Consider the following 72,089-nt stretch of genomic DNA (forward strand, 5'->3'; position numbering starts at 1 on the left):
TAATTTTTTGAGCATTAAATATTTTATCCCCGATACCTCCTTTGTATTGTGGTGGTGGCGGCAGATATCTCAGCGGTAAAACCTCAGCGGATAAAGATGCGCCATCTCTTTATCTATTCTCTACTCTACCCCCTCAGCCTTACAGTGGATCACAGAGGGGCCACTATGTGCCTTTAACACTGTGTGCGATGTACTTGTGAGTGTAAAATATCTTGTGATGAACGGTTAAGACTTTGTAGCAAGAAGCTTGGTTATTCTTCCATCTTTTTCTTTTTTTCTTGATTCACTTTGCCCAGTATAAACGCTGAAAAATTGTGACTGTGAATTCCAGCGAGATCATTATACTAAGATCAAATATACCACTTTCTAATAAGGCATACATTACAAATAGTTTCTTTTAGGAAATAGCCTTAAACATGCTTAATACGTTGTTAATGCTTTATAGATCAGTAATAACACATTTATGACAAATTTTGGGTTGCCAGGTTGAAGCAGCCATTGTCCAAGTGTTTGATAAGAAAATATAAAAGTTGTTCCTATAAATGGTTCATTACTGATTTATAAAAGTAATTATCAAGCCATTATTTACGACTTATAAACCAGTATAAAGAATGCCCTATTAGAAAGTCGTAGTAATGTATTAACATTTCATATAACCCCAAACCATTATTCATGCAGTCTATTTTTTTTTTTTTTATTGGGATTTCCGTTTATCTCAGAGTTATCTTGGGCGGCACCAGAAAACCACGTCAACCTCTAGAGCTGAGAAATTTGCAAGTTTTTTAGAGCCCACGGAGCGCCAAGTGCTCTGAGCTAAAAATATTTAATCTGCACGTCAAAAGAGCTCATAGCAACATCAGGGCCCGCAATCGGCATCGTGTCCCACCTTAACCAGTTCAGCTGAACTTCACTCGATATCTGTGTTTGTGCAAAACAAACAGTTTCCCCAATTGTAGCTTAAACACTTTCACAGCTGAATAGTCCAGTGCAGGAAGCCTTGACCCGCAAAATGGCTTAAGTAGGTTTGATTTAATCAATTTAAGTCTGATTTAAAGTCTCTTATGTTTAATCTCAGACCTTGCTTTAGTGAAATGCCGAATCAAAATACATTTTGAAAAAAGGCCCTGTTTGAAGAAAATCAAAATCAGTTGAATTAATTAGAGAGCACCCACATTTAGGTACAGTATATTAGGGCTGAACGATTGGGGGGGGGGGGGGGGGGGGGGGGGGGGGGGGAATCTGCTAGATATTGCAATTAAGACTCCATCTGTGATTTTTTTTTTATTGAAGTTTTGCTGAAGCTCAATATTCACTGCTAGTCTATTTTTGACGGAAGCCACGTCAAGCAGCACTGAGCAGATGAACCAGGCAGGAAGTCAGACACAGAACGGCATAGAGAATCCGGTCAATTTTCAAAATAAAACACCCTTTGCAGACTCCCAATCGTACATCAACAATAAACCGTTAAAACAGTAAAAAAAAAAAAAAAAAAATTTAACTAGGTAGACTTAACCACAGTACAAGCACAAAAAAAATCAAGGACAACGCCGAATAAATCCACGTCACAGCCGCTGCCTGTGACGCTGGCGCCACTTTCCCACGTTTTCCTCTAGATTAGTTTGTTGTTGTAAGACGTACAGGCCCTGTGCCTGCTCTGATTGGTGAGTAGGACCGTAACAGGAGGGGCATGACGCAGATCTGTCACACAAGGATGACAATGGAATGAATTTGTAACTGCGTGACTGTTTAAAACGGGTCAGATGCACGCCATTGTTAACCTACATTTTAATCCCCGTCTTCACGATTAACTAATCGTGTTCTTTCAAATCACAATGTTGATTTGAAAACGATTAACCATTCAGCCCTACAGTATATAATTCTTTATATACTGTACCAAACACCGTTTTAACTTCCTTTCTTATGTTGTGTCACTGGTGTGTCATGCCAACTCAGAGTGCCCTGAAGTGTACTGACTTAACTTTTCATGTTTGTTTATTTTAGAGCTAAACCCACACAGAGCTCCATAATCTCAATTCCGACTCTTATAATACTAACCAAGTAAAACATGTCAACAAAAAAAACAGTTCCAGAAAAAGACAAGGAAATTACAATCATTCTGTACATGATGAGGCTGCTATACAAAAGAGCTCACCCTGTGTGTGTGTACTGTACACTCCATTGCTTTAACGATACAGTAAACAGAAATACTGCTTGCCTCAACATATAAAAGTGAAGAGAGAGAAACATCCATCTCTGCAGATGCGAGAGATATTCAAAAGCAGATAAATCGATACAGTCGTCATTAACTGGACCCCTGCAGTGCCCTGACACATTACTCACACACACAAACACATACCATCAAACTGTTGAGCCCATAACCACCAGTTTTCTAAATTAAGGAAAGTATTAAGATGAAGGGAGTCGATAGTTTGTGGGCTGCCGGTGAGGGCCTGGTCAAAGCTGAAGAGTCTGTCTTTAGAGGACGATGGTGGTCTGCAGGTCAGGGTGAAAAGTAGTTGGACAGTTAAGTAATCGATGAAAGCATCCGTGGGAAAACATAAAAAATGGATGCACTGCAAAAGAGAAAAAAAAAAAAAAAAAAAGAGAAAAACTGGGAACAAGAATGTTGCCCTGAATGTCCAATTCCATTCTTTTCTATTTAAAAACATAGTTTGACATTATGCGTATTGGCTTTCTTGCCAGGAGATTGATACCAGTCTCTAGAGCTAGAGCTAGCAGGTAATTAGCTTAGATTTAAGCATAAAGATGGGAAACAGCTAGCGTCTTCAGAGTTAAAAATATGTCCACCAACAACTTGTTCATAAAAGCCTTAATCCATTTTTTACAGTTCTCATTTTTTTGAGAAATGTTGTTTTTTTGTTTAATCCATACAAAAATGTTTAAATGTAAAGTTGTGGGTTTTGGTGTGCTGTTAGCATGTTGCGCCTAGCACAACATTGCAGTTCTGTTTGTGTGCAGGTTAAACAAGATGTTAAGTGGGCTTTCGAGACGGTGATAAAGTGTCCATTTTTTAACATGAAAGAACCGTTTCCCCCTGCTTCTAGTTTATGCTAAGCTAGGCTAATCGTCTCCTGGCTCTAGAGCCGTATGTAACGCACAGACAGTGGTATCGATCTAACTCTTGGACAGAATGCAAATAAGAGTATTTCCCAAAATGTCAAACTAATCCTGTTGAACTTTTATTCTGTCATCAGTTCTAAACACAGTATTTTGAGCAACTTCTTTGTTTACCAGATAGCCTGTACATTTTTGGCAGCTAGAATCCTACTAGAAGGTAGCACAAAGTTTCCCACCAAAATCTAAATAGGACAGCAACTAGTGATAATTTTCACTATTTTGGATAAATAGAGAGACTCATTGTTTAGAAACAAAAGTTGTGAAAATCCCAGTGATGTCTTCACATGAGTTGTGTTGTTCAACCAACAGTCCAAACCCCAATGATACTGAATTTACAAAGACAGAGGAAGAGGGAAAAAAAAAAATAAAAATCACATTTGACAGGCTGAAAACATCCAGTGTTTGTCATTTTCCGATCAATCTCTGACTGTCATTTCAGCAGTAATTCAGACATTTAAGCCTTAATAAAGCAACTTGCTACCTGCATTTTTTAATTTAGGCCTGTAATATGCTGGCATGAATGAACAATCCCATTTCTAACCACATGGAGCCATCACAGCAACAGTTTGTTCTGAACAGGAACAGGTTGTGTGAAAGAAAAAAGAAAAGAAAATGAAAGCTGTGTTGATTTTGAGTTTCCCAGATGATTCAAACGGGGCCGGACGTGGATCCTGCACAGTTAATTCCTGCAGCATCAGAGAACGGAGAGCAGCCAAGTCCGAACTCATCTTCTGCAGCACCAGCTGGAGACAACGCACTTGGAACCAACACTCACCTAAACAACACTATGATAACTGATGTACTTCTACAAACCACAGACTAAACAGGCAATCCAACGGCTGAGAGTGTGAGTGTCATATCGGCCCCCAGCCAAAAACAAATCAGCTGGCCAAAAACATTTCTGGAGCAATTCCAAAAATGTTCTTTCAGAGAAAATGGAAAGACAGGAAAAGGGCGACGGGGTTCAGGGCTGACAGAGTGCTGTTGACAAGAGGAAAAGTGAAGTTGTCTATATTTCCATTTTAATTTCAGTATCCCAAAAAATAATTGGCAGGCTGCTTGTCTGCCCTCTTCTTCTGCATCATCGGTTTCTCTCTATGTTGCTCTGTAGCTTCCTTGGATGCCCATGATGTGAGTTTAGTCCCCTCTCCTCAGCAGTCGCGTCCTGAGGAGAGGCAGGGCTAGTGGGGGAATCTAGGGGGGGGGCCGCGGCAGTCCGAGCAGCCTCCCTCCACCCTCAGCCGCAGGAGATGACAGTGAAGCGCTTGGAGATGCAGGACATGTTGTGCAGCACGATGCCCAGGAGGAAGAGCAGCACACACGCCACCAGGATCACCGTGCACACGCCTGACCACGTGGAGCCCTTCCCTCCTCCTACCACCGGGCCAGTAACTCTCCTCTCGCCCTCGCCTCCTTCCAGCCCCATCCCCACACCCTCCAGCCCCATACCCAGGCCCAGAGGCTGCTGCTCGGGCACGGTCACCACGGTCACCCCCTTCTGCTGGCTGCCAGGCAGGAAGCGACATCCCAGCTCCCCTGGCAGGCCAAGTGCCCTCTCCTTGGCGATGGGCAGTGGCAGCATGTAGCAGCCGTTGCTCGGCAGGCGGATGAAGACGGGCGTGTGCTCAGACGCGTGAGGGATGGCGATGACAGTGATGATGTCCGGGTCATCTGGGAGCTGGGAGACTGACAGGCCCGGAGGGAGTTTAGTGACGCCACGGCACCAGGGACAACGAATCTCCTTCTGGCTGCTGCGCATCTGGGTCAAACACACCGAGCAGCACGTGTGTCTGCAATCCAGGAGTTTGGGCCGCCGGCGAGGGCTATAGTAGTTAAAGCAGATCTGACACTCCAGAATTGAATCTTGAGAAAGAGTCTCCATTTTTTTTAAAGATAGGTAGGCGGGGTCCCTTTTTATATTCAGTGGCAGGCAGCCAGTAGAGAAGGTAAGTTACACAGGTCTAGTAGAAAGTTTGCACAACTTCACTTGAAGCTAAGAAAGCACAACTGGCTCAGATGCTGGATGTTCCACTACCGTCCACGACTTCACAGTGATTAGCTCTTTAGTGGCAACATGGTCATTCATCTGCAACAGAAGAGAAAACATAGTTGAGACAATGAGGGCAGCAACAGTAAAAACTGTGGAGAGCTGTAATTACCTTGGTACTGACAAGATACTGAGATTTGATGCAAACACTGAGTTAATATACAAAAAAGTCTGTGGAAATTCATATTTTTTACTTTGACAGGAGGTTGATTGTGTTTTATTTTACAGATCCATACATTCAGCAAAACACATATCAATGGGCAACAGCCCTCTTGGTCAGACTTTATTTCGCCAGCAAATAACACAGAAAGCTAAATCCATCTCAGCAAATCTGCACCATTGCATCCAGAATGAAGGCCACATCTGCCCCTGGTAGGGAATAAAGGTTTTTGAAAATTAGGTGCAACAGGTAAAATTTTGTTTGTTTTTTTATGTGCAAGAAAGACTCCTTACTCTAATACACTCTGAACATGGCTTTCTACACCGTTGAGCACTTTCCCTCATCCCTGTTGTTATTGTTGTAGCGTTTATTTTTTAATCATCACATTTATGTTGTTGTATTTTGTATTGTGCCAGCACTATAATAAAAAAGTTCTGAACTGAACATTTATGTGGACAGTCTAACCAAGGCAGGCAGATTCAGGGCTGGTCGATGTGCTCCTCTCATACAAGCGCTTATCATGTCATATGCACCTCTCGTTGTCATATGCTCATTAATTTGTCTTGTGATATACATGTTATGCATGTTTGTTTTTTTAGACAAACGTTTTCATGTTCACTGCAACTGAATTCTGGCCCCAAATATAGGTGAATATCGGTTTCCATTTAAAAACATCACCAAAACTAACATATGTATATGTTATATTATATCTCTCTAACCATGCAATCATCACCCCAGCTACTACTGTACAAATACTTTAACCTGTAGCCCAAAGCTTTACTTCCTATCTTTTATCTAATATTCATAGTTTTCCTAGAAATCAACCCACTAAAAACTGTGTAAAAGTCAAACTCACAAGGACAGCCAAAACACAAACACAACGCAAAGTCTCTACACGAAAATACATGTCCAAACTATATCTGAAAGGACTGCATGTATCAGTGGTTAACATGAGATGCCTTCTACAGTGTTTTATTAATGCATGTTCAAAACACTGTTGCACACTTTGCAGTCCCCTCTGCATTTGAAAATATACAGCAAACATGATTTTTGTTCAAAGAGCTAAAACTTGCATGTTGGTATGGTCCTTTAACACTTGCAAACATCCCAAATATTCAATGAGAGGAACGAATGGCCACGACTGATCTCATAGCAGGGAGCAAAGACACAAGGAGAGGGAGATGCAGCAGTGGTCAAAAAATGCATCATGTTATTATTATGAACGGCATACTTCGTACATTTCAGCTACCAGCTGCCTGCAGTAGGGGCGAGTTCATGAGACCCTCCGTCTCACGATCTGTGTAAAGTATGGCTAATTCTTTTAACTGTCTCCTTCAGGCCACAGACTCCATCAACAATTTCTTCCTCCTCCTACTCCTCTTGCATAATCACGTCTACCGTGTTAATCCATGCGGAAGCTGTGATATTTTACTTTTACAGATGATTAAACCCTGTCAAAATAGCACCAAGGAAACAATGAATACCAAACAGGGCCCTGCCGAGTTTTTATTTTATTTTTCACCCAAATTGTCAAGTGTGAAAAGTGCTGAGGACTAGATTCTTCTCTCTCTTCCTCTCCGCTCTCTCAGAGCCGGTGTCCCTCCAGGCTGTGGGTACACAGCAGTGAAGAGTGAGACAGATGGAGAGGGAAGGGGTGATAGAAATAAAAAAGGTGACCACCAATTGCCCTGCAACGCTGTACATCTCAGTCCTTTATCAAAAACAAGATCTCAGGCAATTAAACTGCTCATAGCGCCCTGTGGGGACACCGACGTGGCAATGACAGATAAGAGTGTGTTCACACCAGGCATGCTTGGAGCAGTTTATTCAGTCTGGAGTCCTTTAGTTTGGTTCATTTGGAGGAAAGAGGATGATCACATTCGACCTTGGGCAGTGGTAAATAACTGCAAGACAAGACAAGGTTTAGGATTTGATAGCATTTTATCGAATTAGACTCCGCTTATCAAACTTGAATCCTGCTGAACACATTTCATCGATCGATGCATCAATATCTTGCAGGAGACTAAACAAAGTAGCCAAGATGTCCTTGTCCATTGCCCCATCCCCCAGATGTTCCAGGTGGATCCTACGGCATTCCCAGATCACGGATTTCATAGCAATGGGAGTTCATATCGGGAGGAAATTCATAATGAGTGGTGGTCAAAGAACAACCTACTGATCAACGTCAGCACAACTAAGGAGCTGATCGTTGATTTTAGGAAGGAGGAGATAAAGACACGCACTCCTGTCTACATCAGTGCTGTTGAGGTGGAGCAGGTGAACAGTTTCAGGTTCCTGGGAATCAGCATCACAGAGAACCTGACACGGTCATCTCACATCTCCACGCTGATGAAGAAAGCTCAGAAACATCTGTATGTCTTTCCCACGCCAAGTTTTTGTCAGCTTTCACAGAGGAGCAATAGGAAACATCCTGACTGGAAAAATCATAAACTGGCATGGGATGTGCATGGCCCAGGATCAGAGGGCGGGTAACTCTGCTTGGTAACTGCTTGGTACCCATCTCCCGAGCATCAGTACGGTGAGGTGAGGTGAGGTGCCTGCACAGAGCCCAAAGGATACTAAAGGACAGTACCCACCCAGCCACAGCCTGTTCACCCTGCTGCCTTCTGGGAAGAGATATAGAAGTTTCTGCTGCCACACCAAACTGCAGAGCAGCTTTTTCACCCAAGCTATCAGACTCTTAGACTCTAATTCATCCTCAGCACTGCTCCACTGATGATAATTTATTTCTGTTTACCATTTTTTATAAGTGATTCTGTATCAATGTATATTGTCTGCTATGTAGCAGAAGGGAGTTACAAAAGACAATTTCACTCTATAATTTGTTATATTGTGACAATAAACCTATTCCTACTTAATCCCTCCAGTGCGTTCTGGCTCTGCCATGGGGTCAGGTTGCCCTGACCAGAATACCTCCTTGGGAGGCGTCCAGGAAGAATCCTGACCAGATGACCGAGCCATATCAACTGATTTCTTTTAGAGTAAAAAAGCAGCACTTCTACTCAACTCTTTCCAAATGGCTAAGATTATCAACCTACCATCCAAAACCATTACTGATTCTATTAAGGTGTGATTTTCAGGTGTGCAACGATCTGATCCGCTGGATGCTGACCTCATTAAGTGCTTCCAGTTACGGCCAGACATGACTAATTCACATTAAATACAGTTTTGCAATCAAAATTCTGTGGTTCTTCTATCAGTTAACAGATTACAGTGCTTTACATTTAAATGATCCCAGTGAGTTCCACACAGTGTGGTGTACAGATCTGGCCCTAACAGCACTGGCCCTAATTTTTCTGTTGAGATTTGGATCTAATGTTACAAACATGTACTGTATAATACTTGTTTATATTAATGTAATGTTCACTAGTATAGCAGTCCATGAAAGCATAGCAGTGGGTGGCAAAACCTTAAAGAACTAAAATATAAAGACTTGAAATTTTTAAAGATTTGCCAGGAAGATTATGTGATGGATGTTTTGTGCATAGCTTAATGAATACATATCTTTCAGTTTATCCAGTTTCAATTTGGGGGAATTGGAACTGGATAAACTGAAAGACGAAATGTAACCCAATCTTATTGTAAAACTAAGCAAGATGCCTTATAAAAAGGTGAAATGCTGTGTGTCTAGTTGGCATTTGGACTACAGGATGCGACCTAAGAAGTGTTATGGGACAGATGGTCCAACGTGTTGGAACCACATTCCACTTTTCCTCAGACAGTAAAGAAGATCAGGTGTTTCAGCACATGAAGAAGCTGAATCCTCGTTAGTCTATTAAAGTCTACAGTCAAATCAACTTATCTGTGGTCATCAAACTCATGTACGTCTTCTTCCAGCACCAGGCCCCGCCACCTCGGGCAAAACACTTTTTCCCCAGCCAGATCTAGAGGCCAGACCCTCCACTCCGCCTGCCTCCTCACTCTGCACTCTCTAGGTGACCTAGTTTCTTCACACCGTTACAGAGCAGAAGTCGAGGAAAAGTACAGAAAAATCCTGGCAGTTTCATGGAGAAGCGAGGAGTAAGGGATACGAGCACAGGAAGCAGAGAAAGAAACCTGCCCTTGAGGGGGCGAGACAGCCCAGGGTATTACTAAATCCTTTTCCCGAAGATAAGGATTAGCTTTGATCTGACATAAATGCTTTGTGGCTCAATATTCCCATACACTCAGTCGCTCTCTCTCTTGCCTTCCTTCTCCCTTCTTCCCTTCTGACTGAAAAGCTTGGTTAAGTAGGAGAGGTCTATCAATTCTTCATACTTTCCATCAGGTAAATTCTCCCCAATCTTTTCCTTTCCACAACTTCTTTTTCACAAATGTTCTACATGTCGAGGACCTACAATACAGCTGCACAATAAATATAAAAGATATGGAAAAAGCAATATTAGCCCTAGCAATTAGAAAATCACAAGAGGCATCATATCATTTTAGAGAGAAAACAATTTCAGACACCTTTCACAAAATCCAAAAGGAAATGGAAGTATGGTGAACAAATTATTGATTTTACTCAAAATGAGCAACTTTCACACGTTTTAAAGATTTAAATTGATACAAATGATAATATTTTGCAAACAATATGGTGCTGAGGTATGTTAGAGTTTATATAAATAAGCGATGTTCAGCTGCAGCTTGGCTATTTTCATTACCCATAAGTTTGTTGATTGTTTGGTCCAAAAAATATGTCCATTACAGTTTCGTGTTTAAATTGCTTGTTTTTTTTAGTTTAATATCATAGAAGACTAAGAAAACTAGCAAATGTACACTTTTGAAAGGAACCAGTACATTACATTTTTGTAATTTTTTCTTTAAAAAACATTTTTATGAAAATAGTTGCTGATAAATTTTCTGCCAATTGACGGAATCAATTTACGGACTTGTTGCAGATCTATTCAGCAGGATATAATATCACAAACGTTGTCAATATCATTAAGCATGTCATATCCAAGCCCATCTGCAGGAGATAATGTAAGGTAACAACGAAAACAAGGACATCCAGTGTAATCTTTCTTTGAATCTGAAGAAAACAACGGAAGAACTCAGAGGTCATGAAATAACAGCGAGGAGCTCGAGGAGAAACCGCGGCTGCAACTTAACAATATGATTTATTGGTTCAACTGAGCTGTAACCAGGACAACCTGGCTTTCCGGATAAAAGCTCAGTTTGTGACCCACTTTCTATTAAACCTACATAGAAACACAACAAAATGCCCCTCTAAAAAGGCCCAAGAGCAGCTTTAAACAACAGTGTACTAAACAAGTCAGTTTGACCTGAGATTCAAAACTTGAAAAACAAATCTGGTTACAAATCTGGAGAATCATTTGAAGGAAAGTTTGGTATTTAATTTAGCCTCTATCTGCTGGAATTACTAAGAGTCACGCTTTTACAAAAATAGAGCAGGTCTTTGTGGAGTCATCAGGGAAGCATGGAAGGACGAATGATTAAGTAATGACGTAGAGTGACCGGGTGACGGCCTCCACCACCCTGACATGCCTGTAGTCCACTGGGAGCAACCAAAAGAAAACACACACACACACACACACACACACAAAAGGACTGAACCAAAACACACACACACACACACACACTCCCTCAGGGCCTCCACACACACAATCAACCGAGGAGAAAGTGCACTCGTCCTAGCAGACAGAAGTTAAAAATAACCGGCCCAGCCAGAAGTACACACATGCACAAACACACATGTATACACAATATTCTCACACACACACACACACACACACACACACACACACCTCCATCCAGCTCGAAATAATAACTACCAGGAAGCAGCAGAGGAAGAAGAACTTGTTAATTTACAAACCCCAAGGTGGTTTGAACCAATGAAATGTCAGCGAGATGATGGTGTACAGTGTGATGTCACTGTTCATATAATGCTTGCTGGTTCCTAATAGGACATGTGCTGAGCAGGTGCAACGCATTTACCTGAAATGTACAGGGTTTTTCAGCCAATATCAGCCACAGCTACTCAATTAGAGTCCAAATGATACTGGTTTTCTGAGGCCAACATAATACTAAAAACATACTATACTGTCTATATACACAATATATTGGCCACAGAAAACATTAGTTTTGGGAAAGTGTTGTGATAAATATAGATATTTCCCAGTTGAACAGGACATTTTAAATTTCAGCAAAAAAGTTTATACTCGACCTTGCAATCAGTAGTTTGACCCCAAAAAAAAAGCATAAGTCAAGTTCCACTTACTAGCGTTTTGTCAAGCAATATCAACCACATTAATGTTAATTTTTCAGGATGTGTTTGAAGAATGAAAAAGGCTAGCAACTGGACCTTTAGTTAAGTTTCGTCAAATAATCTACTGTAATATAATCAAAAATCACATTTACAGTAAACTTCATTGGAAATTATTTTTAAATAATAACTGCAAACAGTTTAAACTATACACAATTGAATAAAGTGATGGTCAATTCTACGTAAAATATTTAATGCTGCAATTTTCTTTACTGTGTTTCTCTTTGCATTCAAGTCACTGAACAAAGAATATTATCATAGAAATGTATGTGAAAGACATAATTTTTTTATCTCTATATATCTGTTTGTGGATACTGTACATGTAGCAACAATGTAAACACTAAAAAAGGGTGCCTTGACATCCCTGGAGTTGAAATATGCATTATTTTGAGGCTTGATGTTGAAAAAAATCTGAGATGGATTCCAGGATTCCAGGTCTCAGCACCATGGTAATGACTAAGGCTTTAATCCCTCTTCATTGCACATTTTATCCCCCTGCAGCCCAGTGCCCTTGCAGACTTGACGGGCCTAGGTCATAAGTACAGAGGCTGGACACTTGGATGCACCTCCTATCTGGTGATAATAATAAAAAAAATTGTTGGAGTGACACCAATTGGTCCTTGGCCCACAGCTGAACATTCAACTCACTTTCTTGAAATCTGTTGGCAAGCTTTTTAGATATCCTAACCACCCACCAAACAGACTATGACAATGCCAGTATTTCTTCATAAGGTTTTAACAGATATGAGTCCATCTAAATTTTAGTTTTTTTCAGTATACCATCCTTTATTATGTTAAACACCAGAGAAACCGACAGGAGCAAACACATTTCCTATCACTTTCAAATATGGCAGAGAAAAAGACACTGAACAGCTCCATTTGGAGTCTGTCCATGCGATTTGTGGCACTCTGGCATCATATTACGAATTCCATTATGCTCCCATGGACATTCGCTCATTTCAAATGACAGATAAATGCACTGCGCTGTGATGCAGGTGTTGCATGTGTTGATTTTACACTAATTGCATGTCATTTATGCACGCTAAAGTATGAAATTAATCTTAGTATTCTCACGTGTGATGAAAACATTTCATCAGCGAATAGAAGCTAAGATGGTTGATTAATTGTGTTTTTAAATTAGTTGATATCTTTCAGCCATGGCATCTTTGCAGCAACATAAACATTACAGCACTTAAACAAACATGCCAAATGAAATGTGTTCTCCAAGTCTTGACTGTGAGCAGCTGTTGAGCCAGCATTTGCATTTAGTTGGTTTGCTGATTTCCTCTCCCACACATCAAAATATCCAGAGTACATTTAGCAGCTAAAGTAGCCAGGAGCTGCTGAAGGTAAAGGGCAACAGCAGTTCCTTCACTGAGTGTGTGTGTGCGTTAATCCAGAACATATCAATTAATTTTAACTGCAGCCCATTTTTCATATACGTTTAATGTTAACTGCACAGGCGAGAAGGACAGAGAACAGTCTGTCCTTGATTAAGGTTACAGAGTACAGTATGGATAAGTTTATGCTGATAATCACTTCTTAAAAGGGTTGTTTGAGGATTAAGTCTTGCTTTTAAGGTTATGTTTAGAGTTAAGTCCACTGTGCTGCATACATCTAACCTCCTATGTCGGCGTACTGTCTGCGTATGTGACAGTGTGAAATTATTGTCCAGTTACTGAAAGTTAGCACGCTAGCATGACCAGCACTAACATGTGGCTATGTGTTAGCTGTTAGCTCAACTACAGTAGTTCCCACCGAGTAGTCATTATAGAGCCACATATTTTGACACATGTAAGATACATGGATAAATTTCACAGTGCCACTTTTGGTGTTCTAAAAAGTTTTAAGTTGTTACCATAGAAAGCTTGTTAGCAATATTGCTAGCTTACTACCTTCTTCTACTACTTTACTAATCATGAAATTTAGCTCTTTGAAGGAACAAAGAGCTGGATAGTCCAGAATGGAGGAGTGTGTTGCACCAAAGAGTTTTATTTAACCTCCTTAGTATTTGCTAAACAAATGAGTCAGGGTTTGCAAACAAACTTCTTTTGGATAAATTGTGTGAATTTATTGTTTAGTAAGTGACCAAGCTTACTAGCTGGCTAATTGATAGTTAGCTCATCAGTTACAGTACTTTACCAATTAGCCCTGCAAATGGTCACAACATCACCAAGCTTCTACAACCATATTTTGACACACGGTTGAGTTTTGCTGCGCCACTTTCTTGTGTGACTGTGCCTTAATTGTATGTTCATAAATGTACTTTGTTTAAGTTGTGGCGAGCATGATAAGGTTGCTATCTTGCTTGTAGCTTCTGCTATTAGCAAGAAATTGGGCTCCACCACTTTCTGACTACGAGTTCATGTCTGTGTTTTGCAAAAGGTGGCGGTCACTGTTATCCATATACTTTCGTGTACTTTTCATCTGAGGATGTTTTCATGGTTTGGGCTAGGCTTCTTAGTTACAGTTAAATGAAATCCTAATGTTACAGTAAAATTAGATTTTAAACAATGGTGTGCTTTCACCTTTGTGACAGTTTGTCAGTCCTAGCTTTCCTGTTTCAACATGACAATGGCTTCATGTACAAACCCAGGTCCATAAACAAATGATTTTTCCAAAATAAGTTGTGAAAGAACTTGACTGGCCCATGTAACACCTTGGGGATGAAGTGGAACTGTGAGGCAGACCTTATCTCCCATCATTAGTGTTGGACCTTACTAATGCTCTTGTGGCCGAACAGGAGTGCTTATATTTATATTTCTGAGAGTGTAATTGTCTGCACCACCACCCAGTATGATGTGGGATGCATTGTGTTTGTGTGTGTGCTAAGCACAGATGGAGCCACTGATAGAGGCCTGTGCAGCCGACCACTGCAGGACATATTATGGCAATTTCCAGCTTGAGGAGCCAGCAAGCATCAGAGCTGGCAGGGCTGCTGGATGAGCACGGCCCCACAGATCTGCCCGAGCGTGACACCAACTCCTGCACCGCTGGGACGCCGCCCAACCGCAGGAGGTGAGTAGAGGACAGTGGTGTTCATCCATTACATCTCCCGAGGTACTTGGTTTCATTCTGTAAAGCCAATATTTGACTACGGAAGACCTTTTCCAGACTTAACAATAAATTCAGTCGGGAAAAGAGATAGGAGAGGTACTGCTGATGGAATTAACTCTTTGGTCAGAGTGTACTCAAACACACATATCCCACAGACACAACTTCCTTTACAAAAGAGAGATGTAAAAAGACAAATAAGTTTATAGTAATACCTGTTTCACTGTCATACTGGCCAAAGTGTAAAAGTATGGTGGAAAACCAGTAGGGCCAATATACCTTAAATGATTATACAAGCGTTTTTTTCATATTCCCAGCAGAACAATTATTTCTAGTGATATAATTAATTATATTAATGTGACCTTGACCTGTGCAAGTGGCAGGAAATGGCTGGATTAGGCACACACACACCATTAAAAATGACTGATTCCTTTGAGTTTTTGTTTAAAATCGACCTGGCTTCTTAGCTGCTGAAGCAAACAGTGTTTGCTGCAGGTCTGATGAAACTCCACAAAATAGGATTTAACAGCCTCTTGCAGAAAAATACACATACACACACACACACACACACGTCACACATTTATAAAAGTGGGATTGTTGTAACATCTCCCCACAGCCAGCAATCACATACATACAAAACCATTTTATATAACTGCCTACAGCAGGCAAGAGACTTTTGTAAATGAATGAATGTAAAACTTTTTATTACCTTCCAAGACCTTTTTTGTGTATTAAAGAAACTAAATTTCTTTTCAAGACCTGCAGACATCCTGTTACAGTGAGTGTTGCTGCAGATTTTTTAAATGTAATTTTCCAATGCTCTGACCACCACAAACAGTTATCATTTGATCGGGGTGGAGGTAGAAATCTCAGAGACGGCATCTCAAAACCTGGGAAGATTAAAAACAAACAGAGGTAAGAAAGATGATATGTATGTTTTTTTAGAATTTGGTTGGACTAAAGGCCTGTCCTCACCAGAAAAACTCCCTTATAGGTCGACTGTAAAAGCAGCTTATCATAACCAACATTTACACTTACTGTTAGGCCACGCCCTCTAGTGGCCATAGTTATTAGGAAGTCAGGTGACGTAGTATAAAAAGCGAGAAAGTCCTCGTTAGGAGGTCAAACAAACACAGGACTTTCACACAGTTTGAGTCGCGAGCGGAGTTTGTGTCCCATGTGAAACCACGTCAACATTTAATTATTTAAAGTTTTGGATTAAATATCAATCTTTTCCCAAATTTAACCAAGGGGTTTTGTTTAAGGTCACGTGACTGAGTGATTGGCAATAAACCTATTGTGTTGTTTCGGTATGAGGACGTTTTGCCTTTAGAACAAGGTAATGCTACCAATGTTAGAAATCATTCAGTGACGCGGGTATGCTAAATATGCTAAAGCTCAGAGATTATCTGGTTATCTGGCACATCTATTATTAAAATACCAACCTGCTGAAAATTTTAAATCACAATAATATCAGCTGTAATTGGTTTTTGACGCTCTGTCATGAGAACTGGAGGAAAGGGTGAAATTGACAGAGAAAGGAATTCATGCATTTTCAATTTTGTTTTGCCATTTCAGACTGTGATGAAATATAAAAAGTCCTATGTAAATACTGATACATATAACTACTGAGAAAATGGGTCTAAATATGCAGTAACAATATTTTAATTGTATTTTCCATCTTTAAAGTGCAGTATATATATAGCCAGCAATGTGTGTTTGTGTGTATGAATGTGAGTGACAGGCTATTGGCATATGCCTCCTACACTATCCCATCAATCCTCAGTGAGGTCAAACAGAGTCCAGAAACTCTCATCAGCAAAACAAATCACCGTCTCTCTTCGCTTCTCTACACTGAGAAATTGTGCAATTTTCAAAGCAGATGAAAAAAAAGAGGTGAATGCTGCGATTTCAGCAGCCGGAGGCCTGATCTCCATCTTCAGATTCAAATAAAGATCCTGGAGACCTGAGATAAGGGCAAGCACAGCAGCTCTGCCCAAACTTCAAACAACACTGACACTGACACTTAATTAAGCTCGTCTGCAACGAGGCTGCTTATGGAAACTATGGAAACAAGGAGTATTTTAAAATGATTAACTGTTCGACTCTGGTGTCAACATTTTGTATCCATTTTCACCGTATATTGCTTCTTTAAAATTGCAATCAGTTTCAAAAACAAAAATTAAAAAAAAAGAAAACATTTCTTAAACAAAACTTGGTCCTAAGATGACTCATTCCTTTAACTCTAGGCCATAATGTGCTTTTTCATCTCAATCATTTTTTAAGAGCAGGTCTGATTCCTTCAAATGGAGTATTAAATATAAGAGTTCACCACAGATAGTGTGATCTAATTAACTGCTAAGGACAGGCATCAGGCATCTGTTTCTCCAGAGGAGACGTTTAAAAATCGCAGATGTTTATGGAAAAGAGCTTGTGCAGCAAAATGTGTTTTCTGAGGTTTGTCTGCTCTGTCAAAGCTACCTGGGAGTCTGGGTTTGTCCTTTTTAAGTCAGACAGGAGGTGGTAAATAAGAATCATTCCTGCCGTGGCGGTGCCTGAGAAGACAGGTTTTAACATTGTGCATCTTTTTGCAGCTGCTCGAGTCTATCCAGCACGGCGCGACGCAGCAGGCTGCAAACGCACCCCCGACCCCTGTTCCTTCGCCTGAGTATGAGATCAGTACACATCAGCGAGCAGCACTGCGGGAGTGTGTGGGTGGGTGTGCATGGATGTTTTGTGTGCATGCCCACGTGCTTGAATGCGTCTTTACGTGTCTGTCTGTTTGCAGCATTTCATAAAAAGACCCAGCTTGAGTTTTTAAGAAGCTCAGCAGGTAAATGTTTGGGAAAAAAGAAGCAAGAAACACTTTTACTAGATGCTCCAAACCAGCCCGATTAGACATTCGTCACACGTACCGTCTTCTGTTCAACCTGCATCTCGACTCGCACATCTATCGAACTTACAGCAACGCTGCAAGCTAATGCTTTCAAGAGTTTCTCCGTCAATTTGAACCACAGATCTAGCATGTTGCTAGGAGACAGACGTTGTCATTTCACCGACTGTTCTGTCAAAATCTTGCTCAGAGGTTTTTGGGGAATATGACCAGAGGTGGTAGAAGTTGACGAGGTGACTGTGCGGCACATTTTTTAGAGTTGCCCTCAAACTCATGTTTCATTTCACCTTGTCATTAAAACCCCCATGTCTTTCGCTGCCGCTTTGACAAGTTAATTACAGGCAAATCCAAACAAATGAGGCAGACTAGGCCTACATCAGCTACTCCACAAAGCAATCTCTCTCTCACACACACACACACACACACACACACACACACACACGTCTGTTTTCTCAGGAGGAAAACTATGTTGTCAGGCGAAGAGAATCAGTAACAAGCCTGAGGAAACCACGGATAAGCCTCCCTCCGGGAATTTGTTTTGGATGAACTGCCTATTTTGGTATCTTTTAATCTTTCTGAAAACTTAATTTTGTTTAAATGATTGAGCAACTATTCACATGTAAGCATGTGTTTTACAACAGAACTGTGTGGAATACTGTCCAAACTTAGTGTTACGCCTTTATCACTGCACAAAGAAGTAACTACTTGAACAGTGAAGTTAAAAAGGGTTTTAAATATCTTTTACACGGTTTAATAACATTTAGGGTGCTTTCACACCTGGTTCATTTAGTCAGGACCAAGTGAAAAAAAATTATACACTGTTGCATTTTAGTTCCAGTCCAGTCCCTGTTCACATTGCAGTTTTACAAACGAACCAAGAGAAGTAACCGTGACGTTACACAGACTTACAGGTAACTTGTTGATTGGACAGTTTTGGCGATTGTCATCCTGCATCATCAGGACCTACGTGGGGAAACCAAACTCCGGTGACTGACCAAAGTTTATGCAGCACTTTAATGCTTCTGAAGTAATAATTTATTTTAAGCAGGTTTAATAATGTTAACCCGCAGATCGACCGCATCGTCTGTTGTGAAAAATAACATAAAACAGGACATGTACAGTAATAATTCAGGGCTTATTAGCCTATAGTATGCAATGGTATCACTGTCACAAATGTTTTATGCTTAATGAACTGGCAGTGTAAAGGGAGTACTACAGACCCATTAATCAGGGAAAATATCTGTGCTGACAAGTAAACATTACCAAATGATTTTCATAGCCTATACATGGCTTATCCAGATCAATTACAAGATCACTGAACAGACTTCTCAGTGAGCAGAAGAATTTATTAATTGTTTAACTTTGGAAATAATGCTCAGATCACATCTCTGCTATCATAAAATCCTGTGGTTGGTTCGTTTGCTTTCACACCACAAGCGAACTGCAGCAGAGTTCTTTTGAACGTACCACCTTCATGAAGGAGGTCTCGGTATGCTTGTTTGGTCTGCTTTTGGTGCGCACCTGCTGCATTCACACCTGCCCAAACGGACCGCAGCAAAGGGGGGAAAACGAACTCTAGTGCGATTCAACAGAACTACAGGAAGCAGGTGTGAAAGCACCCTTAAAACCTTATTAATACCTTTTCAGGTTGATTATTGAGATTATTGATCATTTTCACAGATCCTATATAAAATAAGCTAGATACTGTATTTGGAACATCTAAAAAAGCAATGCAGGGTAAGAGAGTTACAATCAAAATATGTTTGTTTCTTCTTGAGTTTAATGAATTGATGCATAGTTAAATTAATTTAAATATGTGATTTAAAGGCAATAAATCACATGAATTCCATTAGTTTACATGACAGCTACTGCCACACTGCTAAGCTAGGCTAGTTAGCATTTGACAGGACACTTTAAAAACTTTGATTTATTTATTTGGTAAAATAAACTTAATTACTGTACTAAGAAGTTGGAGTTGGATTTTTCAGTCACTACAGTTTGATTTTTACCAATATTGGGGGAACCAAACAACCACTACACAAATGCATGGGGAGGGTGAACTCCTCAGTTCAAGACTCAATAGTTCACCTACATTCGAAGGACAAGAGACTTTCAATGACAATATATTCGATAGGGAGTGAAAGAGGCCATTATCATGTGAATAGAGAGACCACTGCTAAACAGGGGAGGAGGGCTGAGACACCACCTATCCCCCACTTACAACGCTGTCCTTACATCCTTTTCCAGGAGAGGGAATGTTTACTTTGCATTTGGCCTAATGTGCCAACACCAACAACGGTGGTTTAGATTTGGCCTCACATGACTCCAATGAATGGCGAAACAGCACTAACAAACCAAGCTGCATCATCTTAATAACGACTCACAGAAGTCAAATGGCTGGGATTCCCTACACTTCAGTCACAACTGAAGAAGCATCTTTAAGTATCTTTAACCAGTCCAGCTGCCCTTGATTTTAATCTTCCTTGGATACCTGTGAAAGTCATCTTTAAATTAGGAATAACACAGCATATTATAAACTCCCAAATGTTACATTTTATAATATAAAATGTCCCTGACCTTTTACAAAGAGGCACATGATTTTATTCAACAGTGAGTTTCAACTTCATGCATTAATTTCCTCCCTGGTATAAGTCATATTTAAATGGTGGATTATTTTCCTTTTGCACTGATGCTTTTCCCATTAGCTCCAATCGTGTCGAAACCCCACTACTGCTGCATAACAGCTACTTTCCATTTAATGCAATTAAGTTTTGAAAATGCCAATTAAACACAGGAATATCATTATGAATAACATGATAGGACTCCGGGAGGTTCAAGTACCACAAAGCTGTCGGTGCTGTTGCCAGGCAATAGAAGGCTGAAATATCACATGCCGTCTTACTACCAAATAATAGTCACATTTTAAACTATAGACTTTAGAAATGTGCTGGGGCAGACAAAATAGCATGCGGTATCCTCTTTCAATGACAGGCTGTGTGTTCAGTAATCCATACTGTGCAAACAGTCTGGCTGCAATCATTAAAAGGGAAAGGAATCAGCACAGAGAGTAAACGATTACTCTGCTTACTTTTCGATCTGAGATCAGTCACATGAAGAGGATGTAAGCAGTCTTTATCTGAGCACACTAGACTAACACAACAGAAGATTAATATGGCAAGCATGTACAGCAGAAGCTCAATCTGAGGAGGGAAAAGATGGGGCTGTAAATATCAAATCACCTCGTAATTCAATTAGACTTTGGTTTATGGTGCAACAATTTGATGTAAAACTGATTCTGAATGCATCAAAATATTTGATTTCAGTGCTTTTTCTTTGACGTTTGTCATGAAGAAAGTAAAATGAAGTTACTTCCACTATCATTTATTAACCGAACTGGTAGGTTATGTGTGAACAAGGCAGGATATCTTCCCACAGAGGAAATGTTTGCTGCTTTGACACTCGCTCGAGGGGCTCTCTGTTTGGCATCATCAACAACAACAGGTTGTTTTCCTCCAGCTCCTCACGGACACATGTAATGTGATTTCCAGCTCATCTCCTTTTTCTTCTCCACTCTGCAAAATCCCAAATGTGTCAATTTGGACGGATGGAAAATCCAAAGAGACAGCTCACTCAGAAAAAGAAAACACGTAGACTCTGCTCTGCTCTCTAAATATCCAGTCTTCATCCCTGGGCGTATTAGGCCGTCATAGCCAATATTGCAAATAAATGACAAATCAATATCATCATAGATTTATCATAATATTGGGCTTTTATATGATTTTCCACTACCCATGATATTTAAAAAAAATATTTATTAAATAAGACTTTCCTGTCAGGTTATTTAATCCGTAATAATTTCTCAAACTTTTTAGAATATGTACTATATCTCCATATATACATATCGACACCGCAACATCAAATGTACTGTAATTAAAAGGATTTTAAACATATCACCCACCTTTAACGTTTCATTATGCAGCCTTGTGCTGCGTAATGACAAATACAAACTTTGTACCTTTAAATAATTTCACCACATTTTGACTTATTTTGACTGACCATGACATTTAAGATGTGCATGTCAGCTCTGGATCGTTTGGTTTGACCAGAAAATAACAACATAACTAATGACTATTCATTTATTTATGTCTCAGCCTTCATACAGCTCACTCTGTAAAAACACTTTTTACATATGCTTTAGTACTCCAACACCTTTAAAGTGTAAAATCGATGTTCCCCTTTAAATTTCCTGGAATCAGGAGGTGATTAACTTAGCTAACTTAGAAATCGATCTAGCACCTAACTCCCTGTGAAACCACAACTTGTTTTTACATATTTGTTTGTGTGCAGATTAAATTAAAAGTGTTAATTTCTGAGCCTCAGACATGGTAGGTTTACATTTGAACATTGGAGAGAACCAGACTGGCAGTTTTTCCCTGTTTCCAGTCTTTATGCTAAGCTAATCGCGCCTCCTGGCTCCAGCTCCATAGTTAACATACAAATACGACAATGGTACCAATCTTGTCATCAAACTCTCAGCAAAAAAATGAAGTGTAGTATAAAAATGTCAAGATATTCCCTAATTACTTAGTTTATACTTGTTAAACTAATCAACAAGTAGCAAAAAGGTTCAGGTGGATTAGAGTAGCTTTAACGAACAGATGATTTGTTACAGAGAGAATCAAAATATATCTAAGAATTAATTATTTTTCTACCCCTAATTATCAATGAGGCATCAATGACATTGCTCCTGACTGCACCATTATTGTCAATCAATGGTGCTTCTTAGCAGTAAGTGGACTGCAGACATTTCAAGGTACACTCTCTGTGTCCTTGTAATTGCAGAAAGTCCCACTTTCACTGTTTGTGGAGAAAGTGTTCTCTTTGTCCTAATATTTCCATCTTTCAAGTAAGTTGAAATGTTTTTTTTTTTTTTTTTTACTATAATCCAAAATCCTTTGAGTGCAAACCAATTAAGAATATTTAATCCCTCTATTTAAAGTGCAAATTGAAATCCTTAAAAACACTGAAAACAGCAGTATTAGTAGATAGCAGAAATCATTAAGTAACAGCTGTACTGTCCCCGGAAGGACAAAGGGAAGCTGCTTGTGTTGTAAAATACACATTAAAGGAACTTGAAATGTCTCAAACACACATTCTGTACAGGAGCAATGAAGGGTAACTTTAATGACAAAAGCCTGTAAACCTAAGTAAAGTACGCAGGAGTATTTTCTGTATGTGCCAAGAAGTGAGGTTGCCGGCTGCCGGGCCACCTGCTACTACACTTCTGAGTTTGAGTAATGGCCCTGATGTCTTCCATTGGCTATTTTCACACCCTCCCTCCTTCTCTTTCTCTTTCCCTGCTCATCTCTTTTAGTGAGACAGACAGCAGCAAGGCTGAGGGTACGTTTGACGCTCAGCCAAGGAGAGGAATATTTCACAGTGACTGATGTCAGCGTGGACACCTCCGGCTGGCGAAAAAACACAGATGGGTCGATACTCTGATTGGCATGTTGCTGCAGAGTCACGGGTCAGGTCCTGCTCTGACAGACAGAGACAAATCCAGCAGGACGGACTACATACTGATCCTTTGCTAAATGAATGTAATGTTGTATATTTGCTCTCAGTTTTCACATGAACAAACACACCAGCACAGCCTTAAAGCCTCTGCTCTTTCCCCAGAGGAAGCTGAAGTGAAAACACCGGGTTGGTTCTGAAACAAGAACCAAGTCCTCGGTGACGTATGGGGACTGTAAATCACCTTTGAGGTCTTTAAAAAGAAACAAATTCTCTCTGGATGAACCTTGGCTTTCTAATTCCCACTTTAAGGACAGCTTTCAATAGTTTCTCTCCCAATCATCCTCCAGAAAACGTTCCCCAGATGTTGCCAAATAAATAAGCTTTGATATTCCTACATGCCCCATCCCCGGCTGGCAAGCTCAAAGTCTTTAGAGGCAGTGCGGCGTCGGTGCGTCTGACAGCTGAGCGGGACCCTGTGATGACGGTAACGACATGAGGGATGACAACAGGCGCGGCAACATCAAAGCCCTGCAGCACTGACACGCACACATACACACAATACAGGGACATTTGCAGCAGATTACCGAGGCTGGTTAGTCATCAGTACTTACATGGGCTAGGTTACAAGTCAGAGCACATATACACACACAGTGCAGCTCTGAAATGACTCCTGCAGCTCATTTGTACATGAAAAAGAAAAAGTGAGCGCCTCTCAGCATCCTATCGACACTCACTTAAGATAATTGGCCCTGTTGGGGAGGATACAGATTGGAGAATGATTCTCGGAGCCTCTGTACACCGAGTGGGCAGGAAAGGCAGATAAAGGGCTTTAGAAAGGTACAGTACCCGTGGTGGCAATTTGTCAGGATTAAAGCTGGATTGTGTCGTGTGTGTGTGTGTGTGTGTGTGTGTGTGTGTGTGTGTGTGTGTGTTTGTTTTAGTGTGGGGTTGTCACAGCGTCAGGTGTTGTTCACTCCCCCAAGGTTTCAGGAAATCAGAGCACTGACCAGCGAGCACACGAGGTCATCTGAGGATACGCTCTCGCCCTGTGCTCCTGCACAACCTCATTGGCAGATTTGACAGCGTTGTTTTCTTTACCAGTTAGTATGTTGATTATATTTTTTGGTTAATTGATAATTCATTAATTAAAATAGTGAAATTTGTCCAACCAACTGTCTAAAACCCAAGAATATTCAATCTACAACGATAAAAAAAACAGAAAAGCAGCACATCTTGACTTTTTTACTTGATAGAAGACAGATAACTTTGATAATCAGTCAATAGATTATCTGAATCTCTAGTTCTTACAATTACATTTATAGAACAATATTTCACTGAAAAAAAAGTCCAAAAGTCTCATGTGAGGTGTGTCACTGTCATTTAGTCTTAAAGGATGAGTTTTAATTGCTGAAACAATTAATACATGGATAGCAAATTAATCAACAACGATATTTATTATCTATTACAACAATTACCAAGCAAAATTATTTACCAAGCAAAAAAAAACAGCAAAGTTTTCTGGTTCTAGTTTCTCACATGTGAGGACTTGCTGCTTTTCCCCGGTTTATCTGAATGTAAAGAGAGTTTAGGGCTGTTGGTCGGACAAAACAAGACATTTGAAGTTCTGGGAATTTGTTGATGGACATAATAAATTAAACAATTAACCAAAATATATAGAGATAAAATAATTGAGATGTTAAATTAATACTTAAAACAATTATTGTTTGCAGCTGTACTATTTAGTTAAATCACGACGAAATATTTTTGCACCATGCAGATAAATCTGGTTTTTCGAGATCTTTGCCACTCTGACTTTTGCCGCCGCCCAAATTTGGCATTTTGTTTGTGGTGGTCAAAGCGTGTTCTTTTTTCAGACTTTAAATCATGCTACTGTATAAATCACAGTTCTTTCAGAGATTCAAATAGGTATGAATAACCACAAAAACGCAGACTGGCTTGGATAAGGTTGACTGTACAGGTTGTTCACTGTTAAGTCCACTTACAAGAACAGGTTTTATATCAACATATTTCTTTGACCAACGTGACAAATGTTAAGTTAACTGCTCACAACAGCAAATATTACAGGACCGCAGATCCTGAGTGGACTCAAAAAGATGTCGACTGGACAGACATGTCACTTTCTACTGCTTGGTTAGGGCCCCGTTCTTCCAAACATAAAACAAATGGTATGAACACAGTGTCGGACTGCAGCAGACCAGAGGAAGATCATTTCCAGGTTGAAAATTCAACAAAATGTTCTAATTGCAAGTTTCTAACACTGTGAGGGACATTTTCTTATTGTTTTTCCTAGTTGTTTATACTTAAAAAAGAAGATTATTATGGAAATATTTTGCAGCATTAAGTGTGAACAGGATTGTTAGTGGTAGTGGAGGGAAAGAGAAAGAAAGACAAAGATGAAAGACCCAGAGAGCCTCTTATGATTGTCTCTATATCCACATGAGCTGTGTGAGGCCCTTTCACCTGCACAGACATCATACACACACCATCACTGACAAACCTGTGATTACCTCTTTCAACACTACTCTCTCCTCTCTTTTGTAGCATCATCTCCCTCTTTGAACCTCCACACAAAAACACACAGACGTTGCCTGATACAAGCGCCCTGCAGCATAGAGAACGAGAAAAAAAAAAAGCAAATGTCAAACACAGAACACGCAGACGCACATGCTGTACATACACAGACACACCTGACCTTCAACAGCTCCTCCTGAGGCCAAACATGTGAAAGGCTACCTGTGTTCAAGCAAAGATCCCTGAAGGGCCTTCTCCACATGCTTTCAAGCGACAATGAAATTGGTTCGGCCTCACAATACTACCTTCCTGGGCAGATTCTGCTGCTGAACACGGCTGATAAAAAGCCTGAGGAAAAAAACAGAAAGCAATTGCTTCCCACAAAGCACTCAGGTCTGCAGATGACAGTGGGAGCTGTTATTGTAGTGGTCAACAACATGTTGAACAATAAAGAAACATCTACACCTGAGCACAGAAGAAGGACACGCCGTCCTTCCGCCTGCAGAGGTAAGGAGACATGTTGATATTGCTCGTATAATAGGTTTCCCTCGGTTTTAAGCAAGCACTTCCTCCTATACACTGTGACACAGAGTCATTGTGTCGGATAAATTCATTACAGTGGCTGTCAGAGCAATGTCATTAAAGACTAAACAGAAATCTCCACATCTGAGTGTTAAAGCCACGAGACCTAAAGCATCGATTTAGATAACCGATCGATAATGAATTAATCATGTAAGCATATCTGAGCGAAAACATTTTACATCATGTGGCTCCAGCTTCTCTAATGAGTCAATGTACACAATAAGTGACATTTTTAATAATTCACTAATTTTTCCTGTTCTAATGATCGTCACAGTTCCACGAAGTACATATTAAGGCTTAAAAATGGTTATTTTTGATGTCATGTTGGCTTGACTGACAGCTGTCTATGTCTATCACCCTCAGTCCTCACACTGCAGACTTGAGAAAGTCTTGACTTGAGGCCTACGGGCGACGTCACATGAACTGCATCAATATTTGTCTGCAGCCTCAGAAGACACTGACAGTTACAGTTTGCAGTAGAGGGACTAATCATTAAGTAGAAACTAGGTATATTATTTGTAAGAAGATGCATTTTTACATACTTGGTTTGAGGGGGCTTAAATAAATCATCTATCACTGACAGTGTTTTGGTTTCGCTGCATGTTTCCATCACATTTACACATCACACTCTGCTCTCGGACAGCAGCACAGGTGTGGATGGACGCTGGTGAGCGACCGACACCTGGTGTAGCATTTTGCACAGTAACCTAAATGTTAATGACTTAGTGGTCAAATTGACAGGATAACAAGCTCTGATGAGGCCCGGGGAGCTAATCAATGCCAGCGACATCAGATGAGATGGCCGTAAAAAAACCAGACAAACACACAGTCAATGGGAGGCAACCAGGACACAGAGCACAGTCAATGAAGAGAACAATGCAAACTCAGCAACTGCTAAGCAGCCTCCAGCATCATAAAAAAAGAAAAATTTTACAGGGTCAATGTCGAACGAAATATACTCCCTGTGCAAAAAAAAAAAAAAACCAACTAAAAACCTCTGGTACTGCTCAAATTGAAGCAGATGGGGAGAGGAGCTTCACAGCAGGAGCGTCGGTGTGCTACAGAGGTCATAAATCAGCTGCTTGGAATCATATGTCGTCGTCAGTCAGGCTGCAGAGTCAGACTCCGGGCACGTTTCAATCAACGGGCCAACAGACAAGCATGAGACGCACAAACCCCACAGCGCCCAAGGACTACGAGCAACTCGAGTGACATATGAGACACCAGAAAGAACGACATATATCAAGCTTTAAAAAAGGAGGAAACACCGTGAAAGAACTTCTGAAAAAAGAAACAAGAGATGCAAATCAACCCTTCAAGTCATGGATATGGGTCACATGTCTCTAGATAATCATGGCAGCCTTAAAATGCTCCCACACATACAGTACAGAACAGAGGCTCATGCACCGACTTGTGAATATTCTCTTTGAGAGGAACCTTCATCTCCATTTCTCTCTCCCTCTCGAGCTTATCAGTACTCTCAAAAAGCCCTTTCCTCCCTCCATCTTAACTCTGCTACAACAACAATCTCAAAGCAACTTGTATCATGTGGACACATCTGATCAAAGCAAGGGATAAAGGTTTGAGATTTGACTTGCATTGCCTTTAGATTTTCAGAAAGAAAATGATGAAGCAAGACAAAGAAAGTATTAGTGAAGTTGAAAGCTCATTCTGGACCTTGGAAACCAGTTGACAAAACGCTTTCCTCACAGAGTCAGTTTAGAAGCCGTTATGCAGCTTTCACTAGGCTCCATATTGGCTTTAAAGTTGAGATTGAAAATAAATTGACCATTTTTTTTCACAGTATGGATGAAAAGTCAGAACTTTAAAAACAAAGCAAACTCCATCTGCTAAGGAAAATTGTGTGATACGACTGAAAACCCCAGAATAAATAGCCCACTAAATGGACCTTGTGGTGAGATTGTTTTGTCAATAATCAGTAATAATAATCAAAATTACAGCATATATATATATATATATATATATATATATATATATATATATATATATATATATATATATATATATGGATGGCTAATATTTCTGGCTTATATTAGCGTATCACAGATACATCAGGCCCTGCGACCCTGTACGCAGGATAAAGCCGTTGACGATGGATGGATGATGAGATACATCAGGAACGCTAACAATATGATGTTACAGTGCATAATTTATCCACCAAATGGTGCTGACAAGTAAAAGTTGTAAAATGTCCTGTTCAGTAAATATCTTGTTCAAAATGATTATGTAACCTGATTTAAGGGAAATTTATCAAAAATGTGTCAATGACTATTGGCTGATAGATCGTTATCAAATAAACCCTCACAAATGATAAAGATGCAGTTGACAAAACAATCTTACTTCAAGGTCTACTTAGCAGCTGCTCTGGAGCTCTCGATCATATCACATGATGGAGTTTGTTCAGTTTTCACTAACTTTGCAGCAAAAATGGACAAGAAGTAGCCTGATAGCCAGACTGAGCTGCTATTTCGTTTCACTTATTTCATTGTTTTGTCCAAATCAATGAGTAACACATAATATCTGTCCTGCAAGTGTCATTTGCAATTGACAGGGAGAAGTTTTTCCACAATGCTCAATCAAATATCCCGGTTTAAGAGCTGTTATTTTTTTAAGTTGACTTGTACAGCTGTGTCAATCTTAACCACGCTTCATCATTCAGTCACTCTTCTGTCGCTATTTTTTCTATGGATGTAGCTCGTCAGATAGCTGTGCAGTAAAACGTCATTCCCATTCTTAATCCAGCCTACAAAGCTCCGATTGGTGGAGTTGTCCTGCAAACAAAATAGCTCTCAATGGGCCAGAAGGCCAACACCAGACCTACTTTAATCCCACATCAAAGAAGCTAGCTAAGGTTTAAATGTCTGAATGTCACCGGCATACTATAAACAGTGAACTTTACTAGAGTCTATAATTGCTTAAAACTAACACTAATGGTTAACACTGGTGCAGCTTTCTCTGCATGTAGAGCTAACACCATTTCCTGTGTGTGAACATATCCAAACAGACACCAGAGTTTAATTCCAACAAACACAAATCCACAAATCTGTCAATTAGTGAAGGCTGTAACCATATTTCTCTCTGCAGTCCTAGTATGGGGTTTAGTTTGAGCTAATGGGCATAATTATACATGAAAAGCCCGTCTAGTCCAGTATTAAGTAAACACAGCCACAGGAGATGCAAACACTCAATTTGAGGCCAAGTGTGGACATCCGTTGATGCAATCCCATCAAATCCAGCCTCTGGGATTTCAAATATAGCAAGTGCACTGGCAGCCAAAAAGATGTGCTCAATTCCTCTCAGGGATCTGGAAACACCCGTCAGTGTCACTTACAGATTCAGTGATTACCAAACCTGCAGCTCACAAAATGAAAACTCCACCAGCCCCCCGTTTTCCACTGTTCTCCACCCCGTGAATTTTTGGCAACAAATCCGAAAAATTATTTATTTTCCAAGAAAAGAGTGGAGGGATGCAAGGAGAGGGCTTGTTTGATCCAGCAGCCAGCTTGTGTTCTCACTCAGGCCACCTGAGGAGTGGACAGATTATCATCGACTGTCTGGGAGGACATCTGTCTCCAACCCACTGAGGTCAGGCCTCTGGATGCAGATAAAGCTTCCCTTTTTATCTAACACCTTGTGGAGAAAACCAATCCCAAAAGCTGCAGTGTGGTGCAGCAGAACTGTCAGACTTAATGCTGCAAAGTGGTTAAATTAAAGCAGCAAGGGCACCTACCAAAAATCATGCTTTTTAAAACAATCAAATTTTGGTAAGAACTGGGAAATTGTGTGGTTATAATCCCAGACTTTCAGAAGGGTTTTCTAAAAAAGTTCATTTTCTAAAAAGCTATATTTCCATTTTAAGAAACAAGCAACTTAAAAAGTGAAATCATCATGTTGTCTTCTTTAAACCTGAACCTCTCTCAAAAGGTAACTTTTGCGAAACATCAATACCCAGAAATCCTGCAAGGTGACCTCAAGCCGAGGTGAACGTGTTTGCCATCCTGTCCAAACTGCGAGGCTTTTTAACCAAAAGAAAACCCACAGGAAGCACTGAGGCAACACATCTGACGCTGGCAAGTCCAGCTTTCTCTGAACGGAGAAACTCACAACTCTAATTCCAATCAGTCCTTTCCTGTCAGCGAGGATTCATAACACATGCCAGAATTTAATTTGGAAGGAATCCATGTTGACTGGGAATGAATGAGACACTCTCTGTGCAGCCTCATTTTGGGATTTAGGCTGATAAACTGGCTGTACTTTCATATCTAACTTTAACACTCTCTAGTGCAGCATTACATTTTGTACCACCAGATATTTTCTAGCATTAGTATAAAATGCATTGTGTATACTGTTACCTGATCACTTACAGCTGGCATTAAAGTAAAATTCATGTATTTTTGAACTTCAAAAGTGTGGCCAATGTGATTAATGAGCTGCGCTAACTTTGGGAAATGTGACTCAAAACAACATATACTGTGGCAAGCTGTGCAAACCTTCTAAAAGGTTTCCAAATAAACTTAAATTTTACATAAATTATTTTAAGTCTAACCGAAAGTAGAAACATAAATTAGCCTCCTGGAATAGCTGTTTTAGCTAACTGGTGTTCACATGTTAACACCAGGTGGAAACGAGGTATAAATGTCTTTTTATCCAAGCAAAAAAAAAAAAAAACCTTGATTGTTGGAGAATCCAGGAACATCTTTTGCAGTGTGCATGAACAGCAACCTGAGGCAAAGTGTTGAATGTAAATCTTGCCCGCTGAGGGAGCAGCTACCTTGACAAAGATCCCAATACGGACACCTGTGGGTCCTCCTGTTGCCATAACCACCAGCAACAGCAGCAGCAGCCGCAGAGTCACTGTAGCGCTATCGTGCCGGCAGGGGAATCAGCGCCTCCTAAACAAATTAGCTCAGAGAAAACTGCTGAGGCCCGAACCCTTTAATTACATCAACCTGAAACCAAATTATAGGCCAACTCTGCTGAGTGTAATAACTAATGCACAACAAACAAGCCTCACTCTCCTCCTGCTCTTCTTCCTCCTGTCCGGCTCCATCATCAGTTTGGAACATTTATATCGGGGTATTTACTCCCAGGAGAGACGGAGAGAAATGTCAAGACAAGGGAGACACGGCTTATCCTCCCTCCCTGGCCTTTTCGCTTCTCGTTCTATCACTCCCTCCATTCTTTTTGCTCCCCGCTCCCTTTCCTCATTCATTCTCCGCCGCTCTGTCTCTTTCTCTTTTTATCCTGTCATCTACATTGTGAGGAGCGTCTGCGGTTCCTCTGAGCCTCGTCTGTGTAAGCAGAGCAGGCGAGATGAGAAGCAGAGGTGCTGTACTCAGAATAGTGAAGCGCAAAAGCCAGATGTGATTTAAAATTCTGCCACCGGTGCAGCAAAATGAGATATCTCCTTATAAAAAGGATTGTGCGCTTTAAAAACTACTTGTTTTTAGTGCTGAACAAAAGGTCAAACATGAAACTCGCATGTGCTAAAACTTGGGTACAGCTTCATTTACAGTAAGTAGCAGTGAGTGAGGCACTAGCATTACTATTAGAACAAACATCGGACATTTCTTTTAATTGTTATGGATGTTATAAAAGTTATGTTTTTGGCTTGACGGCTGGTATAAAAGAGAAAAAGTGTTGGTGAATGAAATGAAAGCAAAGCAAGTGGTAAGATAAACAAAACTTTTAAATGTTTCTTTCTGTAGACCATATTGGAGATATTCCTCCCTTTCATTCATTCATTCAGCAGGAAATAAAAAATAAAAAAAGCATTTTTGTGATCTGATATCAGTCTGCCAGATGTGGTGGAAATGCAAACAAGAATATGGGGAGTTAGTTTTTAGTTTAGTTCCTGAGTTTAGCACCTGTGGATCCATAGTTCTCAGAACTATTTGGGCAAAAATAGATTAGATGAAAGATGATAGAGAGACGTTTAATATCATTGATCTCAGGGTTTTGGAGTGGTGGCTGGACAAAAGAAGAATTTAAAGATGTTACATTGGGCTGTAGGACGTTATGACCTTTTATAGAGCGATTACTCAAAAAAAGGAACTAACCCGTTCTTTGATGATCACTGGCAGCCCCAGTGTTCTTCCTGTTCTAAAATCATCACAAATTACATTCAGGATTTATTCCACAATGAATATATGAAACTGTTTTCAGGAACATTTGCCACCGCATAACCCTCTAAGCTCTTATCAATACATTATGAAAACATTACTGTTTGACTCTACATCCTCCTGCTTACCTTTTTGGATAGAAAGACAAGTACAGCAGCCTTGTGAAGGCAAGTCGCATTGGTTATCTTCAAACCCTTACAGCGTCATCCAGCCACTAAGGCAATTAATTACTGAATTATACCATGCTGGTGCACAATGAATGCAATAGGCCCTTGGGGCTTTTTTCTCATTACCAGGTACACACTGTCCTACACAGACGAAGCAGGGGAGGCTTTTAATAACATTTAGTATTCAGATTAAACTGTTGTATGCAGCCAAAGCTCCAGCTTCCAGGGTTTCAGCTGAAAGTAGGATCAATTTACAATCCAATTAATTCAAATTGTGTGGAAACATGCTCACAAGGAGGAAAACAATCGGCTGTCCTATTAAGGCAAAGACAAACGAGGGTTTGGAGCAGAAAGGGGCGGGGGGGACCTGATGTGTTTGACATGCCTCCTTTGATGATTCAGTACACTACCAATGCAACAACAAAGAGACCTGTTACAGGAATTCAAATCTTCCCCTACCTAAATGCATTGCAGCGGGTATTTATTGTACTTTACAAGCCCCTGAGAGCCTGATTCTGGGTTTCATTTGGTTTTGACGAGCTCTTCAAATAAAATGTCCAGTGTCTCTATGATCAAAATGATTTGTTACAGCTCACTAAACGCTGCTGCTGCACAGTCATTCGTTTCATTCTCATTTTAAAATTTACCAAAATGTTTCACAGAAAGCACGTAACACAAAAAGTGTACGTCTCACAAACAAGTCTCTTTACCTAGGACCTCAAGGTATGGATGTGCCGAAGGTGTAAATGCTGTAAAAAGACAAATTACAGTTAATGCGTATATACAGAGCTCTGCAATAGTCCTTCATTAAAGAATTTCTGGTTATTCTTCCTGGTCCTATATTCAATGTCACGTACGCTTGCGATTGCAGTCAAGTATCTTTAAATCACAAAATAGGAAAGCTGCTCTTTAAATACCATATCAATGCTGTCATCCTGTCTTTCTACTATTGCACAACACGCCAACAATAATCACCATCATCATCTTTAGGATGTTCGGTCTATCTTTACTACCACCTGCAGTGGTGGAATATACCTATGAAAATCTAAAAATATTAAATAATTATTGTTTAACTTTATTGTCTAAGTTGATATACTTAAAGAAAATGTGTCAGACCATTTCAGGCAAGTTAAATAAACTATGCTGATCTGCAAATTTGTGAAAAATATAGAAAAAGTTTAAAGACAAAAAAATATATATATAAAAACATATATATAAAAAAAAGAACCCTTATTACCACCATGACTGGTTACATTCAGATAAAGTCAAATAAACTAAGATTATCTGCTCGTTTCATTTAAAATAACAAAAACTACTATTCTTTACTACTATCCCTGCATCTCTCAGCTATACTCCTGACGTGTGTGTGTGTGTGTGTGTGTGTGTGTGTGTGTGTGTGTGTGTGTGTGTGTGTGTGTGTCAAAGGGGTCGGTTCCCACTGCGCCACATGTGACCATCAACCTCCCCGCAGGCAAGGTGCTGGACGAAGCCTCACCGGCTGCCATGGAGACACGGAGACGGCTAATGTAGCAGAAGGGGAAGCTGGCTGGCCCAGTTTGTCATTCTGTTTGTGTGCTGATTCAGACTTAAAAACAGGTACAGCAAAAAGAAAGGGGGGGAGGGGCAAAGTCAGTGGAGCCGTAAAGACACATTAGAAGCCCAGAGGAGGATTTGTGATGGATGAAGTAAATGGGATGCTGCTGCAGACTCCCTGGTGGCCAGGATGATATGAGGATTTTTTTTTTTTAAAAAGTAAGTTATCTTCTTAGGAGCATGTGTGAAATTTGCAGAGATATTCCCTTTTTTAAAGATTCTCCTGTGTCATACGCGACAGACGGGTCTATCAGTATCAAAGGCAAATCACACACATGTGAAATCTAATTTCGACAACCCATCTCTGCACTGTATCCTTCCTGGATGAAAATGAAAGAAATAAAAAATTATTCATTTCAACACCCTGCACCCCCTCCATCCCCACTATCCATGACTTGTTTTACGTCCAACAACGATCCGTGGAACTGCTGCGAAGCATATAAATCTGGCTACGAGGACAGGCTCATTGGCAGCGCTGAACAGAGTGAGCAGTGGTAAAATCCAAAGGCACTACGTCTTTATTATACTGCACGGTCCAAATGGACGGAGCGACAAAGGGGCACAGAGAGATCTGATTCGAAGCGGCAAGTGGTGGAAGGACTGGAAAGGAAAGGGAAGATGTCATGTTGTCCATCTGGCGCTGAAACTATCACCTGTCACACACTCAAGTCAGTCAATCACACATGGGGGGGCTTAAAGTAGATCAAAACATGAAACACTTACAGCACAACCTGCAGTGTTAAGACAGGTTATATGGAGGGAAGCGCGGTGTGATAGAAGTCTGCATCTTTTAAAAGTAAATAAATACAAATCAGGGTGTTAGACGACATTAGATAAGCCGCCGATACTGTAGAGGCACCCTACTTGTAAACCTTTATAATACTATAATGCATATGAAAGGATTTTACTTTTTAACCGACTTGAAAACTAAAGAATGATCATGAACACCTAAAGAGAGGCAGACGGTGAGCCACTAACCGTCCGGTGTAGCTCTTGCTATCTGGGTACTACGTTTCTTGCTCAAATTCTAACTTTGCAGCACTGTGTATTCCCGATTTTTATTTAAACGAAGCATTTCTTATGATCCTTATCAGTCCAAGAAATCACGGCCCAAGTTCATGTTGTGCTCATTCATTCATTCATTCATTCAGTGTTTTTATTCTATTAGTCCCCTATCCTCTCGTTTTCAGATCACCACACTTCCCGCCTCGTCTGTGTAATTGTCCGCCCCGCCCTAATGAGTTGCACCAGTTCCTTGTTGACCTCACTCTCCTACAGTATTTCAGTTATCTGTTCCCCTGTCTCTGCGCCAGTTCGTTCAATATCCAGTGGCTATTGTTCCAGAGGTCTTCCAGTTTTACATTGCTCTTTGGTTTTTCGGACATTGCGTACCGTTTACTGACCTTGCCTTAGCCTACTCCTTACAGGACTAACTTGTTTGCCTATTACTAATTGCCTATTACACCTGTGTATTGATCCTGTGCTGTGGCAAGTAAAGTCTGTTGTTTCGGAGTCCTGCTTTTGGGGCCTCTGGCATGGCTTACTCCAGTGGAAACAAAATAAAAATTCAGGGGCTCATTAAAGTCATCAAGATTCATCCTCTGGGAAGCATGAATGCCAAATTTCAATCCAGCCGTAGTTGTTGCAATATTCATCTCTGGACCAAAGTGTTGGACTGACAGACATAGTGTCGCGCCTCCAGCATGGTTAAAATCAAATAAACTCCCCTGCTGCTCATCTGCCTTTGAGCCTCATGCAGTCTTTCTTTTATCTGCCCTCCTTTCCTTGATCACTCATCTCGCTTCTCTGCTGCATCTCTCCCTCCTCAGTGGAGCTCATCGCCAAGGTTCTATCACCCCACGTCCCTCTAGGGGATGTGTCCTTGCGTACCAGAGGAAAAAGTGGGAAGAAAAAAAACAATCAAACAATCTCAATCACGGCAGGCATGTGTTGTGACACCTTTACCCTACAGACACAACACAGCATGAAGCCTTTTTCCACAGAATGTCCCCAAACAAGCTCTGCCAGGTTCAAAAGGCGAGGTCACCCTGGAAAAACAATACATTTTACAAAGACCTTCCCCTCCCGGGATAACAACCATATTAACTACTGTCCTCCTGGGCCCCAGCATGCCTGAATCTGACAAAGAAAAATATGAAAAATTAAAATAAAAAACACACCCTCTGTACCCCGTCGTATACTGCAGCTCAACCAAGCCACCACTGCAAGCCAATTTTTACGAGGTGAAATAGCTTTCAAATTCAATCCCCAAGTCAAATCTCAGAGTAAAATTAGATGCCCATGGCTAGGAAGTGTTGGGAGAGCAGGGAGATATCTGCTTATCTGGCCGGCCAAAACAGAGGACAGAGGATGTAAACATGAAAAAACAAAAAGAAACGAACAACAACAAGCAGTGGATTTATCTTTTATAGCCTCTGTATAATCATTGAGTCGCCATATGCTGCTGCTGCTGCTGTTGATCATTTTCTCATGATGCTTTCATGAAGAGTGGTTGTCACAGATTGTGTCATGTCCCTGTACTAAATAATGAAGGCATGTGAGAGCCGACGAGGCAGACAGCCCCAGATGTTGAAATAAAAAGGAAAGTGGGTCAGGTGTCTAGCTGATGCCGTACACACGGATACATGAGCAGACAGCGCTGAGTATTCAGCACCAGGAAACGGCACTCAAAGAATGGATGGTTATCATTTGTCAAGCTTTAATCTATATACAAGCTGGTCACATGACAGTTGTCAGTTCCACCTGAGGCAGTGGCGCATAAATCCAGAGCATGAGGAATCTGCTGGATGTAGTTCATAGTCTGTTTCATTAAAAGGTGAAGAGGTCAGGTGCAGAGGTATTTCACCTGTGCTGTAAATGACTCCCAGGGGTCTCCCATAGATCTGTCAAATACATCATTGACTTTGTGCTGGGAGGGGTATGTAGAATGAACCTTCACAGCTCAATGATGATGCACAAGCTCATCCTTCTAAAATACCACACATCCATCACCCTCCATATCTGCCTCAGATGTGGACCCCGACCCCACAGGTCCAGCGTCCCATAGGCATCTGATCAAAATGGACACACAAACCTCAACGCTCCTGCAGCCAACCAACACTGGATCATCATGCATATCACGCTGTTTACGATGTGCCTCGTCCGCTCCAGTCGTAAATCGACCATAAACAAACAATCCAGCTCGTCAATCATATCTGGATCATTTGACGAATCACGCGCCACGCCCTTGTCAAATTAAAGCTCCTTTATCCCGGGTAATAACAATAATTATCACCGCAAAGTTAAAAGAGCTTCTTCTGGTCTTTGCTCACTCATAAAACCCCACTTGCACGTGAGGTTTATGAACGAAAACATTTATTAACGCCTCTAACGGGGCTCATACTACATTTCAATGGCTACATGATCACTATAATATAATGTTTTATAAGTAAGACATTCAGTTATTTGTGGATGATCCAGTATTACCCGGCAAGGCAAATTCCTTTGCACCTAAGCCATGTTCACACAAACAAATAACAAAACAAAAACCCTGAAGGTTTGCTTTCATTTTGCTGCATGTTTCCAGTGAGAAGATCAGATACCAAGCGACTGAGTCTGATAAGTCTGCACATAACAAGGTAAGACTTTACAACACTGGAAAGTTTTCAAGAAGGCAATTGTTTGCTGCTACACAGTGAGACGTTTTGTATTCTCTACACCATTTTTACACATTTTGAGGCAATAGAATTTTTTTTATAAAAACTATTGTGAATTATTTATTAGGCTAAGTAGCCTGCATTAGCCCATTAAAATAAAATGTTCAGATGTCAGTCAATAGTTTTAACTTAAAGCAAAGTCCACTCACTGTAATATTAATTGCTATAAATAACAAATTACTTTTCTACATGGATCCGTCTGCATTTTGAAATCAGGGATGCTCTGACATTAAATCAAAGCTCATTCTGACCTCTTTGTCACTGGGGTCAGTGGATCTTCAGTTGTGCAGGAGTAGTATAAAAACACTATAAAAACTCAGTACTATATTATCTGGACATAGATAAGGAATACTCTGGGTGCTGCAGCAATAAACACACTATAAAGAAACTACCTGCCTTCAAGTTCAAGGTCTTTTATTTAATTGAGCACTCATGCAATGATGCTAGCACCTTTACTCAATGTGTTTTCTCATAATTACACATCCAACTATTTGTATTTATGGGACACAAATTGGACGAGAAGAAGCCTTTTTCTGCAGCAGATATTTTGATGTCACACCATGAAAACAACAGGTAGAACTAATAACATTAATTACGGCTACATTCAATTAGTATGTAGTACGTTTCAGTATTGTGCTTGAAGACTGGCATGACTTACTGACACACAGTAAGAAACACAACAATTGTGTTTAGCAGTCATTTAAGCTAAATTGTCATTCTCTGGTTTCAAATTCTTAAATGTGACGATTTGCAGGTTTTCCTTGTCACACATGAAGGCAACTGAAATATTTGGGTTTGGGACTTTTGGTCGGAACAAACAAGGAATCAAGACACTTTGTGCTCTGGGAAAAATTGATTTTTTTAGAATGTTTTCTTGACATTGCATCAATTTATCGAGAAAAGATTAAACGATTATGAAAGAAATTGTAAGTTGCAGCCACAGTATATTGACAAAAAAGTTTTAATAATTGATTAATCATTTATCAAGCACAAATGCCAAATATTTATGTGAGGATTTGTTGCTTTTCCCAGTAGAAAGTTAAATATATTTGAGTTTTGGACTGTTTCGGACAAAAAGTCACAACAAGTCACATAAAAAAAAACAATTAATCAATCTATTCAAAAAATGATGCACAGATTAATCAGTAACAATTGTTATTTGCGGCCCATGCTATTAGTTAATTAAGTCAAATATCTGCAAAAAACAATCCCTTTTGTCCACACACCACCAAAACAAGTGGAATTATAGAATTATATATGATTTACATGTGTATCATGAAACAAACTACCTCTGCTGTCATCACAGAAGTCTACCTATGCATCCAATATGGCTACTGAAGGGTGCACTACGCCTCGTGACATTACTCCAAATTGGACCCTTGAATGGTGGCTGACTAATCAACCTCCAACAGATGCATTTTAACAGACCTGGCTGGTTGTAACTTCCCACATTGAAACATAATGTAAGTAAAGGCACATGCTGTATGTGTAAACTGCAGTATCCACAGATTATTCAGCCTATATTCTGTCAGTGTCATGTATGGAGTGAAACCCCCTCTGCAGATTCTCATCAACTTAATGGATTGTGAAAGCAAGGTAAATAATTTTCCTGACAACAGAGGATGCATTAGCCTTCACTATTTGTCACAGTTTACAATCCATCCTGCAAACGGAAATAACGGAATCTATCATTGGAGGAGACACCCACAAAACAACGGGAACACCGGGGAGACGATGATTGATTCAAATTGGATCGTTTTCAGGAATCACAGGCAGGAAAAGGAAGAACCGGAGCCAGATGCCAAAGGTTCACGGCTTTACCCCAAAATAGCATTAAATACTGTCATTATGGATAGATGCACGAGAAAGCAGGTGTATCAGTACGCCTGTATGCACGCTCACAAGCCTCATTTTAGATAATGCGACTAAACAAATCGAGTGTCAGGATGCAGGAAAGAGAAACACGGCAGTGTCAGCTCACAAGCCTGCTGCAGACCATCAAAACCTTGATACCAGGAAACTAACAACACAATGATCACTGCATTAAATAACACATCTACTGGTGTGCGCAATTCTCCGAATGCGTCTCAATTTGTGGGATAACCTTGGAGGTCTAACACTGCGAGTAACTTCTGTCATCTTCCCTCGATTGCCACTTTAAATCTTATCCTCTTCTCTCCTGTTTCCTTTTTTATGGCAAATTTAATTTACCCAAGCATTGCAGGCCTATTCAGGCTCTGATTCAGCTGAGGAGAAACCTCAACTGGCAGATACGGAGACCTTACCTCATTACAGGAGGTCAACGCTGGCACCTCATCAATTGTCAGAAAGCTCTCAAAAAAAAAATAAGAGAGCTTGAAATTGATTCATTGTCGACAGCTCTCTCAGAGTGAATCATGTGACAAACGTTATGAATAAAAATGTACAGAAGCAGAGTGATGATGAGGAGGAGGAGGATATCTGGACAATCAGAGAAAGCGTGTGTTTTCAAAATGGCAAGAGCTTAAATATACATCAATAAAATATTGTATCATGATAATGAGGCTAATGTAAATCTGGGATTGCAACTCTCAGGGAGGAAGTGTAAAATCGGATTTTTATTTTTGCAATGTCTTACTGAAATTACACAAGTCATCCCTTTAAACAGTCAAAGAGATCAAATTTGTCTTGTTATTTGAACACATTTTACATGGGATTTAAAAGTGCATCTCTACATATGCAGTATGCTACATTACAAAAGGTACTTTAGGCAGTCTCATCGATTTCTAACAACGTCTAATGCACCCAGAGATATAAACTTACAGTTGACAAATTCCTATCACTTCACAGTACATCATTCAATGCCTACTACTACTGCTGATCATTTGTCAAACTTTTTTGCGTATAAGTTTCACCTAGAAGCACAAGAGTCTCAATTGGCTCTGCAACTAATGATTTTGTTTTCATAATCAATTAATCTTTCTTTTATTTTTGAGATATTCCATTAAATTGTTCAGTCTGTCAAATGTGACGTCTTGTTTTGCTTGACAAAAAGCAAAAAAAGCAAACAATACTCAGTTTTTAATGATATAAAAACACAGAAAAGTAGCAAATCCCCACATAAGGTTTGACAATTTTGATTAATATATTACTTGCAAATTTCTTGTCAGTTTCTGTCATTGACTAATCGGGTGGGTTTCAAACAGTGGAATTAAAGTTAAATGATGATGAATGAAAAGCAGTAAATATTAAGTTTAGCAAGATTTATCAAGATGAATAGTTTTGTGATGGGGAAGAAAAACAAGTAGTCTTCATCAAGTTACCTAAGATATGATCGATAGCGCAATTTTAACTTGCATTTTTTATCTGCACAACAGAAACTTGTACAAACGGTTGAAGAAATGCAATTCATGTTCTAGATGATCATATTTCAATAAATTAGCACACATTTGCTAATACTGTTAATGGATGAGAAAAATGGCATCAGTTAATAAAAGGATAAGAGGCATGAGGCGTTTCGGGTTCCAAAAGGAGAGAAAGACAAAAAGTCAGCACTAGTCTCGCTTCCAAAATATCATCAGATCTCGAGGTATCTGGTCAAAACAGTGGTGATATTTGAAGTTCAGTGTAAATGGTGTATGGCAGCTAAATGGAAAAAAACACTAGATACTATCAAAAAGCAGGATTTGGTTCATCTTGTAACAAAATGAACCAGTCTACACTTTTCATAAATGGCAGCCCTCAGAGACCAAACAAGTGTTGATACTGAATGTTAAACAGGTGCGGTAAAGTGCTGTGTGGATGAGAGCCAACAGTCTCATGGGCTGCCACTGAAATTATTTGTTTTCTTCAGCTAGCACAAAGATAAACAAACTGTCCTTTACATGCTTCTCATGTCTGTCTGAACAAGCGTCTCAGTGTTTCCTGTCACTTCCTGTTTTGGTTTTCTGGGTATTTTGCTAGACCTAGCCACTTCCTCCTCTGAAGGCTTATCTTTACACAGAAAGTAACTCGTGCTGCAGATGGTGATTGTGACATTAAAACCTTGTATTAAACACAGCAGGAAGTGCACATTATCTGTCTTGTTATGCCTGAGATCAAAACAGCAGTGAAGAGATGTGGTGGAGACACGGACTAAAGTGGTTGCCAAATAAAACATTGCCGCATCAGGAGAACAGATTACTACATTTCATTTCTGCCTCAGAGAACGTCTTCACAACTGACAGAGTAACAGAATAAAAACTCAATCATGCATTTTCTGCATAACACACATTATTCCAACAGTGCTGCAAACCCTTTGTCCTGCGATGAAAAACAATCCAGAAGATGTGAGCGATAACAAAAAAATATACAGTCCTGAAATCCCAGAGCTCACCTACAGCAACAATATGACAAAAACAAAAAGATAACAGTATGTGAACTCTGGGTGCAGGGAAAAAACTAAATCAATATGGTAAAACTCCAGACACAAATTACCCAAGATCCTGTAAAGGCCGCTTTCTCCCAACAGATGGGAACCAATTAGCCACCTGACTCCCAGAAAACACTTGGGCAGCCGTGTGGAGCCAAGATGCAAATGAAGCAGAGGGAAAGGTGGAAGCGGACCTGCCAACGTCTTGGGAGAGGGGAAATAAATGAAGGAGACAGCGGAGGTGCAGTTTTGGAAAATAGGGAGAGAATAAAGTGGGAAATGATGTATGGAGGGCATGCAGAGCTGGCTGAAGGTCCCTGGAGAGGTTACAGAAACAACGAGCAGAGGGCAAAAATATCTGATGACGGAGAACATCGTCCAATCCTGCAGGCGGTGAATCCTCCATCAGCCCACATCAACATCAGCTCGACATCTTCAATTTGAGGCTAACATGAAATCATTGATCTAGTTAATGAACATCTTGTCATATTTATTTAAGTGCTGCACTGACTAGACTAGAGGCTGCTAGAACTGCACGAACATGGTAAACCTTATATCTGCTACACATCAGTATGTTAGCATTGTCATTATGAGCATGTCAGGACGGTGACATTAGCCTTCAGCTTAAAGCACCACTGAGCCAAAATACAGCCTCACAGTGCTGCTAGCATGGCTGTAGACTCATAGGGTGGGTTCACACCAGCCTTGTTTAGTCCGGTTGAAGAGAACCAAAGAGCGTTTGTTTACCCCCATGGTGTGGTTTGTTTTCTGCACAAACTCTGGTGCAGATCAAACAACTGCTCACTTCTCGGACCGCTGTCAGGTGAACTCCGGAGAGGTTCATTTCCAGTGTTAACACCACTGGAACCAGTAAGGAGAAGTTTAGTGTACTATAGTATGTAACATTTCATGGGTTAAAACTTTACTCACCCTGTTTTGGTGACTGGAGAATTAGTAACACGTTTGCTACCAAAATGTCCACAAGCAGGGGACAAACCTGGACTCATGACGAGGAGAGATGCCTCCTGAATATTTGAGCTGAAGAGAACGTTTCTCTGTTACTAGAGAGCATGCATAAGAGAGGTGCATAAGAACTCTGACTTACTGTAAAACTTTGATTAATAGCCGGGGCTTTTATTTGCTAAAATCACTGAATTGACCATGACTATATTTGGGACAGGCGTCCATATGGGACATGCCTTTAATTCCTCTTGCACAAAACTGAAATAGGCTACAATTAAACAGTTTATTTATTTCAAAACAGAATATTACTTGTATTCAAATCATCCAATGATATCAAATACATGTCATTCATTTGATCCAGCTCCGACAGACGGCTTATGCGCTTTTATTTTGTGGGCAACAACATAACAACACAGTGCAGGATGAGAATAGTGTGGCAGAAGTTAGCAGACAGAGAGCGACAAACTTCACATGTCAGGATTCACAACTTGAATTAATATTTCTGAAAAGCTTATTTAATTCCTTTGATCGCTGGACCCTTACAGACTTAAGGAATATAAATAACCAAGGAACGGACACATTCTGAGTTAACGAGCACCTCTCTTGTACCATGCAGGCTACGCCAGTAAATCTATATGAATTCGACTTTGGAGCTTGTTGTTTCCGTTAAATGAACTGAACAATTGAATTGTGGAGAATCTAACCAATCAACGATGTGTAGCATGTCCATACAGAACTCAAAGATCTAAGACTTTCTCTTTGTACACAAAAGGCCTATTTCTCTCAAAACTTGCGACATCTGTGGCATTGTGCTGTGTGATGAAACTGCACATTTTGGAGTGGCCTTTTATTGTGGCCAGCCTAAGGCACAAATGTGCAATACCCATGCTGTCTGATCCGCATCTTGATATGCCACACCTGTGTGGTGGATGGATTATCTCAGCAAAGGAGAAGTGCTCACTAACACAGATTATGATTTGTGAACAATATTTGAGAGAAATAGGCCTTTTGTGTACATAGAGAAAGTCTTCGATCTTTCAGTTCAGCTCATGATGAATGGGGGGAAAAAACAAAAGTGTTGCATTTATAATTTTGGTCAGTATATGTTTAAACATTAATATTTGTATTAACGATCAAAGCAGCTTAGAAGCCGGTAAAGCAGGCGAGCCGGCTGGTTAAAGAGGTTTTATACATCCGAACAACTTCTATTAATACCAGACCAGGCGTTTAATGGAGACCTGCGTTTATTTGTCCAACTGTGCTCCCACACCAGGCCAATAAATGGGGTAGGTGGCTAGTTAAGGCTCAGCTATTAATTTAAGTTTTACGATATTCAAAATATTCAGCGATAAAGAAAATTGATTCCAGTGAAGTGTTGAGCATTGTCGTGGGAAAGTAAAAAACTAAACAGTAGTCAGTGTGTGTGTGTATATCTGCAACATTTTTGAATGCCTAATTGCATCTCACATCCCTCTATAGTGATAGAAAGAGGGGAAAAAAGGCTGGAATATGATGCCAGAACAAGTTAAACTCTTAAGTACAATTTTCAAGCTGTGATCGTGTCTAAAGCTACGTGACTGAGCAAACACAAAGGCAATGTTTACCTTCATTCTTTCTGACCGTTCACACAAGGTATCAGGCAGCTGTTAGATAAAGCCAAGTAAATATTGGTTAGTGTAGGTGATACAAAGTGACATATTCCCCAAGAGATTAAGTCGCACTGGTTGCGATGGCTGAATTCTATTAATTTGTTTAAGTTTTTCCAAGGACACCAGGAAAAACATTTACAGCAGGGCAGAGAAAAGCCAAAAAAAAAAGTCACTTTTACTAACATAATACACACTAAACGTGTTGGTTTTAAGTATAAGGAGTGAAACAAATATATTGCAAGTTAAGATGTTCGAATTCCACCTGGGAGAAAAGTGGGTCAAACTGGATATTTATTTACTTTAAACATACCTCTGTCTATGGATCGGAGGATTAACGAGACACAGACAACAATGATTAAACAATAGTCAAAACGGTTGCATCATATGCTGTGAATTCCTGACTTTTAGTCACTAGAATCAGTCAAACTACAAACCCCTTAATCCTACATTTCCATGTCTACATGTGTTATTTTCTAACAATATATGTCCAAAAGTATATGTACACCTAAACATTACACCCAAATGTGATTGTTGAGCATGTAATTCCAAGACAACGGGCATAAATCTGATACTATAACAGCCTCCATTCTTCTGGTTTCCACCAGATGTTGAACCTACTGCATTATCAAGTTGAAACAGGAAGCAGTCACAGGTAGCACAGACGTACACCCTGTCCACATACTTTTGGCCACATATTCTATCGTGCTGAGGTGTTATGAGGGAGTTGGAGCCTATCCTAGCATGTGTAAGCCAGTGGCCAGTCTCTCACAATTATACATCCTCAAAAAGGACCAAATGGCTTCTAATAGAGTGTCAACAAAATCATCCCTTCAGAAAAGTCTGATGTGTTGACTTTATTCAGGCATTCATAATATATTTTCCTTACATACAAAGTGCTTTATGATCTTGCACAAGTAAAGTTCCTTATCTTGTTTTAACAACTTGTGCAAATTAAACTGATGCAATTGAATAAGTGAGATAGCAATTTCTTTGCAGCTCTGGACCTTCGTTCTCATGTTGTTCCACATTTTGCATGACGCAAAGACCACAATGTTTTAGTGAAACGCCTCAGCAGCTTTTAAATGACTGCGAGCCCAAATCTACGGGTAGGTTAGATTGAACACTTATTTTGTTAGGTATATTTGCTCTGGTAAGAACAATGCCATTTGGACTGTGAAGATGTGAGTTGCCGCCCAAGAATTGGGAGAAATAACAGGCAATGGTTTTATGGATAAAATCCAGCTTCTTCTCTGTGTGTTCTTTCATTTCACTTAAAAGTGCAGAGTGCAATCAGATTTGTTTTGACTGCCTGAGTCTTGTTGCCAAATTCTCTAACCTGGCTGGTTGACAAGTTACCGTAACTCATGTGACTGTTGTTTAGGGGAACTTAGCTCAGTGAGAACTTTAACAAAGCAAATGCAGAAATATCAACCTTCTGTTCAATAGTTCGATCCAAAGAATACAAAGAGTATATGTGCTCTGCATGAATTCATTTTTATATCTCTTGGTGATGGAAGTGCAATGTGTCTGAATGACTAAACTCTTATGTTAAGGGTAACTACTTGTCCTCCTGCGAACTCGTTGTTCCTGAACCACATGGACCTGTTTGTACAAGTTACTACATCGTCTCCTCGTGAGTCATCAACGCTGATCCCTGTTCAGCTATTGCACTTGGCAAACACTGTAAATCTCATGCACATGTTGACATTAATGATGGCATTGTTTCACACGAAAAAAGCATAAGCTTGACTGAAAACATCCAAACAGCCACATCTAATGCCCAACTGCCCCAGAGTCTAAGAACACCCTGGGCCCCAAAAGCTCCATGCATATTGTGTGTCAACTGGTTTAAATGTTAATTTAAACAAACATTTGTATGGGGATATGCAGCACTGAAGAAGAAAATCAACTGCCAAGTCTTTATAGGAGGTATTAGTATTCTTCTTCCATGAAGTTGGGGGATTAATAAATCACAGATGAAAGAAAACAACAGTCAAAACTGTTGCATAAATTGTGTAATCTCAATTTCTAGTCAGTATAATTGGTCAAGCTACAAAAACCCTTAATCCTACATTTTCCATAATGCAACTGACCAGCATTTTTTTATTAAACCGTCTATGCCTGGCCCACGACTTTCAAACGCCATGCCCTCAGGCTTTCATTAAAAATGTAAGGTTTCCTTGCCGAAGCCAAGAAAATACACGACCCGTTTTCACATACACAGATTGAGTAGTACTTCCCCATGAGGGAGTAAATTGATCTTGATGTGTAAAATTGGTGGGTCCTGCTTGATTATCTGATCTTGAGGTTCAATTATTTAAAAAACTATGTCAATTGTTTTGTTTTAACACCTTCATTTCTACATCTTGTGCTGACATCTTCCTAAACTGACTTGAATAAAAATGAATTTACAGCATAATCTGGGGTCAAGAGTGTTACAGCCTTGAAAGAAGGCCATATACATTGCACAAGAGTGGGATGAACCGGGGGGAATTCAGGGCTCCAAGCCCCACCAAGCTGGTTAATCTGGTCTTTAGACTCCTTGTTTTGTCCAAACATAACACCAAACAAGGTATTCATTAACAAAAACAGACTATAGACAAAGGCTGTCATATCTTTTCTGTCAACTAACTGATTAACAGACTAATCTGAACACACACTTGCATCATTGTGTTGTTGTTTACAAACTAAAGAAATCAGTAGAACACCATGCTAAAGGCTGCTGCAGTGAGACTGAACAGTCGCCATCTATACAGCTGTAAGCACACATACAATGGCCACCGTCTACTGTATGTCATCATCAGTGTAAAACCCACAGCAGGAAATAATTTTCGAGACAAGGAGGAAACAGCTCACAGACCAGGTTTACTGCTCACAGAAAAAAAAATCATACCGACATAATCTCTCATGCGAACACAGTAATCCTGCAGGCAATTAAGTTAGCCCAGAATTAAGTAAGAGTTGACACATCTTAAATGTTGGATAAAGTCCAGCAGCAGCAAATCAAGCTTTTAAAAAAAATAAAGCAGGGGGATTACAAGGTTTTTAAAATGAATGGAGGAAGAAGGCCCACAACTTCAAATTTACATTAACAGCAAACAGAATGCACAGCTTCATTAAACAATATCCCGCCTTCTTGCTGGAAATCCTCCTGACCCATTTCACAAAACTAAAAACAACAAGTGCTTCATCAGAACATGCATGGCCTGTGGCACAGCTGGAGCCCTCATCAATTCTAATTCTGCTTCTGAAAACACACCGGAGAGGGAGGGAACAAGCCACTTACATTTCAGTATCGCCCTGCACTTCCACTCTAGAGGTGGGTGAAACTAAAGATGCATCTGATAAATAATACTGGGGGGGGGGGGGTCTCTATAAATATAAATAACAAAAAGCACTAATTTGTGTTTATAAGACTGCATAAGGTAAAGCTAAAAGTTTGCTTTATTGGTTTTTAAGAGGAGCCAATCACTCTAACGATGGGTGGCAGGAATTCAGATAACAACACAAAGGACGTCTGATAGTGAGACAACAAAAGGAGCATATTGATTCATTTAAAGAAAAACAATGTCTGTGGACCACAAGATTAGGGGTCAAGTAAGAAATGAGTGGGTATAAAACTAAAGAAAATGTTTAATTTAAACATAATTAAAAGCAGCGTTAATCAAAGTAGGTTACAGACTCCTGGAATTAAATTTTTATTCAAATACTTACACCTAAATCATGCATTCGCTTTGCATGTCTGACTGAACACAATGCACATGCAAAAGTGTGCAGACAAAGCCCAACCGGGAGGGATGCTGCTCCCACCTTTCACGGCGAAACAAAGCGATCCGCACCTTAGAAAATAACTTTGTTGTGTTTCCTCAACACTCCGTAGCCTTTCAGCCAGACTCCATGCAATAAATCATCATTTTAAAACGGAGGAGAAATCTAGAGCTCACCTTTTGTTAGTTCCTCTGTAGGATCACAGAAGCAGCCCTCGCTCTTGTCACTGGGTGTCTGCACTCATCCACTTCCTCCGTGCGTTTAATCGGGGCAGCAGCAGCAGCGGCGGCTGTGAAATTGTTGATGCGCGCTTCGCCTTGTTTAGTGGGCGGCGTGGCTGTTCGCTGTTTTCTTCCTATGTTTCAAAACAGCGAAAAGCCCTCCCACTCCCTCCGCTCGCCCTTCACTGGCTCGGCCTCTCTCTGAAGGCGGATACGCCCTCTCACAGTAGGAGACAGTCAAAAAGGTATCTACACACCCTACAGGCTTCGGGTGACACGGTGACAATAAAGCCGTTTCGCCGCAGGCTGGGGTGTGATGTGTTGTGAGGTCTGGCCGGCGCTGAGCAGCACGAGCAGGCAGCGAGGAGTCCTGCTGCACCGCTGCTCCCCGCTGGCTTTGGTGGCTCTGACTGCGCTGCAAAAAATGTCCATCCTGACATGGCTTTGCGGTCTGACACACTTTTAAAGTCGCGTCAGAGGCGCGCACAGAGGGGCACAGCCTGCCCTTATTGTGCTTTGTAGGCTACCCTACATGTCCATGCTTTATGTTTGCCCTACTGCAATAGAGAGGCACATGTGAGGACCAGATGACCCTCTTGTTGCCCAAATTCCCCCACTGGTTGACTCCCCTGTGGCTGCCCACATGCCACCCAACCGTTTGTCCAAAAGTCCTTCTTCACTTCTTCCTTGTTATTTTAATGCCCATTTGGTCCAATCATGCCTTTAGATCAACCCAAATGCCCTGCTGGTTGACCCAAACAGTGTTCTGGTCTGTAAAAATGCCCCTTTGGTCACCAAAGTGACTGAAAGTGCTTGAAATGTGAATAAGGTAAGAACTGGTACTTTTTTTTGTCACTTCAGGCAAAATGCCCCTCTGGCTGGTTCAAGCACTCCTCTGGTCACTAAATGCCTGTCCTGTCACACAAATTGTCCCTCTGATTGATCCAATCAGCCCAAATACCCCACTGGTTGGTCCAATTGTCTTTCTGGTCACCCCAAATGCCCCTTTTGTAACCCGAGTACCTTTCCAATGCCCCTCTGGTTTGCTCAAGTGCTGCCCTACTGTGATTTTAGCGCATAATCTTTACTGTATCATATAAAAACTCCACTTCACTTTCCTCAAGTCTGCCCCCTGCCCTTATAAGGAGGCAAAGAGCAATATCCGTTACCCTCACCATAACCAACGCTCCTTTCAATTCAACATCCACCTTTGAAAGGCCAAGCCAATATAAGACCCCTGTGAAAAGAGGCGGGGCTGCGGACTTACAGCACAGAGAGCTTTAAATGTGAGTGTTTCTTCTATTTTTAAAAGCATAAGAGGAGCTTCAGTCAGAATATTGAGAATGGTGATATATTTCACATTTAATGCATTTTTATAGAAAACATATCAAACAGATCCAAGGAAGGTTTAAATCAAGGGCAAGTGGACTTGGTTGAAGATACTTGAAGACGTTTCTTCTTCAGACGGCCTCTGAAGAAGCCTCTTGGATGATTTAACCTCTTCAAGTATCTTCAACCAAGTCCACTTGCCCTTGATTTAAACCTTCCTTGTGTGACTGGATGACTGAGAATCTTTAGAGACATATCAAACAGATATATATATTTTAATCTTACAAGTCTTCCATGACCCCATCTACATATGAAGCCCAAGTTTCACATGCTCTAACCCTTACAGAGTGGACTGCTTTTACTTCCTGCCTGTTTTAATATCATTCATCCACATTAGGAGGCTTGCGTCATTGTGATGTGAAGAATAACAGTTAATGAGGTCATTAAATACACTTTTAATGGTTAATTCATTAAACAAGGTTTAGAAAGCTTTTGTATGTTAACACATTGTAGCTGTCGTCAAATAATCCATGCAGAACAAACTCACTGATGTTCAAGCTCAGGAAGCAAGGTGCTCCAATTCCATCTCCAGCTGCAACCAAGAATGTAAAATTTATGAAACTACAAGATTATGCACAAGGCACATTTGATTTTTGGAACAACAACAAGAACATTTTGCTCAACATATTGCAGAATATGCACATTTAAAGCCTTTTCTCTTTAAAAAAAACAAGCGAAATACTCTTCCTGTAGACTGAGGTAAGCACACCTATTTCCATTTGACATGTTTAAAGGGGATAGTTCTATTTTTTGAAGAGGGGCTTTGTGAGGTATTTATCCATAGTATTACCTGCAGTGAATATCTTCAGCGAATGACAAAGAAGCATGATGACAAACAGTGGAGAATATCTAGCCTCACAGCCACTGTTAAATTGTTGGAAGGACGCCTTTGAGAAGTAGCGGCAACAGGGACTGGGGTCTTTTGCGACACTCACCATGGAGAGTGAGCCTTACCTGGGATGAGGTTTCGCAGGGCAACCAGCTCCTGCTTCTGGATTTAGTGGGCGGGGCTTAGCAGAATGATACGAGCAGCGGAGAGAGACGCAGAAGGTTTTGCATTGTATGTTAAATTGTTACCGACTGAAGCCTTAAGTGGTTAAATTGAGCAGTCATGGCCAACACTGATAAAATTCAAACTCAAACTTCCTCAAAGGAAAATCAGAGGAATGTATATACCAGTGCCATCGAGCACCACCTTGATGGCTAAAATGGGGATCTAAAAGTCTATAATGACCTTTTAAGATGGTTACTTTTTGTAGTGTGTGGCTGCAAAGGCAGCTCTCTAAAGAAATGTGAAAGTGTTTCCATGTGACAAGTCAAGCCAGGCACAGATTTGCCTTATTTGGACTGATTGTCACTCAACCACAGACAAGGGATTCATGTATTTTAGGCTTGAGGTGTAACAACCCTTGGCTTTAAAACATAAAGTACTCTGCTAGTAAAATGAAAGGATGTTATTTAATATAATAGACCAGATAAGAGTAGAACATTGCTTTATTCCCAATTCCTCAATGGAGATAATAAAATAAAGTCAGTATTGGTAGCACAGATCCATGCTTATTGTTCCTCTGAGAGTACTACAGGAGTATTATAACAATCTGTCTGCGAAGGAGCCCTGATTTTCTGCAAAAATTATTTCACTGCCATCAGACTGAACACTATAATTAAATGTGGTGACCAGAGTATAATTAAAAGTAGTGGCAATTACATTTTGCAGGAAGACGATTTTGATGTCTCACAGTTTTGAGTTAAATTATTAAAAGGAACCCTGAACACACAATGCTATATATATATATATATATATATATATATATATATACATATATGTAAATGTGTGTGTGTGTGTGTGTGTGTGTTTGTATATCTTAGAAGCCACCTGGGCTGCAAGCCTGAGCCTCGGTCCCTCTGGAGTTCACTGACAGTATCCCTGCAGTGTAAGCAGTCTTTGATATATTTGCTTTAATTATGGAGGATAATGAATTTAAATTTGTGATGCATCAAGGCTCTGAAATGGCAACCCCTCCCCTGGAGCCCATAAATGCCTGATACTGCTCCAGGCTCCTGGGGAGTTTGGGAAATCTTGAGTTAAGATTGAGTTAATGAAAATAGAAATGGCCTCTGAAATGCTAATGTTGACTTTTGGTGCCTAAATCTGGCTCAGCCCATGGGACACGCCGAGCTGCAGTGGTTCAAATACAGTGGTGTGTGTTTGTTCAGGAGACACTTTTCCAGGGAGAGTAAAGCTAACCTTTAGCTTACCCTCAGATAAATGCTGTACATTTCGTTGTTCGTCACACACGGACAAAGTTCTCTGCAGAAACCAGTGAATTGTGCATCTGAGATCAATCGCATGGAACAACACCAAAAAAAACCACTTCATTCTGTCGGAGAGCAGCGAAGCTTTAATCTGCCTCAATTTCTCACCCTTTGTTTCACAAAGAATTATCCGAAGCATGAATGCTGTTCTCCGTCGACATCCATATTCGCTCCGTCCGCCCACGTGTAGCCAAGCCGCTGGCAATTAATTAAAGCAACCACATGCGCAGCTCAGCCAGCTTGTCAGGCCTGCCAGTCATCAGCACGGCGTGACAATGATCTGACCATCACCGGCTTAATTGGCATTCGGAGGACATGCTCTCCTCCTCACTGTAGGCTAAATAAACACACACAGGCAGGATGTAACCTTCAGTCCTCGTTTCTCTTGATCAATAACCCTGCAACACCACATCTGACAGGGAGTAACAGCTACCGGGGAATTTAACCTCTGTTATGTTGACTGAGCAGGTTTTTACTTTTTAACACGCATTGACTCACACAATTAGAAATTCAAAACAGATTAGAAAATTCTTCAGGGGGACAGTTTAAAAGTTTGAATTCAAAGGAAAAGTCGTGTATATAATGGGTCATGCTAGCGTCTGCCTTGTTTTACACCTCTGCGTGCTGCGTGTGATATTAGCTTAGTTTAGCTTAATTATTTGTGAGATCAAGTTGCAGTCTGACCTATAACAGCTTCAGGACCTCTGTGGTCACTTTGAGGGTACTTTCCCCTCCTTGCTGCTCCATCCGCCAGCCGTCACACTGATATTGATCAAAGTTCGCTATCATCTAGGATGTTCCAATCTCTTACATGCATCTTGGAGGAGACGAGGAGCTTGGAGCAACGAACCGCACGTGTATGCAGACGTTTTTACCGGACGGCAACAGCCCTACTTTCAGAATCTATTAAGTGATTGATCAGCTGATCTGAAGGGACAGCAAAAGGAAAATGTTTATTACATAATGCCAATAGAGTGGATAGAGAACACAGAAATAACAGCACCTACATTTATTCATAAAATAAATATTAGTGTGTTTGTTCCCTGAATCAGTGGATCCTGAAACACCAACCATGTTTTCTTTTTCATTATCAGCCATAAAACTTCTCTCTGGCATTTCATCTCTTGTATTTCTTGTCTTGTTCTATTTATTTGTCCTATACAGCTGTACAACTGCAGTTATTAATATATCAGCAGATGCTCAAAAAGACTGACGTATAGCCTCTCACGAACAAGCAATATATTTTGTTCACAGCATTTATACAGCATTTTAATTTCTCCCTCACATCTGCTCTGATTCTGTGATAAACTAATTTTAATTGTCTATTGGTGTTATTTCTGTCTCTCACATTCAGACACCCTGATGTCACAACCGATCTATAATCAGTGTAATTGGAGCAGCGGTCATCATGTTTCAAGTGTTGTTTTCTTTTAAACTGTTGGTATTTCTGTGCTGACTACTGAAAATGACTGCAGTGAGGAAGAATATCGTTGGGCGAAGCTAAGAAGAGAAGGGTGATGAAAGCACCCTTTGTTTGTTTTTTGATGCTGCATCATGATTCAGTTTTATAACCACCGTAATAATTGGTGTTCGTGTTTTAATTTTTTATTTTTTTCATTCATGCACAATCAGGGCAAGTCAATTTTATTGATATAGCCCAAAATCCCAAATCGCCTCAGGAGGCTTTTACAATCAGTACAAACACCCTGTGTCCTTAGACCAACAAAACCGAGCATTACGTGAATTAATAAAAAACATTTACTTCGGTCCGCCATGTTTCTTTGTCATGACGTCAACTTGGCAAGTTGAAGAATACCAAACTTTTCACAGTTGTTGTTCCAACTTGAGAGGGCCTTCAATGAATTTACATTAGTATGTTGCCCTGATGATTAGTTATAATAATCTTATATGCACCTAATTGATTGCTGAGATATGGGGACATTTCAGCATTGCTAAAAGTCAGACAGACAAGATATAACTTGTTCATTAGTGAATTTAAGAGGAGGGAGATTTTGTTATCTTTGGACAATTGACTGTATAAAAGAAGTGGACGTAACCACCATGTTTTTTTAGGAGCCAGAAGTAACCATATTTGGACGAGAGGGTGGAGTTAAGTAACTTGGTTGCTAAGGTGCATCCTTGTGCAGTGACTCGTCAGTCACAAGGTAACCACGCCCTAAAGCATATCCTGCTTTATTGTCTATTTTCCTCTAAATAGGGACCATGATTCACAAAATGAACATGACGCTGTATCTAAGAAGACTTGTAACTAGCGTCTGAGACCATGATCTCATTAGGAAAGTGTTTACTGAGGTAATAAATCATGTGAGAAGTAGGGTCATTTTGTCATTTCCTCCCATTTCCAGTCCAGTCCAACATGAAATTTATCTTATTTTATTATTCCTTTAAGATCCGACCTGTAATGAGCTGGAGTTATCCTTTAATTGTTCTTTACCCACATCTACACTATTCCCTAAAACCAGTTTCTGTCTGCCTGACATCTGAGCATTTGTTTTAATAAATATACTTAAAGTTCGTGGGGAAGGCCTTCTCCAGCCTTCAACCTGGATCGCTGATGGATACAGGAAAACGACGTCTACGGTTGCCTTTCCTCGCTCATTTCCTTGAGTATGAATGAGAATAAATGCTAAAAAAAACACAGAGCACTTACATTCCTGGAAAATGAGGTCAGCCGTTGAAGGAAGCAAAGACACCAAATGGGACGGGTGCTGAGATGAAAGCCAGCACACTTCTGTGGCAGTTTTCACCGCTCCTGTCGTCTTTTACATCACAAAACATCAACCACCTGGTACCACTTCAGGCTAAAAAGAGAGCAATTGGTTTCTTCATCTTCTGCACAATTTGAAGCATCAGAGCCGAGTGTGTGACTGTTGTGTAATTGTGTTTATAAGCACCGACAGCACAAAGACACTTTCCTCAACTATGCAGTGTTTTCATCGAGTAAATAAAGGTGATTGTGATTTTTCTACTGCCGGGATCAGACCCTTCAAATCCCCATCTCACCTCCTCCCTCCCCCTTCCTCCCTCCCTTTCCCAATTATATGGACACTGTTTCCTGTGCTTCCATGGGAGCTTCTAATTGCCTATTGTGCTTGTTTCCTAGCTGTCTGGGTGATGTGCAGTGACAGGCTGCATCCTCAAAAAAAGTGATGTGTATTCCTGAGGTTCTCTGGAAAGAGCTTTATCTTTCTCTCACATGATTTCTCTCCCACACAAATCTCTCTCACGCACACCCTCACCCCCCACCCGCTTGTCTCTTGTAATGTAAAGTACGTATGTCAAATGGAAGTGTAATGTATGTCGAGTGGAAAGTGAGCATGCATGCCTTGTTCCCAGGGCAACCGCATGAAAAAAGTTGATCATTTTGTCAGATGTTCTAGCTGCTCGTCAGACAGAACTTTGTTCAAAGTTGTTCGAAGAGGCTGTGAGCCGTTTTCTGTTTCCACTCAGATGAGTTGGAAAGTCTGGGAAGGAAAGACAAAAGAGCGTGGGAGAAGCCCCCAGTTATCTCTGCAGAAGGATATCAGTGATATTCTCAGTTTGGAAAATTGAAAAAGAAGGTTTTAAAAACAACTTCTTACAAATCAGCGTACAAATAAAAAAGTAAAATCCACATAATTTGCTCATCATGTGTCAGGCATAGTTACATTTTGCATACAATATTATGACTCGCAAAGTATGTTTGCTCATTTACATAATGAAAGGTTGAGTTGGCCATAAAAATCTGAGTTATACTGCTTGGAAATAATGTAACGTTACATTTAAAATAATATTTTGGGGGATATACTTTTCTGGCAGAGAGGTAGGTGAAAATATTGCTACCTCTCTTGCATGTGTCCGCTCAATATGAAGCCAAGGCCGGCAGCAGGTTAGCTTAGCTTAGCATAAAGACTGGAAGCAAGGTGAAACAGCCGCCTTCTGGCACCTCTGAAGCTCACTAACTAGCTTCAAATTTAACAAGAATAAGAGTAGTATCAACATTTTCATCTAACTCTCCACCAGAAATGTTGAACTACTCCTTTAACAACAAAGGAGATGGGACGGGAAACAGAACTGACTCCAACTAAAGTAAATCAATGGACTCTGTTAGGAGCGATGGAACTTTCTTCACTGTTGCGGTTCTACTTTGTGATTGAGGCTGATTGCACATGATAGTTCCCAACTCCACAAGCTGACAAGGATTGAATGAATGCTTTATTACACAACTTATCAGTTAACAACTGCAGGAAAAAAAACAAGAGTTGAGCGTTGAGTCCTTTTTTGTGCTCAGATGTAAATCATGATGTGCAAGATATCAAATAACTGATTGGAACCAAACATAGCAGGAAAATTAACAGTTGAACATACAGCAGTGTTAAGAAGTACCTATAATGACAGAAAAAAAGGAAGTTTTAAATAAGGGCAACTGAAGACTTTCGCCTCTCATCCAAGAGGCTTTTTCAGTTCTGACTGACCCTCAGGGAATCCCAGCTATTTAACTTCTGTTATTAAGATGGTCGATACTGCTCGGTTCGTTAGCGCTCCTGGCTGATGTGACGACAGTCGTTATAGTTGCTGGAGACACCTGAGTCCAAGTCTGAATGATTGTCGCTGGGATTGTCGCATGAGGTCTTCTTAGTTCGGCCCATCCGCTTACTTTGTGTTGCGCTTAGTTTATGGTCTTAACCACAACGTTTCATAATTGAATAAATAATTAGCCATTTAGATGACGCTTTTATCCGAAGTGTCTTACAATTGCTGTATATGTCAGGGGTCGCATGCCTCTGAAGGAATTAGGGTTTAAGTGTCTTGCTGAGAGACACATTGTTGGATGTCACAGTGGGAAGAATTGGTCTCTGGTCTAGATTAAAGTGTCTTATCCACTGCACCATCGCCACCCACAAATGGAAACGCTAATTTCTAGTATGTGGCTAAAGACACAGCTTAAACACTGAACTTTCTGACAGGCGGACTAGAGTGTTACTTTATTCTCAACCCTGATGTTGATTAGAGTTCTTCTGGGGATCTGATTTACTCAGATCAGTCCATTCAAAGTATAATTTCCTAAACCACCGGTGTCATGTGAAAAGTGTCATGACGACCTGATGATTCCAAATCAATGTGGAAGATAGAGTTATCTTCCTGTGCGGCTGTGGCTAAGGAGGTACAGCTGCTAAGTGTAAGATCAGCGGTTTGGTCCCCAGGCACCTCCAGTCTGCATGTCGAAGTGTCCTAGGGCAAGATACTGAACCCCAAATTACTCCTGATAGCTGTTCCATCAGTGTGTGAATGTGTGTAAATGGATGACTGTGTCGTAATGTTAAAAAGCAATCTGAGTGGTCGGAAGACTAGAAAGGCGCAATAAAAGTACAGACGATTTACCACTCTTGGAAGTTGAAATGCATTCAAGCTTTTAAGCACGCTGAAGATAATGTAGTAAGAGCATATTGTGAATTACATAATGATACCAAGCGATGTCGGATGGATTAGAGAGGCACAGGTGGATGAAATGAGTTAAGCACAGGTGGTTGAATTAGCGAGAGAGAGAGGCATGGTCTTGCTCCTGAACTTGAGTTATAATAACTTCATTTGTCCTTTTTAAGGCTGACTTAGCTATTTGCGTGATTCTGATTGGAGTAAATCTTAAAAATGGACCATTTTAAATCTAATTTTATACATTTTAGTGATTTAGGGATTACATATGTGTAGGCAAGGCAAACTTAAATTTATTAAAAAAAAAATTTAATGGACAATTTAGGGATTTACTGAGTTTGGTTGGTGGCTGGTTAAAAGTTGTTGGGGAGCTCTGATGTGGGAGTTTGGACCTCAGTAATTTTTAAATCCTTGCTACAGCTCTGATGTCAACTCTGCTGATAACATGAAACAGCACGACCGCCATGAAAACAACTGAGGTCAGCAGTGCGGAGAGAACAACAGTGAACATGAAGAGAAGCCGAAAGGGCACAGAGGCAAAGCCAGGCAGCTGCACGCAAAAAAAAAAAGCAGAAGAGTAACTGTACAACATCCACGATTCGTCCTGGTTCTCTAATCCAGCAGACTGAAAATGAAGCTCATCCGTTAAATTAGTGTAATCAGTGAACCTCTCTCAGTGGCTCATCAGAGGGATCTGCCCCGTCCCCCATCTGCTCCCTGCCAATTCCACTCCAGCGCTGCCTCGGCCTGCAGACTGATAGGACCCCGCAGGCCTGGCACCAGGTTCAGCCACCATGATGAGGACATTTACATTTTAAGCATTTGGCTGATGCTCATATCGAGAGTGATTTACAGTTAGCAGGACTTGAGGGCAGAGGCTGACCTTGTGTGAAATCACCGGCCCTCTTTGTTTTACGATCAAAGCGCTGTGGCAGTGTGTTCACATTCATGTTGTGTGTTATCAGACATCAGGAGAGGAGCCGGGGTTTTTCCCCAACATCATACGTTTTAAACTCTTTGTATCGCTGGAATGAACAAATCAACCGGAGCAGTGACGCAATGAATTGTGTTGCTAATGTGAAAATTAGAATAGTATATATAAAAGTGTTATTGTTATTTCAAGGTCCATGTATGTATAAGGGATAAAAGGCTGTGTGAACTTTTTTCTACTGTTTTCCATTTCAGTGACTACAGCACATTTTACTCTGTACATAGTATTTATATTACAACTTCATCAAATGAACAATGCATCATCCAAAGGGACTCCTCAATGATTTAAAATTAAAGCCCATTGTGGTTCGGGTTTAAAGATTTCTGCTCTTCTGGCATGACAGAGAATCTACGTAACTCCTACTGAATAGCAGGCACTGTTCTAAATACACGTTGAATGTGTGAAGACTTTCCTAAAACAGTCATTTGACCTGAGGGAGAACAAATCAAGCCAAACTCCCAGGCGCAGCACTGAGCTGTGCAGGGGTTTTTGCTGGCCAAAGTAAGAACTGCAGGTCTTGTGATGCTCTTTGGCCTTTTTTTTCTGTACACCATTATGACAGATACGGCTGTAAATTGAGAAATTATGTTTTGTATTCACAATTTCAGCCATTAGATCCATTAAAAATCAAAGAACCCTGGCATACTGTTCTTTATCTCCTGCAGTGTGACTGTGTCTGAATATAATACATCAGTGTTGATTATAATTTGTAAATATTAATCTCAAATCAAAGTTATCAAATAAATGTAGAGGAATAAAAGTACAATATTTGCCTCTGATTTGCAGTTGAGTGCAGAGAAATGAGGATAAATACTGCTTATAAATTCAACTTTTCATGAATGAAGAGTTCAATACACGTGCAGCTTAACTGTTGACATGGTTTATATAAAACCATACCAGCTATGGATTATTTGCAAAGCCAGAAATAACTGAACAGAATAATAACCGGACATCTTATCTCACGCTGCCAGGAGTTTCAGCCCTGCAAAGAAGAAAAATGTACTCTCCACCACCTTTCATCACCTTCAGCTCAAGATTAGAGCTGGATAAGGGGATAAAGAGTAATGTCTTACTAAATCATCACTTTTTAAAGAGTACTGTATGACCCTTTAGAAGATATGTAGCTCTAGATAAAAGTCAAGTGTCTGTTGGTGATGACACTGGTTGCTATACGTTGAGTCTGTTTTACATACAATGTTGACAGTTGGACAATTTATTTACCCTTTTCTTTTCTTCAGGTACTGTAAGTATGAGTATTTAACTTTTATGCGGCTTCATTACTACATTTCAGAGGGAAAAATTGCACTTTTTACTCCCCTACATGTATCTGACAGCTGGAGCTCCTAGTTACAACCTATCAGGTCATTTTAGACTAGACTTCACTCCTTAAAGTTTTGAGTGAGTGAAAAACACTCTTCTATTGCCAACCTGCTTTATTCCGTCTTGCCTGTTTGTGCATATTCAATACGTACCTGGGAATCTTTTGCAATCACTGGTTTCTCGCTAATGCCTGTTGTCGCTAATTTCCATCATACCTACATCCTACCTGAATTTATACCTGTTCTATAGACAAGTCTCACTTAATTTAGCAACAGCTTTAAAGCAAATGAAAACACAAATAATTCGTTTTCTTATCTAATTGTAAATAAATTTAGACATCAAGGGGTTAAAGACACAAATTTGTAGAACTTTTAAATAAAAACGGTTTGAAATATTCTCACTGTGCTGAGGTTTTTAGGACTCAATAACAAACAGAAGTGTCTTATCAAGGTTTTTGAAGGTAAAACATCGGGGCACTTTTAACGCTAGTTCACACTAGCTCCACCTCTTCTGCAATAAAAATGCTCCTCAGACGTTAATGCATCAATAATGATAATCATATTATACACTGTATATGACATCATAAACAAGAACTTTTATTTATAATAATATTTTAAGTACATTTTGCTGTTAATGCATGTGTACTTTTAAAGTACACTTGATTATTTCTATTTCTCGCCGTGGTATAGCGACTCTTACTTGAACATCTTTTGACGTACTACTTTCACTTAAGTAAAGGATCTGAATACTTCTTCCACCACTGATCTGGACACACGAACCTGCAAGCAACCGCACACACAAATGCACAAAAACAGGCTGAAAAGTGATAAGGCATCTGCTGACTCATTCCTCAAGTGACCACCTGAGTTCACACTCCAATTGGCAAGCCTCCCCTGGCCCTGTCCCCCCCATACCCCCCAAAAAAACACAAAAAAATGGAAGGGGGTGCTGATGAAAATGTAGCTGATATACCTCCCCACTTTCTGCCTCGACTGCTATCACCCAATCAAATCCCCCTTTCAGCCTCCGCTCGATGAGGAAGAGATAGGAGTTAAGGTGACCTCGTTCTGAATGAGGCCGGCGAGGCTGTATAATTGGATACACTCTGACGTGAGATTGAGTTTATCTCAGGTAAAAAGAGGCTCTGACTGACCCGCTTTCCCGGAGGCTCCGAGATGGATGTTTGTGAATGAGAGTAATCACTTTACAGAGGCCGAGATGGGACTCAGAAACAACATTGAGTTTAAACCGCAGCTCCTGTGAGGTAAGCACACCAGAGGTTGACGAGTTTTTCAGCTACCTTTGACTCCTCAAGGACGTGTTCGTATTTAACCATGCTAGAGGCATTGCTCTATGGATGGCAATGCTGGTCCAGACTGAAATATATCAACTACTAGACAATTACAATGGATTACCATGAACAGAGAGATTCATGTTCCGCAGAGGATAAAACCTACTCCCCTGACTTTTCCTCTAGAGGTTGAATTTTGTGATTTATAGTGAAATCTCTCTTTGACTAGATGGATTATATAATTTAATTAATCCCCAGAGGAGAAACTAGTTTGGTCATCCATGCACAGTGACAAATAACAAGGTCACAGCAGATACATATGAAAACCATACTGCCACAAAACCAGTAGTAACACTAACTATAATCCAAAAGGACATTAGTGTAGTTCAGGAGCACACTATAAATGAAAAGCAATATATATGTAAAAGCAATCACTCAAAGCTGGGTTGGCAATTTATTTCAGAAGCACTTTTGTTATATTTGTTGAAATTGTCTTTACAACCTGACAGCAATCAATAAATCAAATGAAAAACATCTGGTACAGTGAAGACAGTGCTGTTCACACTACATAACTTGCCGTCTTGTGACGGTAGTCTTGAAGTCGTTGTGGCGTTCACACTACGTGACTGATAGAAGACAGGGGGTCACACACACTACACGAGCTGACAGCGGCTGTGTCACCCGTCTCCAAACCACGTTTTGTCAAGAAAACACACGTGAAATATGAAATGACGCGAACCTACACACGAAACAGCTGTTGTTTGTTATTATAAAGATAAGAAGAAATACAAAAAATATGGGTGAAAGAATGGATTAGCACACGCAGGTAGCAGGGAGAGAGCTGGAGGTGAGTAAAAAAGTGTTTTGCGGTGAAAAAGTAGCTGCCTGCTCTCATTGGCTGGATGTGGATGTCGAGTCGGCCGACTCGATATCTGGCTGGCGTCTGCGATGTGTCAACGATGTCCCGGTGAGTGGTTTACACATAACAACTGGTGGCCGCCGATCGATCGCTGATTTACCCCCGATCACAGCCCGACAGTCGCCGAGCTCTCCAACCGGTAAATTGGGCTTAATGAATGTGTGTAAATGGGTAAATTCGACTTAGTGTAAAAGCGCTTTTGAGTTGTCGGAAGACTAGAAAGGCCGTTTAAAAGTACAGACCATTTACCTGCAACTCCTCTGCTGTAGGCCTATGTTGTGTTTAGTGCTGCTGTCATTGTGAGTATGTTAGCATGTTGATGTTAGCTTAGTCTTGGCAAAATGCACTTTTTTATGTTAGAATTCAATATTTTGTGGGTTTTGGTGTGTTTTCCAGTCCATCTCTTCTACTTTGCTTGATTTCTTCTCTGCCTTCTCTAAAGACCTCCTATCTCAAAAGTGTTATATAAATAAAGTTTACTTACTTGCTAAATAGGAAGAGGGAAAAGGGAATTAAATTGTGGCCCAAATCTCTTGGATTACAGGGAATTACAGATAAAACAACCTCTCCTTGTTTGATTATTCTTTAGCATTTAAATTGCTCCCTTTAATTATACCCTGATCGACTCTAAAGTTGGTGGTTTACAGTAGCACGCTTTCTGATGTAGTTTAAATCAGCATGGCGGCGAAAAGCTTCTTTGTCTTTGAAGCCAAGTTTAAATGAATTGGGAGAATATTGCAGTAGAGGTCAGATCAAACACACACACCTCGGCGAGTCCAAAGCTGGCGAGTTGCAAATTAGTAACTGAATCTCTTTAAAGTAGTAATACGTAGCTTCTTTCCACATTAAAATAAAAGATGAAAAAATACATCTCATGCATTATCAATCTGTGTCTGCAGTTCTCAGTTTTTCTGCTGTTCAATTTTCAGATGCGGAGTGTGCAATGTTTGACCATGAAGTAGCAATAGCACTACATAAATTTACAAGTGATAGGACACAAACACTGACTTGCAATAAAGGGCCCTGTAGCTAGTGTAATGAATTGGGTGGCATGTAAAGAGCTTTTGTGCTTCATGTGTCACTGTGTTCAGAGATTAGTTAGTTCAGCTGGAGAGCTAAGAATGAAAAAGGCCTTTTTAAGTGCAGCACCTGCGATTTCCATAGGTTACAGTGCTTTTAGGTACTGAAGAGAGAAATCGGTAACTAAGGCCCCATCCACACTATTCTCTTTTAGTTTAAAAACGGAACGAATACGATCTCCAACCACACCAGCATTTTAGCTGCGTAGCAATCAGAGTTGACCTCCGTCTATATTAAAAGGACTGAAAACGCGAATCAAGTGGCCGTTCACGTACACTGGGCACGCGCGTGCCGGTGTAAACTTGAAGCAGATGGTCTATTCCGTAGTTCAAGAAGATTTTGGCGAAAGAATAAAGTACTACAGACGAAGAACCGCACCAAATTTTATTTTGCATGGACCAATGACAAGCTGGGACTGTTACTGAATATAAAACGGGAGTTAAAAGCGGCGGAAAACAGACTGGGAGTTGTTACAAAGTAAATACGGCGACATGGACAAGTGTAAGCTGTAAGTGTTATTTGCATGGTAAAAAATATTTAAATAAAAATACCAAGTCAAAAACTCTGTCAGTAGCATAGTGTTTCTACTACGCCAAGCGTGAGCATCTGCGTCATCATTTCCAAAGTCCCCTGTTTTTGCCCGCCCCCACTAAGAGTTTTATAATGAAAAACGAGGCCGGCAGCATTTTTAAACTTCTCCATTTTAGGTCTTTGTTTTCGCCGCTTTAGTCTGGACGGGAGGTGCAAACGTAGAAAAAAGGTCTCCTTTTTAAAACAAAAACGCAGTGGTGTGGATGGGGCCTAAGCTCACTTGTATGTCTGTATGTAATCAATGTGGTTAACTATTAGACCATGATGCATTGCTGTAGATTAAACTACCCAACAGGATATAAAGTAGTCCAACATCTACAGCAGTAAAATGCAACATACACATTAAAGTAGCGGGAATATTAATCCAGAAACATCAGATGTAATAGTGAAACCCTGACAGGAACATGTTACTGCAGTTTGACTACTTTTACTTTTGATACTTTAATAAAATTTTGCTAAAAATACTTTTGCTTAAGTAAGGTTTTGAATGCAGGGCTCATAGTGGAGTATTTTAACAGTGTGGTATTAGTACTTTTACTCAAGTATACTTCCAGATACCAGTTCTGTGTCTACTATGTTTCAAGAGGATGAATTTCTCTTAACACCTACAACATGTTTCTGTTATTGATAGTCTCTCTCTGTTGTCTCCTGTACGCCCATGCATGTACAGGAGCCGAGAGATGTATCACAGGAAAAGACAGCCAGCGATGATCTAATGTGTAGTCAGACATGTGACACATACATGTTGTGTGGTCTGATCTCGCCATGAAACCAGTACATGCTTTAATGCTTAGACTGGGCCAATCAGCTCACTTTGTGAAAATTTTAAAAAGCTGTAACTCCACACAGTTTCTGTCTCTCACCAGCCGGCTGTATCTCACTCTGCAGACACACATTTCCTCCACACTCCTCTCTCACTTTGTCTCTCGGTATTTTCTCAGCCAAATATCCTCCTTCTCATCCCTCCTCCTGTCTTCCTCTGACATTATTCTCACTTTCTGATCCCTCTGTCTGTCTCTCCCTGTCTAATTAATTCCCTCATCCTTTTCAGGCTGTGGGTGATCAATGATCTCTCAGTAATTCAGTTGGCAGTGCGTACAGTGCAAGTTGGACGCTATCTGGTGGAGTTGATGGCGGTTACATGTCAGCAGGCGCACATGTGCAGTGTATAAAATGATCTGGCCTCTGAATATATAGGAGGCTGTATTAACATCTCTGTCACAGCCTGGAAATGAAGCAGAAATTGAATTTTGAGGCCACCCGCTTCTTATTTCAGGAGGCTGACCTTCAGTTCTAATAGTAAGTGAAGATGGATGAATATATTAAATGTTGTGTATACAGAAACAGCCCACACACACACTGTGTCCCTTTCTGCAAAGCTTTTTGGACATTTACGCGCAGCCTCCTGTAGCGTCCAGAAGCCTAATGACCTTGTTATGAGACAATCTCCAGGGGAGACATTTCATGCATTTTCAGATGAACCAAACCATGACAGTAAATGTGTGCACTTTCACACCTGGATGGAGCCTCTGCCCATCAGCTCCATCGCCTCCCCACCTCTGATTCCTATTCAGCTCCACTAATCCATGATAGAGCCGCAGCAGGGTCTCCAGAAATCAGTGGCTGGGTCAGATATTTCCTATCCATAAGGGATTATCTGAGCCTGCCTCTGGAAAGTAGGAACAGAAACTGCATATCTTGCGTTAACAGGCCCCAAAAAGCAGGCGGGAGATCAAGTTTTTCCTCGCTGTTGAGGGTTTATTCATCACAGTTAAAGGGATAAGCTAATTTTATGGGAAAAGCATTAAATGTAGCGAGGTTACCTTGACAATCAGCTTCACTTTAAGGCTTTACATCCGACCAGCGGCTGAGAGAAGCCTCTGCTAGATAAATCATTCTGGGCTTGAGTATCACGGATTTAATTAGGTTGTAAAATGTGTGTGTTGTGGAAGTATCGATGCTGGCACAATCACAGCTTGACTCTTTCAAAATAGGAATGTAGTGTACAGTAGAAGTCTGGGAAGAGTCTTCTGTGCAAGTCTCTTAGCAGACCACATGGTAGAAGCTTTCCTGCCATCTGTGCCTCAGTTTCATCATCTTTAGTGGCAATGTAACAGTGCTTATCACAGGAGAAGCACAAAGAGAGCTCAGCTAAAGAGGACATTATGGTATCTGACAGTATGAAGGCTGCGTATCTCAGTGAGTAAAAGCTCTGTGTGTTGTGTTGAGTCTGAGCAGCAGTTTGTTGCCTCACAATACACTATTATAGATATTTTTATAGTGGCAAGTTTGATTCCAATAATATCTGTGCTTTAAAGCAAAAGCCACATGTTCCTTTAAGGATCAAGATATTCAATTATTGGATATTATTAGGATTAAAAAACACCATAAAACTCATTTAAAAAATGGTTACCGCTTACGTTGCTTCTACTGGACTCTACTTGCATTTGCTAACAAATAGAATCAACACTGTGTGCTGCGCCTTGTTTGTTCATATAGTATATAATCAAACGTCTGCCCATACCAAATTACTTTTAAAATCTTTTATGTCGCAAATGTACTTATGCATGAAATAATTTGTTGTGAAGCATGAACAAAAGCTGCAGGCTGAGGTGCAAAATGCTCACATCCTGTGATGTACTTCGAATGTCCACAACAAGACTTACACCTGACCTTCCAGCAGTTCTTCAGTCCACGACCGAGCACCACTGCTCCCATTAGGAGTGATATTTACAGGTGAGCAGTGGCGGGCTCAGCCTCTCTGGAGGGCAGGGGCAATAAAAAATATAAAGGGCACCAGCTGCATCCGGGGGGGTGATACCAGTAAGCGGTATGTATGTATGTATGATGTATTTATTGTGTAACAGCAGCCTATATGGCACTTCTTCTCTAGAGGGCACTTCATCACGCTTTCTCGAGGGCACTTTATCGTAGGTGTGTTTGACTTCATGCGGCGCTGAGCAGCGGTGACTTAATGTGACAAAGTTGGAACCACACTCTTGCCTGGTCTCGCGGCATTTTTCATTGCAAATGCAGCAAGATCAGTTATTGTTCTAAGCTCACATTAAGCTCACGCAGGTAGAACATGTCCAACTTTTATACCTCACATTATAGACGCTCTTATCCAATGTGACTTTCAATTGCTATGTATGTCAGAGGTTGCACGCCTCCGGAGTAACTAGGGGTTAAATGTCTTGCTCAGGGACACATTGGTGTCTCACAGTGGATTCAAACCCGGGTCACTCACACCAAAGGCATGTGTCTTATCCACTGTAACATCACCACCCATGTTATTTGTTGGCCTAAAGATATTAAAGAGGTGGTATTATGCTCATTTTCAGGTTCAAAATCTTACTTAGGTATTGTACCAGAACAAGTTTACATGGTTTCATTTTCAAAAAACACCATATTTTTTGTCATACTGCACATTGCTGCAGCTTTTCACCCTGTGTTGAAGGCTTCGTTTTAGCTGTGGAGTGATACATCTTGTCTCTAAATGATGATAAAGCGCAGTTCCTAGTTAAGAACTACTAGCCAATCAGAAGCAGAGAAGGGAGGGTCTGAGCAAAAAGCCGGTAATAGCCAATCTGAAGCAGACAAGGGAGGGTCAGTGAGAAGCAAATACGGCTTTGTTTCAGCTATATGTAAGAGTTTCAGAGTTGTGAGTTATTAATCTGTAACAAAAGTATCTTTCATCCATAAAGTTTTAACTGAGTTCTGTTACTGTCTCTACATCACAGTAACAACTTTATGTCCACTGACTGCCTGGAGGGTAGCTGGTGTTTGGAAGGGAGAGGAGAGCTGTGTGCTGCAGCGCACTGTTTTTCCACCTGTGTCTTTGAAGGCGTGTCGGAGTAGCCTCTTGGCGAGTGTTATATGAGGCGCATTTAGCTTCCATCCCTGTGATGTCAAGCAGTTCAGAGCAGAGTTTTCTGTGGGAGATGGGAATTCCCTTTGGGCTGGACTTTTTCACTTTGCAAACTTATTACATGCACATTAAAGGTATATAACTCAATAAAGGAGAGGGAAAAAGCCAAAAAGCATAATACCATCTCTTTAAAAAATACTGGAATAAAACTTGAACATGAGTCGCATGTCATCAAACATTTGAAGTATTTGAACTGGTAGCTGTGGCCCTGTACAGTATCCAACTGACATCCGAGGAACAGTGCTGCACTGTGCACCATCGTCAAAATTGCAGATCACATGATGCCCTAGGACCTAGAAAGTTTTTTTTCAATACACCCAGTGCAAAATCTCTGGGGCATTTTCATCTCAAAAATTACTCTTGAATAGTGACAGTTTGAGCCATAAGGTCCATTATAAAAACGGTGTCTAAAAGCCACCAAGAGCCGTACCAAGAGATGATATGACTGTGTGTCACAGCAGTTTGGTTGGCTCAGACAAAGACATGGTAAGTGAAGGCAAGTTTTTTCACAAAGCAAAATGTATACACTAAGGCAGTTTCAATGTGCTTTACATACAATTTAACTTCTTCTAAAATATGAATAACAGTGTAGGAAGATAAAAGAGTGAGCGACAGCAAACTCTTTCGCGTCACAGTATTATCAGCTATTCAAAATGTAGAGGAAATGGTAAAAGAAGTAGCTGCAGACTCACAGGTAGGTGTGTGTGTTTGTCCTCTGCAGTACCCCACCTCTTTTCTCTAACGTTACATAACCAGGATTAGCTCATTTCTCCATCCTGCATGTTATTGTTTGCCAACCCTCGCTATCCTGTAATCCTTTTCTGCAAATGAATGCTTCTGCTAGCCACATCTGGTACGTGTTTCTGGCAATTAGGCCAGTAGAGGAACATGACGTTCCTTCTTGCCCTCTAAGGGCCTCCGCTGCATGTGTTTGCAATCTTCCTCTTCCTGAATTTGGTCGTCATTGGCATTCCCCCTGTGGTGTTTGTTTGGGTAAAATGTCCTGTGGCACAGGCCTGTCCCTCTGCAGAGCTTAGACTGAAAAGCCCCAAACGGCGTGCTGATTATCTCCGGGTGGGGTTGCAGCACTGCCAAGAACTCAACCTAGGAAAACAACCCAGTGCTCTGCTATTCCCACTGTGTGTGTGTGTGTGTGTGTGTGTGTTTCATCTGAGCAGATATGTTCCAGAAGTAAATATTGTGACATTAATCATGTGGATGATTATTCTCACTGCAAAGCCAGGCGGCTGAATGCGTTTCCAGTAGCTGAACATGTCTCTTTATATGTGGGCTGATACTTTACTATCTGCTGCTGAATTTTGATTCCATGTCTGAAAACAGGTATAATCAGCACTGCAGTATGTGCTGTTGATAATGACTGCACATGACATGAATATCTTGCTTGTTTGGTTTGGAAGTCCATTTCTGCCACTTCATTTTTTTGACATATCAGATATCCTAGTAGGGACATTTTTGCTTTGGGGGCTTCATATACTTACTATAATTGTAACTTTTTAAAAAGTGTTATTAAGAAAAGCATGTAATAAGTTGTAGAAATGCCGATTGAATTGCCATCATCATCCCCGCTCTATTAAATCCTCCTTTGCTCGCTTTCTTTCACTTCCTGTAAAACCTGGACCATTCTCTCTCGGGGTTCACTGCCACTGGCTGCTCCACAAGTCCCGAGGCCTGCGAGGTCCATTTTATAAACACAGGTCATTTGTCAAGTGAAAGACATTAAAGTGTAAAAGCCCCAGGTATTAAGACCGCAGAGCACGGGCTGATCTATCTACCGTCGCGTTGGCGGGTGGAGAAATGCTGAGCCTGCAGCGACGGGCGCTCAGGCTCGTTCTCTGCCTCTGCAGTATGATGGGCCTGTTTTACGGTTTCGCTCTCCGTGCAGCTAACAAGTGGACACGCTGAACTTTGCGGCTTCCACTTTCCTCTGGGCTCAGTCATTACAGTACATGATGCCTGGAGACCTTACACCATATTCCTTTTCACAGTACACTGACTCAATATCCGGCAAGGCCACGCTCCATTTTTGTTTGTGTCGCAGATGACGGGCAGACAAGGTTTTTCAGTGTTGTTGTTGTTGTTCTGGTGCTCTCTGGTGTATCCGAGTGGGGCTGAGAGGCCACTGCTCCCCAAGCTAAGAGCTGAATGATAGTGTGAATCATCCCAACGAGGAAAAAAAAAAAAACATGCACCCTTGACATTTACGTGTGGAGCTCATGAGAAGTCGTGCTTCACCGGTTTGTGAATTTGACCTTCTCCATAAACACTTGTTGTGAATGTTTTGAAACTAATAACAGTCTGAAACAAATTGTTTCAGGTTTTTGATTCTTCTTTGTCCTGTGCAGACAGTGAACCCATCCAGAGGAGAAGGAGTCCTAATGATCAAACTTATCACCAATAGCAATTACTTATGTGCTGAATATCTTTTAAAAAATAAAAACAACTGATGATTTATTTGTTAGGGATGATGCCAGAGATAGACTGTTATACTTGGGCAGATATTAAAAAGGATTTTAAAAAACATAAAGAAAAATTTATGTTCTCTAAAATACCGTACATGTGTACTGTGCACATGTATGGTATTTTGGAGAACAGTTTTTTAGTCTATGGGTGAAGGGTCCCTTCTAGTCTTTCTAATCCCAGCTTTGAATCTGGTTTGTGTACTGCTAAACTGTGTGCCAGTTCTGTACATGAACTAATTCTGGCCAGATTTTGAGTGAAAAACTGGAAAAGAGACACATTTGGACTCAAAACTCAAACATATCAGTATACAGACCAAATGTTCTTGATTTGCTGTTTTTGTGTGCTATTTTTCAACAATGCAATTTACAGAAACTACTCACAGTTGCAAACGAACCCAATCGTGGTGAGATGGGAATATCTTGAGGTAATGAATGTTTGGAAAAGATTGTGATTTATCTTCGTGACCACTGGTATACAGTTGTGCATACCTTTGTCTGCATACTTCTTGGTTTGGGGATGTTTTTCATGTTCCGGCCTCGTAGTTCCAATAAAGGTAAATCATAATGCCACAACACAATAGGTTTTCAAATAATATTCTTCAAACTTTGTGGCAACAGGGACACGTGTAACTGTGTGTTGTTAACATGTGATTTGTTTTGTGTTGGAGCAAACTCCTGCAGCCGGGGTTAGGGTTATCATCTGGAGGAAAAGCCTGAAAACTAACGAGCGGATGCTGTGATGGCAGTAGATTAATGTCCATGGTGTTATAATTACACTCATTCAATAATCAGATATGGTTCTAAATTTCAGGTGTCCACATATTTTTGGCCATGTATGTACTGTATTAGTATGTAGTATGGGATTGGGACTCACTCTCTAGATATGGTAAGACAGGTGACATGTGGTGAAATTAAACAACTTTTGGTAAGAAAACTGTCACCATCCTCACTCATCACTTTGGAGCTCCTGTGCGAATGCAGTCAGTGTTGGGTAAAAGCAATAACACTGTCAAGGTCGTGTTCCACTGTGACTGCTGGCTGATCTACATTTCCTCCAGCTGCAGCTCACTGCTGCCAATAACCACAGCGCAGCGCGACCTTGAGTGTGTTATTGCTTAATTGAGTGCATACACCTGGGTGTGAGAGGCCCCGGTGGAAATCAAACCCCCAACCCTGCCGATGTTAGCGCCACTGAGCCGCTGAGGACCACCTCTCGGCTGAAATATGACCACGCACTTTTCAGCGATACGCACTTTTACTGTGTTTTAGTGATGGGAAAAGTCACTCTTTGGACAGACTCGAGTCATCAAATCTCGTTCATTAAAATGAACTAATCTTTTTTTGTGTCGTTTCGTTCATTTCGTTCATTTGAACTGTGCTGGTTATTGCGTCGCTGCAATAACCAGCACAGTTCTCAAACACGGAAGGCTGCCTGGCTGGCTTTAATAGACAAAGTATAATGCACAAATTCACTTCTTGATCTTTCTCTATCATGGTTCTATACAGCCCCATGGTGCCACAACCTAATTCAA

General features: G+C 40.6%; 1 protein-coding gene across 2 annotated transcripts; it reads right to left on the reverse strand.

Moving 5' to 3' along the window:
• Window positions 1–3,178: 3,178 nt before the first annotated feature.
• rnf152 (ring finger protein 152) lies at window positions 3,179–48,989 on the reverse strand. 2 transcript variants are annotated; one of them, XM_046041545.1, is made up of 3 exons: window positions 48,775–48,989; window positions 25,624–25,718; window positions 3,179–5,224 (listed from the first exon to the last, which is right to left on the reverse strand). In XM_046041545.1, exon 3 carries the CDS (start codon window positions 5,018–5,020, stop codon window positions 4,376–4,378), a length of 645 nt encoding a protein of 214 aa, XP_045897501.1. In that variant the 5' UTR covers window positions 5,021–5,224; window positions 25,624–25,718; window positions 48,775–48,989; the 3' UTR covers window positions 3,179–4,375. The 2 variants fall into 2 exon arrangements, with proteins under 2 accessions (XP_045897501.1, XP_045897490.1); XM_046041534.1 differs by lacking the exon at window positions 25,624–25,718.
• Window positions 48,990–72,089: the final 23,100 nt, after the last annotated feature.

This window comes from Micropterus dolomieu, linkage group LG01, assembly GCF_021292245.1.
Source record: "Micropterus dolomieu isolate WLL.071019.BEF.003 ecotype Adirondacks linkage group LG01, ASM2129224v1, whole genome shotgun sequence".
Taxonomy (NCBI): Eukaryota; Metazoa; Chordata; class Actinopteri; order Centrarchiformes; family Centrarchidae; genus Micropterus; species Micropterus dolomieu.

Excerpts from the sequence above, each read along its gene's own strand:
- rnf152 (XM_046041534.1), bottom strand. The coding sequence starts at position 5,020 with ATGGAGACTCTTTCTCAAGATTCAATTCTGGAGTGTCAGATCTGCTTT.